The following is a 72089-nucleotide window of genomic DNA, read 5'->3' on the forward strand; positions in this document are numbered from 1 at the left end:
TCGTAAGCAGTGGGTTTGACTGGACAAAAAGTGGTTAAGATGGAATAGGAAATTGAGGTGGAAGGAATGTAGGGCCAGATGATGAAGGGCCAAGAGTTCCATTTGTGATTTTTTTTTGATAGAAAGTACAACATTTGTAAAACTTGCAGGGAGATTTAAACTCTTGCCTCTGAATCCTTCAGACCATGCCAGTTCCTTCTATTTGTCTCCTCCACTTCCTCCTCTTAGAGCTCTGGGTTTGCCTTTTCTGGTCCCTCTATCTGAATATTTCTTTCTAAATTCGTTTAGCCGATTCCCCCTTAGCTCATTCCAGGTCCAGTGTTCTGGGTGTTGGTCTTTTGCTGGCTTTGCCTCCCAGAGTTGGAGGCAGGGGTGGCCATCTTGGATCTGGCAGGCCAAGGGTCCCATTGTCTTTCAGCCTGCACTTGGGTTTCGTCTTCTTCCTGCTCCAAAATGCTCTGTCCTGACATTCTCATTTCCTTTTCCTGTCATGCCATAGCATGACATAGTCCTTTGATGCCATAGCATGTATTAAACTCTTGTTTAATAATGAGAGTGTATAAGTGATTTTAAAGAACACTTTTGATTCTGTTGTAGCTACAGACTTAGGACAAAATCTGCTTATACCTTCTGGAATATGTTCTTAGTCACAGAAAATTATGTTATTCTCTCATTTTTGATATGGGAAATGTTTCCTTATCCCCCTTGCAGTGCGTGCCATGGGGGTGTGGCTCACTTATTCAGTGCCCTGCTGCTCAAACCTCTAGGGGGAGCATGCAGACGGATGGGTTGTGGGGCGTGTGGGCTCTGACCCCCGGGCAGCATCTAGGGGTGATATTTACAGCTCCTGAAGCCCCAGTGGGCGTGTGTTACAGGGTGCTCTTTTAATTTTGCTCTCTGTAGGGGGCTTGTGTTAACTAGCTCAGTGAGACCCTCTGTCTTATCTCAAGAACAGAGGGCTTTCTGTATCCCGGGGTTCTTGCCTTAGTGTACCAGAAAAATCAGATCACATGTGAGTTTGGAGAATGAGTGCAAGGTTTTATTGAGTGGAAGTAGCTTTCAGCAGATGGATGGGGAGCCAGAAAGGAGGATGGAGCTGGAAGGTGGTTTTCCCCTGGAGTTGGGCAGCTCAGCAGCTGGACTCTCCTCTGACTTCCCCCGCCCCGCCAAATTCCCCTCTGTGTCCATGTCATTCTGCTGGTCGATGGCCTGCTGGTGTCTGCTGGTGTCGGCCGGTGTGTTCTTCTGCTCCTCTGCTCCTCTCGATGTCCAGCTGCCTGTGTGCCCTTCTGCCAGTGTGTTCCTCTTGACATCCAGCTGCTTGTGGTCTGTGCCTACTAGGGTCTCGAGGATTTTTAATAGGCATAGGATGGGGATGTGGTGAGCCAGGGTGGTCTTGGAAAATGCAACATTTGGGCGTGAAGGCATGAGTGCCTTTTCTTACCTAGGTCTGTGGGCACAGGCCTAAGGGTGGAACCCTCGCCAGGGACCCTGCCCTTCTCTCAGCACTTCCCTGCTCATCTCCTGTATCAATTTGATGGATTATTGTTTTATATGTAGTATTTGCAAACAAGATTGATAATTGTATTTACAATAAAATAACTGAAAAAATAAGTAAATAATATGGATTAATTATGCTGGGTAAAGCTACTACAAAAATAAATTTTTTGTTTTTAACATGCTTTGGCGTTAATGGCTGACATTAAGAGAGCTTTTCTAATTTGCTAAGCACTGTTCTGTGCCATTTAGATAAATTAACATTTTAAATAATTATGACAATTCTAAGAGATAGCCCTGCTGTTGCCCTCATTTTACAAATAAAGAAATGGAGACAAAGAGAGGTGAAGTAACCTGTCTAAGGTCACACATTTTGGAAGAAGCAGAGTTGAGATTTCAACCATGACACTGGCTCAGAGTTCCAGCTCCTTAACACTAGGCTGTAGTGTTGCTCTTTGTGCTGTACTGCAGTGGTTCTCAACGTGTGGTCCTGGGACCAGCAGCATCAGCATCACCTGGGGACCTTTTAGGAAGGCAAGTTCTCTGGCTACAGCCCAACTTACTAAGTCAGAAATTCTGGGGATAGGGGCCGGGAAGCTGTGTTGAAACAAGCCCTCCAGGGAATCAGATGGATTCCAGCGTTTGACAATACCTGTTACACTGCCATCTATGTTGCAAGTGTTTTTGGATTTACCTTTTAAGTTATGCATCCTTTTGGGAAAGTAGTAGAAACTTATACTATCCCAGCAGCTATATGGGGCATGGGTTCTACTACCCTCTTTTGAGGTAAGAAGATGCTACGAGTAGTCTCCCTAGAACTTTATTTTCTCATGTATAGATTGATAGGACACTCTCTTCCCACCTTCCTGGAAGCCTTGTGGAGGAAAGAGGAAATGTCATATGTGATTGGCTTTTTAAATGACAGATGGCACTGATAAAATTTAAAGTCCATGGGTAAGTCATCAAGCTGGCCATCTTTAACTGAGGATTAATTATAATTATACTACTGATAACTGAACAGGGCAAAAGTAAGTTCTGTTCCCTCCCTTTTAAGTTGTTAACTTTTACTGGCATGTTATTTACTGTAGACAGATAAGGGTAGAATAAAGCAGTTTTTCACATTCCTTTCACAAAACCTCCGAAGTCATACAGTGAATATAGAGTTACCCCTGGCCTCAAACGGATGAGAAGCAATTTTGCCGTCTCGTTTGATTTTTTTGTCTTTTAAGGCAGGCCTTTTCTGACACCCTAATTTTTACTGATCACCCCCTGGAGTTCTTTATTTCTCTTTGACACAGAAAAAAGTTATTTGTTCTCTTCTGCTTTTGTCACCTGTCTCTTCAAGTTTTCTTTCTTCCTATCTTTTTGGCATTTTGAAGAACCACTGTATAAAATATTAAGCTTAGGTTTTTCTCTATGCACTCAATTTCAGTTCCTGCAGCAAATACCATATGTGTCAACCTGTTTGATGTTCAGCTGCTGCCCATTACCAGGTATAGCCTGAGGTAGGGATTACAGTAGTGCTTCTCAAACTTTAATGTTATAAAAGGTACCTGGGCAATCTTGTTGGAATACAAATTCTGCTTCTAACAAGTTCCTGGGCCCACACTTGGAGTAGCAAAGCTCTGTCTTTGGCTTTTGACCCCGGCTGCACATTGGAATCATTTGGGCATGAAGCCGGGGTGGGGAGGAACGTTGTTTAAAGACTACAATGCTTGTCAGCACCTCATAGATTGTGCCTCAGTTGATCTTTTTTTTTTTTTTTTTTTTTTTTTGAGACGGAGTCTCGCTCTGTCCCCCAGGCTGGAGTGCAGTGGCACGATCTCGGCTCACTGCAAGCTCCGCCTCCCGGGTTCACGCCATTCTCCTGCCTCAGCCTCCCCAGCAGCTGGTACTACAGGCGCCTGCCACCACGCCAGGCTAATTTTTTTGTATGCCTCAGTCGATCTTGAGTGAGGCTGGGCATTGGTAAAAGTTTTCTAGGTGACCCTAAAATGCAGCCAGAATAAGAGGAAGCCTTCTTTCCTTCAGTGGCTCTCTGAGCTGTCCTCCATGCTACCCCCAGAAATGTGTTCTAACCGATCTGAGATAGAGCAGTGTAGTGGTTGAAAGCAAGACTCTGGATCCTAGCCTAATGAGTTTGAATCTCTATTCCTATGCTTACTGGATGTGTGACCATAAACAACTTAATTAGCCTCTCTGTCTTGGTTTCCCCATCTATAAAATGCAGATAAGATGGTAGGTCCCATTAAAGGGTTATCGTGAGTTAAAGTATGCAAAGTGCTTACAATAGTATATTAGCTATTTATTGCCATGTAACTAATTACTCAAAAACTTAATGGCTTTTATTATCTTACCATTTCTTTTTTTATTATTATTTTGACTCTGCTTGATATTATCTTACCATTTCTATGGGTCAGGAATTTGGGAATAACTTTGGTTCAGGGTCTCTCATGAAGTTGCAGTCAAGATGTTAGCTGGGGATGCACTGATCTCAACAGGAACGGGAGGATTATCTACTTCTAAAATAGTTCATTCACGTAGCTGTTGACTGGAGCCTAGTTTCTAGTTTCTCACAGCATAGGAACCTTCACAGGGCTGCTTAAAATGTCTTTACAACATGGCCGCTGGCTTCCCTCAGAGCGAGTGACCCCAGGGAGAGAGAGCAAGGAGAAAGCCACAGTAGCTTTTTATGACTGAGATTGGAAAGTCACACCATCACATCTGACACATTTTACATATTTTGTTCATTAGAAATGAGGCTCTACCTCTTAAAGGGATGAGTATAAAAGAATTTATGGACAAATTTTAAAACTACCACAAATGTTTTTTGGCTCGTGGCAAGCAATGTGTTAAGAAAGTTGCTATTTTCACTAGCTGGTATTATATCCCTTTCTGAATGTACTTAATGGTGCTGTGTTGTCCTCTAGAATCAATGGAACTTTCACTATAACCAGTGGAACTGTCTGTGCTGATGAGAATGTTTTATTTCTGCATTGTCCAATACAGCCACCACTAGCCTCATGTGGCTGTTGAACATTTGAAGTGTGTTTAGTGTGAAATGTGTTTAGTGTGATTGAGGAACTAGGCTTTAAGTTTTTTTTTTTTTTTTTTTTTTTGAGACAGAGTCTCACTCTGTCACCCAGGCTGCAGTGAAGTGGCGCGGTCTTGGCTCACTGCACTGCAACCTTTGGCTCCTAGGTTCAAGTGAGTCTCGTTAGGCTTTAACTTTAATTGTAAATAGTAATAATTTAAGTTTAACTAGCACATGTGGCTAGTGGTTACTGTACTTGGTAGCTCAGTTCTAGTACCTTGTTTTCAAAAGTGTGCTGCTGAGACCAGCAACACCTGTGTCACTTGGGAGCTTATTAGAAATGCAGAATCTCTGGCCATATCACAGAACTCTTGAATCCAAATCATAACAAGATTGCCTAGTGATTCTAATATACATTAAAGTTTCAGAACTACTGGGTTATAGTCCAAAATCTTTAAATTGCAAGACCTTAAGAACCTGGGGCTTCCCACGTTTCAAGTCCCTTTCTAGTACCCTTTCCCATACATTCATTTCAATGTCTCCTAAAACAAGGGCTTTGTCTAAGTCATTGCCTATGGCTGGAGGGTCTCAACCTGGAAAACCCTACTCATTCTCCAAGACCTGGCTAAAACGCCACCTCTTCCATGACTTTCCCCTTCATCTCACTCAAGAAGTCATTGCTCCCTCATTTGTATTCCTGGAGAACTTGATACGCCTTCCACAAGATTTCCATGATGTAATATAGTTATTTGTGTATGTGGGTTGAGGCTTGGGACCACATCTTGATTTGTTTTTCTGTTGTATGCACCTAGCATAATGCCTGTTTTATCCAACACCCTTGAATTTTAGAAACTGATCATGGTAAATATATTGCATACTTCTTAACACTGAAGCAGAAATCTGCAATCCAATACATGTCTATATCTATAGAGAAATTTATGGATACTCGCACTAAGTGAGCAGTTGGCCTGGTCTCTTCCTAGCTTGTTGACAACTGGATGCCACCATACAACTGTATTGTATGCTCAGACCTGGTGGTGGCTGACAGGAGCATTTTGAAGCATTAGCCCTCACTTCTTCAGAATCTATAGAATTGAGTCACTCGAGAAACAGAATGAGATTTCCCAGGTCAAGGACAAGCTGCATTTTGTCAGATGAATGGCAACATCCAATTCCTTTTTCTTGCCTATCTCCATATGTAGAAAATGCACATTAGTAGGGGTTGCAATCCTAGTCTCTGATAAAACAGACTTTAAACCAACAAAGATCAAAAGAGACAAAGAAGGCCATTACATAATGGTAAAGGGATCAATTCAACAAGAAGAGCTAACTATCCTAAATATATATGCACCCAACACAGGAGCACCCAGGTTCATAAAGCAAGTCCTGAGTGACCTACAAAGAGACTTAGACTCCCACACATTAATAATGGGAGACTTTAACACCCCACTGTCAACATTAGACAGATCAACGAGACAGAAAGTCAACAAGGATACCCAGGAATTGAACTCAGCTCTGCACCAAGCAGACCTAATAGACATCTACAGAACTCTCCACCCCAAATCAACAGAATATACATTTTTTTCAGCACCACACCACACCTATTCCAAAATTGACCACATACTTGGAAGTAAAGCTCTCCTCAGCAAATGTAAAAGAACAGAAATTATAACAAACTATCTCTCAGACCACAGTGCAATCAAACTAGAACTCAGGATTAAGAATCTCATTCAAAACCGCTCAACTACATGGAAACTGAACAACCTGCTCCTGAATGACTACTGGGTACATAATGAAATGAAGGCAGAGATAAAGATGTTCTTTGAAACCAACGAGAACAAAGACACAACATACCAGAATCTCTGGGATGCATTCAAAGCAGTGTGTAGAGGGAAATTTATAGCACTAAATGCCCACAAGAGAAAGCAGGAAAGATCCAAAATTGATACCCTAACATCACAATTAAAAGAACTAGAAAAGCAAGAGCAAACACATTCAAAAGCTAGCAGAAGGCAAGAAATAACTAAGATCAGAGCAGAACTGAAGGAAATAGAGACACAAAAAACCCTTCAAAAAATTAATGAATCCAGGAGCTGGTTTTTTGAAAGGATCAACAAAATAGACTGCTAGCAAGACTAATAAAGAAAAAAAGAAGAATCAAATAGATGCAATAAAAAATGATAAAGGGGATATCACAACCGATCCCACAGAAATACAAACTACCATCAGAGAATACTACAAACACCTGTACGCAAATAAACTAGAAAATCTACAAGAAATGGATAAATTCCTCGACACATACACTCTCCCAAGACTAAACCAGGAAGAAGTTGAATCTCTGAATAGACCAATAACAGGATCTGAAATTGTGGCAATAATCAATATCTTACCAACCAAAAAGAGTCCAGGACCAGATGGATTCACAGCCAAATTCTACCAGAGGTACAAGGAGGAACTGGCACCATTCCTTCTGAAACTATTCCAATCAATAGAAAAAGATGGAATCCTCCCTAACTCATTTTATGAGGCCAGCATCATCCTGATACCAAAGCCGGGCAGAGACACAACAAAAAAAGAGAATGTTAGACCAATATCCTTGATGAACATTGATGCAAAAATCCTCAATAAAATACTGGCAAAACGAATCCAGCAGCACATCAAAGAGTTTATCCACCATGATCAAGTGGGCTTCATCCCTGGGATGCAAGGCTGGTTCAATATATGCAAATCAATAAATGTAATCCAGCATATAAACAAAGCCAAAGACAAAAACCACATGATTATCTCAATAGATGCAGAAAAGGCCTTTGACAAAATTCAACAACCCTTCATGCTAAAAACTCTCAATAAATTAGGTATTGATGGGATGTATTTCAAAATAATAAGAGCTATCTATGACAAACCCACAGCCAATATCATGCTGAATGGGCAAAAACTGGAAGCATTCCCTGTGAAAACTGGGACAAGACAGGGATGCCCTCTCTCACCACTCCTATTCAACATAGTGTTGGAAGTTCTGGCCACGGCAATTAGGCAGGAGAAGGAAATAAAGGGTATTCAATTAGGAAAAGAGGAAGTCAAATTGTCCCTGTTTGCAGACGACATGATTGTATATCTAGAAAACCCCATTGTCTCAGCCCAAAATCTCCTTAAGCTGATAAGCAACTTCAGCAAAGTCTCAGGATACAAAATCAATGTACAAAAATCACAAGCATTCTTATACACCAACAACAGACAAACAGAGAGCCAAATCATGAGTGAACTCCCATTCACAATTGCTTCAAAGAGAATAAAATACCTAGGAATCCAACTTACAAGGGATGTGAAGGACCTCTTCAAGGAGAACTACAAACCACTGCTCAATGAAATAAAAGAGGATACAAACAAATGGAAGAACATTCCATGCTCATGGGTAGGAAGAATCAATATGGTGAAAATGGCCATACTGCCCAAGGTAATTTACAGATTCAATGCCATCCCCATCAAGCTACCAATGACTTTCTTCACAGAATTGGAAAAAACTACTTTAAAGTTCATATGGAACCAAAAAAGAGCCCGCATCGCCAAGTCAATCCTAAGCCAAAAGAACAAAGCTGGAGGCATCACACTACCTGACTTCAAACTATACTACAAGGCTACCGTAACCAAAACAACATGGTACTGGTACCAAAACAGAGATATAGATCAATGGAACAGAACAGAGCCCTCAGAAATAACGCCACATATCTACAACTATCTGATCTTTGACAAACCTGAGAAAAACAAGCAATGGGGAAAGGATTCCCTATTTAATAAATGGTGCTGGGAAAATTGGCTAGCCATATGTAGAAAGCTGAAACTGGATCTCTTCCTTACACCTTATACAAAAATCAATTCAAGATGGATTAAAGACTTAAACGTTAGACCTAAAACCATAAAAACCCTAGAAGAAAACCTAGGCATTACCATTCAGGACATAGGCATGGGCAAGGACTTCATGTCTAAAACACCAAAAGCAATGGCAACAAAAGACAAAATTGACAAATGGGATCTAATTAAACTAAAGAGCTTCTGCACAGCAAAAGAAACTACCATCAGAGTGAACAGGCAACCTACAAAATGGGAGAAAATTTTCACCACCTACTCATCTGACAAAGGGCTAATATCCAGAATCTACAATGAACTCGAACAAATTTACAAGAAAAAAACAAACAACCCCATCAGAAAGTGGGCAAAGGACATGAACAGACACTTCTCAAAAGAAGACATTTATGCAGCCAAAAGACACATGAAAAAATGCTCATCATCACTGGCCATCAGAGAAATGCAAATCAAAACCACAATGAGATACCATCTCACACCAGTTAGAATGGCTATCATTAAAAAGTCAGGAAACAACAGGTGCTGGAGAGGATGTGGAGAAAGAGGAACACTTTTACACTGTTGGTGGGACTGTAAACTAGTTCAACCATTGTGGAAGTCAGTGTGGCGATTCCTCAGGGATCTAGAACTAGAAATACCATTTGACCCAGCCATCCCATTACTGGGTATATACCCAAATGACTATAAATCATGCTGCTATAAAGACACATGCACACATATGTTTATTGAGGCATTATTCACAACAGCAAAGACTTGGAACCAACCCAAATGTCCAACAATGATAGACTGGATTAAGAAAATGTGACACATATACACCATGGAATACTATGCAGCCATAAAAATTATGAGCTCATGTCCTTTGTAGGGACATGGATGAAATTGGAAATCATCATTCTCAGTAAACTGTTGCAAGAACAAAAAACCAAACACCGCATGTTCTCACTCATAGGTGGGAATTGAACAATGAGATCACATGGACACAGGAAGGGGAACATCACACTCTGGGGACTGTTGTGGGGTGGGGGGAGGGGGGAGGGATAGCACTGGGAGATATACCTAATGCTAGATGACAAGTTAGTGGGTTTAGCGCACCAGCATGGCACATGTATACATATGTAACTAACCTGCACAATGTGCACATGTACCCTAAAACTTAAAGTATAATAATAAAAGAAAAAAAAACTTAAAAAAAATGCACATTAGTGATGTTAGTGCGTCAGGGACAGAAACTGGAGAATTGGGGAGGCCTGAACTGCCAGCCAAGAAACTGGGACCTTACCCAAGGCTGACATTGTTCTTCTGAATAAGTTTCCTTTTGAATGAAATCCTGAATCTTTTCTTGTTTAGGAGGCAGGTGGTTGAGATGTTACTTTTGTTTTCACTTGACCCTAAAAGGAGACAGCTGACATAGGTAGTTCAAAGTGGAAATTTAATTCCAAGTCTTAGAAACCAGGCAAAGGTAGGGAAGTTGTATGGTGCTTTTAAACATAATATCCTTTATTGGTCCCAATGTCCATATGAATAACATCAATTTTAATATTATTTTATTAGCCCTAAATTATTACCTTTTATTCTTCAAGCACTGTCCCTACAATGCTAGAATTTGCTGAAAAGTTTATATTGGCCCTGCTCAGCTCCAAAATTAAGCATGTCCCATTCACTAAATCTTAATCCTGAATCCAAATCAAATTCTTTTTCCACTACTCCTTTTCTTATTGCATACCAAACAGAGGCCAAAACTTTAATAAGAATGGCATCAAAGTAAGAAGATGTAGCATTCTATACTTTGTCAGTTACTGATTTAACCCTATATTGGTCCTGTAATACACAGGTAGCATAACAGGCTATTTGCAAAAGTCCCTAAAATTCTCTTAGAAGGAAATCTGATGTATTGTATCCAATGCATGAGATTTTGAATGAGCACAGAAGGATAATTAATATACATTGTAGTCTATTTTCGCAGGTCATGGGAGTAATAATTTTTTTTTTTTTTTTGAGACAGAGTCTCTCTGTGTTGCCCAGGCTGGACGTAGTGGTGTGACCTCGGTTTACTGCAACCTCCACCTCCCAGGTTCAAGCGATTCTCCTGCCTCAGCCTGCCGAGTAGCTGGGACTACAGGCATGAACCACAGTGCCTGGCTATATATATAATATATATAGTATTTTCAGTAGAGTTGGGGTTTCACCACGTTGGCCAGGCTGGTCTTGAACTCCTGACCTCAGGTAATCCACCTGCCTTGGCCTCCCAAAGTGCTGGGATTACAGGCGTGAGTCACTGTGCCCAGCCGAGAGTATTATAAAATTAAATGTTCAAGTCCAAGCACTTGGGGTCACCTGGTGGTCTAAACAGATGCATGACTCCTTGTATCACCCACATCAGAATTCCCAACTTAACCCCAAGCAGGTGAAACAAGTGTGTTTAAATCAGCAGGAGCCAGTAGTGACTTAGCTTAACACCTGTCTTTTAAGATAATGCACATGTGAAACAAATGCATTCTTGGGCATTTAGGCTTATGATCTTCCATTTTATGTTTCCTTCAGCCTACATACTAAAGACCCCAAATCTTTGTCCATGGTACAGACATCTTCCCTCAGTTCCAGAAACATGTTCATCCGCCTGTTGGTATCGACAGCTGAATGTTCTACAGGTATCTGAAACTCTGTCTGTCTCATGCTGTCTCAGTTTGTCTCATTATACTTCCTCTACTCATCCTTTAACTTACAGAAAGTTGGAAATCCTGTGAGATGCCCCCATCTCCCTAAGACTCCATAATTATTAAGTGATCATAGAGGAATACAGGAAGTAGTCTTGTATGACATTTTGCCAAATTGTTTTCCAAAAATAGTTTTACCAGTTTATATTCCTATCAGCAGTATATATACATTTCTGTTTTTCTGAATTCTGCTGAACATTTGAAATATTAGGTTCACATTTTTTCCGATTTGACGAGTGTGGAGATGGTAACTCATTTTGGTTTTATTTTGAATTTCCCTGATTATTCTCAGTGAGACTGAGAATACCTTCATATATTTATTGTATATTTATTTTTTTCCTTCTGTGAATTGCCTATTAATACCTTTTGCCCATTTTCCATTGGATTGCTTCTCTTTTTTCAGTAAAAGTGCTACATATATTCTGAGTACTAATCCTTTGTTGGTGTTATATATGGAAAAGAACTTTTTCTAGATTGTGGCTTGTCATTTCTTTTCCTATGTTGATTTTCATGAGAGATGAATTAAATAAATTAGTGCAGTAAATTTTTCAATCTTTTGTTATCTGTATTTTGCTTTTGCATGTCTTATTTAAAGAGATCCTTCCCTACTTCAAGGTCATAGACATTCTCCTACACATTTTATTCTAATTTTTAAAAAGTTTTGAGTTTTGTATTTATGTCTTTAGCTCAGCTGGAATTCATTTTGTATGAGGTGAAAATCTAATGTGCTTAAAAAATTTGGACAACTAATTATCCCAGGAATTATCAAATAGCCTATTTTTATAGGTCTGCAATGCCCTTTCTATCAAATATTAAGTGTCTATGTATGTTTGGGTCCATTTTTGGGTTCTCTGTTTTGAGCAATAATCAGTTTATCCATCTTTGTATCAAATACTTTCTAGATTTCTGTAGCTTTAAAATCTTTATATTTGGTAAGGCAAGTTTCTTTACTTATATTTAAATATTTCTCGATTTTTTTGCCTTTTCTATGAAATTTAGAATCAGTGTATCAAGTATGACAAAAATTTATAGATTAATTTGACTTTAAAAAATCTTATCTTCCTATTAATTTTGTATCTTGTTTAAAAAATCCCATTTCCTAACTCTTATGGCTGCATAAAAATACGATTGATTTTATATATTGATTCTGTTTTTGGCAACCTTACTAAACTTTCTAATTAATTATGATAAATTATATGCATATTCTTTTGGATTCTCTACCTCAGTAGTTGTACTGATTTTAAAAAGTCCACAAATTTTTTGATACTTCTCAATTCAAGAGGTGGAGCCTAATCACTCTCCCTTGAGTGTGGGTTAGATTTAGGAACATAGTTTTAACAAATAGAAAACGTGGAAATGATGGTGTGTCACTTCTGAGATTTGGTTGTAAAAGACACTGCAGCTTCCATTTGGCCCTCTGTCTCTGTCTCTTTGTCTAATGGCTCACTCAGAGGGGAGCCAGCTGCCATGTCATGAGGACATTCAGGCAGCCTTGTGGAAAGCCTCATGTGGTGAGGAACTGAGGCCACCTGCCAAAAGTGGGAGGAAGTGAGGTGTTCTCCCGACAGCCATGGGAGCAAGCCATCTTGAAAATGCATCCTCCCGTCCCAGTCAGCCTTTCAGGAGACTGCAGCCTCAGCAGACATTTCAACTACAACCTCCTGAGAGACCTGGAGCCTTTAAGCTGCTTCTAGATTCCTGACCCTCAGAAGCTATTTGAAGTAATAAAGATCTTTTTTTGGGCAGGAAAAATTCAACATATATTTTATTCTAACTATATAAATATTATTCACAGCCAAGTCACATAGTGTACTAAGAAGAAACTTATTTTCCTATGTAACCTTTTGCTTTTCCTAGAGCTAATAATTGTTTCCTCTGTTTTCTGTTTTATTTGCTTGTTTCCTTTGAAGCTCTTAGCAATTCTTTCATCTTTAATGTCTCAATTACTCTCCATCCTCAGGCCAAGACTTAGATTTGCAAACACAGTAACAACTTTTAACTTTCTTTCAACTTTATAGGAAGCTCACTTTACACTCAGTAAGATATAATTCTTGAAAAAAATTATTGACCAAAGAAAGCCTATTTTTTCCTCATTTGTTTTTCTCTCTCCTTCAATAGCTTTATTGGAATATTATTGACATAAAATTTTATGTACTTAAGCTGTACAATTCGATGTATTGATATATGCATGCATCGTGAAATGATCCCCGCCTTCCAGCCAATTAGTCACCTCTACTGTTGCCATTTTTGTTTTGTGTATGTGTGTGTTAAGATTTACTTTAAAATCTATCAGTTTAGCAAATTTCAAGTATGCAGTACAGTATTACTCCTATTGTCACCATGATGTACATTAAATATCCAAAACTTACTCATCTTGCATAACTGAAGCTTTGTACACTTTGGGCAACATAACCCCATTTTGCCCTCCCCCAAGTCTCTGGCAACCACCACCCTACTTTCAGCTTCTACGAGTTTATTTTAGATTCCAAATGTAAGTGAGGTCATATAGTATTTCTCTTTCTATATCTCACTTATTTCGCTTGGCATAATGTCCCTCAGTTCCATCTATGTTGTTGCAAATGGTAGGATTTCCTTCTTTTTTTCAGGTAGAATCATATTTCATTGTGTATATAAACCACATTTTCCTTATCCACTCATTTGTCAAAGAACATTTAGGTTGTTTCTATGTTATGGTTATTGTGACTGATGCTGCAATGAACTTTGGAGTGCAGATAGCTCTTTGACATACTGATTTTATTTCCTTTAGATATATACCCAGAAGTGGGATTGCTGGAACATATGGCAATTCTACTTTTAATTTTTTGAGGGATCTCCATACTGTTTTTCATAATGGCTGTACTAGTTTACATTCTCATCAACAGTGTACAAGGGTTCCTTTTTCTCCACATCCTTACTAACACTTGTTATCTTTTTGTTTTTTTTTGAAAACATATCCTAAGAGGTGTTATACGATACCTTACTGTAGTTTTGATTTGCATTTCCATGATGATTAGAGATATCCAGCACCTTTTCATATACCTGTTGGCTACTTGAATTTCTTTTTTTGAGAAACATCTATTTTGGTCCTTTGCCTGTTGTTTACTCAGGTTATTTGTTTGTTTGCTATTGAGTTGTAGGCGCTCCTTATATATATTGGACATCAACCCCTTATCAGATATATAGTTTGTAAATATTTCCTCTAGTTCTGTAGGTTGCCTTTTCACTCTGTTGGTTGTTTCCTTTGCTGTGCAGAAGTTTTTTGGTTTGATGTTGTCCTTCTTGTCTAGTTTTGCTTTTGTTGCCTGTGCTTTAGGTGTCACGTTTAAAAAATTATTATCAGGACTAATGTCAAAAAGGTTCTTCCTCCTTTTTTTTTTTTTTTTGAGACAGAGTTTTGCTCTTGTTGCCCAGGCTGGAGTGCAATGGTGCGATCTCGGCTCACTGCAACCTCTGCCTCCTGAGTTCAAGTGATTCTCCTGCCTCAGCCTCCCAAGTAGCTGGGATTACAGGTGCCCACAACCACACCCGGATAATTTTTTTTTTTTGTATTTTTAGTAGAGACGGGGTTTCACCATGTTGGCCAGGCTGATCTCAAACTCCTGACCTCAGGTGATCCTCCTGCCTTGACCTCTCAAAGTGCTGGGATTACAGGCATAAGCCACCATACCTGGCCTTTTCCCCATTTTTTTAAAAAGGGTTTTATGGTATCAAGCTTTACACTTAAGTCTTTAATCCATTGATTTGATCTTTGTGTATAGTGTAAGATAAGGGTGCATTGTCATTCTTTTGCATGTTGATATCCAGTTTTCCCAACATTTTGGAAGAGACTATTATTTTCCCCATTGTGTGTTCTTGGAACCCTTGTTGAAGATAATTTGACCATAAATGTGTAGGTTTATTTCTGGGCTCTCTCTTCTGATTCATTAGTTGATATGTCTGCTTTATGCCAGTCCCATACTATTTCAATTACTATAGCTTTGTAATATAATTGATGTCAGGAAGTGTGATGCCTCCAGCTTTTTTCTTTCCCCTCAAGATTGCTTTGTGTGTTCGTCTGTTTTTGTTGCCATTAAGGAATGCCTGAGACTGGGTAATTTATAAAGAAAGAAGTTTAATTGGCTCACAGTTCTGCAGGCTGTAGAGGAAGCACAGCAGCATCTGCTCCTGGTGAAGGCCTCAGGAATCCTACAATCATGGTAGAAAGCAAAGGGGGAGCCAGGGTATCATATGGTGAGAGTGGGAGTAAGAGAGAAGGGAGCAGGGGGGCTGGAGGTGTCATACTCTTTTATTATTTTATATTTTTTTCAGCAATAATGTTGATTTACTATCACTTTATGCACCAGATCTGTGAAAACACACAACCTATGTTCTATGCTCTCCAGAAAAGGACAAGCATCATGAGGATCATATAAAACATGTACAATCAAAATACAATTTCATGATTGACTATACCATTGGAAACACATATGACAATACCAGTTGGTGATATCACTGAGATCACTAGAGCCAGGTGAGATAATCTACATAAGTTTCTCCATAGAATTAAATTTTGAGGGCGATTTGCTGGGATTGAAGATAAACAGAAACTGAGGAAGAATTTCAGGCAATTACCTGGTCCAGCCCCCAACAAGTGCAAATAAAGACCTGGCTCTCAAGGAAAATCAATACATCAGTTCCCTCTTAGATGTCAAAATCAGAATCTCCAAATGCACTGATTTAATAAAACAGGTTTTATCAACCTAATGATCAATATGTTCTCACATATTCGTAAAATCGCCTTTAAGTCCTTTTTAACTTTTGTGGTACTCTGAAGATGTGAGAAGCTAATTAGTATCATTTTCATAAAATCTAATACATAAGATAGGAGGCTTATATAGTGAGTGACAGTCAGTGTTGTGTCACCTAATGGCCAAAAATAACCCAAATCATTGAACCTTTTATCACATATCCTGTTTTGATCCTGATAATCATTTTTAAAAATTGAAATCAGCTTTATTTAAGAATTTCCAGCATTGACAACTCTTATAAAAAGCATCCAAGCACAGGGCACAGAACTGTAGCAAACAGCATTCTTACGGGTAGCTAACAGACATTAGAACTTCCACCCTTCTTTGAGACACCTGAACTCACTGTGAACTCTGCTTCCAAGTACTCCTTCAAAGCATACCACAAGCTCAGTTTATATTCTCAACTCATCAGCTTCAGTTCACATTACCACACTTATGTATCAGTAACAGAAGAGAACACACACCATACAGCATTCACAGCAGTTGACAAAAGGGTAGGAAAATACAAGTATCGTTTCACTTAACACATTCAACTAATGTAGGTTGCCTAAGAACAAAGCTCACTGAAAGTCTTCCAACACATGTGGATGTCCTTTGAATACAAAAGACATTCATACATTGTTTATTATTGTTGTCTGTATACTCTCTCACCAAAATTACAGGATTGAGAGACACATCTCAACAAGTTAAAAAATATTCATGATGCACCATCAACTCTCTACCTGCACTCTCTCCTTCTCTCACTCATACTAGCCTTCCATGCCTTGGCAGCACCACCAATTCCACACAAAGTTTCAAAAGTTCAGACAGCCTCTGGTTCCATATCACAGCCTTGTGTTCATGACGTTGATAAGACTCCATGAAATAAAGCATAGTGAATCAAAATGGGAACACCCACTGTCAAAGATGCAGCCTGTGAAGTGTGATGACGAATTCTTGAATGAGAAAGCATGTAGACAGAAGTATTTCTATGGCAGGATATTTACAGCGCTACTTTCAATGAAGTGCTTCTGTAAACGTTTGAAATGAGATGCACTGCAGAGATTAAATGAAGGCTTCATATCGTACTTTTCTATATCAGGTGGGTGGAGTGACAAGTGTTAAAAAACAAAACAAAAGAATCAAACACTGTGACACCATGATCTCCCAAAAGGAGATTTTATTAAGGAAAAAAAATCATATGGTGGGGTTCAAATGAAGACAAGGAGAAAAGAATGTAGTTCTCATCAATGTTTTCCATTTTGAGCACGCAAAGAGTTCACTTGAGAAGTCCAGGGATAAAATATTACAGATATCAATTGTAATGTGTTGATTTTCCAACAGACAAACAGCCATTTGCTTTTAACCACTCAATATTTCAACTCTTTATTTATTCAACTCTTTGTGTAACTCAACTCTTAATGTATTCAACTCTTCATGTAACTCTACGTCACAAAACTTATACAATTCCTTTATCTCTTCCTCTTTTTCTAAAGAAAAATGTCAAAAATACTGCTGAATATACTCCACACTGAACAAACCAATTTTGAAAAGTTTTGTATCTTACCATGTACATTCCGTACCAACAAACCATAACCCAAAGTCTACATTTCCCAGCCAGAAGATTGAGAATCCATGCTTGAGCCAGAGCCTCCATTAAAACCATTGCCTGATGCTGATTCCCAACCAATTGCTGCACCAGAATTAGAACCACTGTAAGAGTTATTTCTAGAACCAAAGACCTGGTTTGGCTCCCTTTGCATGTTGCCTTGACTTTGGTTATTACCTGATGGGCCTGACTGGTTCTGCTGGCTGGCTAACATGCTCATCCTACCCCAACTGCTCTGCAGCGCTGCCTGGGCTGCAGCCATCATGGCTGGATTAATGCTGAGCACACCAAAATTCATCTACCACCTGTATTGGTACCTCGATTGTTTTCCAAGCCAGATCCACCCCTCTACTGTTACCAAATCCACTCAGATTCCCAAATCTTCCACTTCTTTCTATCTATTGCTGTCGTGTGATTAGGTTTGGCACTGGATATATGCATGCTGAGTCCTTTAATGATCAAGTCCTCTCCACAAAGAGATTGGGCAATCTGATCAACTGCAAATGTAACAAAGGCAAAGGCCCTGAATGGCTTGGGGATGAAGACATCCACCACTTCTTTGTACTGACAGAAAAACTGCCATAGCTCATCTGCAGTCATGTCCTCTGTACAGCGCCCCACAAACACTTCTCTGCTTCTCAAAGGCTCATCTGGGCTTTGCTTAGAGTTGGGAAATTTACAGTCATACCATCATCCATCTATCATATGTCACTGTGACATTACTTTCACGTGTCTTTCATACTCCATAAAATGAACAAAGCCAAACCCTTTTGACCAGTTTTAATATCTATCTTGACTTGGACTTCTCCAGAGGTACTAAAATATTCTTTCAGATCCTGTTTCCATAGGAGGAAAAACAAACTGAGAGCAAAAACTCACTAATTACCAACGCTATTAAATAAGATATTTTCTGGACTGCTCTTCACTTTCACTGCCGTCTCACCCATTTTTCTTTTGTTATCTTTGGGACAGTTGACAACATATACCAGATTTCCACAGTCAGCATCAGGGCATGCAGAATTCCTTCTACCAGCTGGATACCTCTCATACACTGAGACACTGGATTCTTGTAGTGAAGTCCACATGCCCCTGGAAACTGGGCTGTAACTGTGGACAGCAGCACCACCCCATTGTCTTCTGATGATATTTCAACGAGCTCCTTATTCTCAACTTCACTTACCCTAGTGTATTCAGACATCTTTTATTTCTCTACTTAGGCCACTGCTAGAAAGCCCAACAGGGACACTGAAGCAGTGACAGATCCAAGCACAGCTTAGTTTATTCTCCTTGATAATCATTTTTATTGTTCTTCCTGGGACTCATTCAAGACTTTCTAGAATTCATATTAACTCATGGCCAAACATGAAAATAAGTTGTAACAAGGGGGTACGTAATGTAGAACATTTGGAAGAGCTGTCTCTTTGTTCTTGCCAGCCACGTTCCTTTGGATGTTTAGCTTGTTAGCAGTGATCATCATGGCCAATTACTTGATCTGCATCATCATCCTACATAAGCAATTGTTATGTCTTCAGTGATGACCTGAGAGGAAAATACACTCCAATGGCATGGTAAATGCCCTTTCTGCAGGAGGGACAAGTAAGAAAGACTCAGGATGCTGCAATTCAGGAGGCTGAGCTCTAACCCTTAGCCCCTAAACCCACTGTCTATGAGAAGCCATGCTGAAATTTAGACAGCAGCACATCACAGACCTGCACAGGCATTGAGCTGGCAGGGCATTGCTCAATGATGGTAGGTGCAGTGTTTACAGAAGTGTGTAATGTGAAGTGCTAGTGCACAAGGGCCCTATGGTTAAATGTGTTTGAAAAATGCTGCATACTATATCCATTGGCCACACTTTTAAACAACCAGATCTTGCACAAACTCAGAGCACAAACTCACTAATTACTGTGAGGATGGCACCAAACCATTCATGAGGGATCAGTCGTCATGACACACACATCTCCCATCAGGCCTCACCTCCAGCACTGGGGATTACATTTCAACATGAGATTTGGAGGGAACAAATGTCCAAACCATGGCACTTTGGCTATTTGGGATCCATATAAATTTAAGGATTGTTTGTTTCTATTTCTGCCCTTGGGATTTCGATAGGGATTGCACTAAATCTGTAGATAGCTTAGGGTAATATGGACATTTTTAACAATATTAAGTCTTTTAATCAATGAACATGAGATATCTGTTTATTTGTGTCTTTTAAAACTTTGTCAAGGTTTTGTAATTTTCAGTATACAAGTCTTTTACCTGCTTAAGTTAATTCTTAGATATTCCATTTTGTTGCTAATGTAAATGAGATTGTTTTCCTAATTTTCTTTTTAGATATTTCACTGTTGGTGTATGGAAATGCCACTAATTTTTGTATGTTGATTTTGTACCCTGCAACTTTACTGAATTTGCTTATTGGTTGTTCCAACAGTTTTTTTTTTTTTTGGTGTAGAGTGTTTAGAGTTTTCTATGTATATGATCATGTCATCTTTAAACAGAGATAATTTTATTTCTTCCTTTCTGATTTGTATGCCTTTTTATTTCATTTTCTTGCCTGATTGCTCCAGCCAGGACTTCCAATACTATGTTGAATAGCAGTGGCAAGAGTGGGCATCCTTATCTTGCTCTGGATCTTAGAGGAAAAGCTTGTTTTCCCCAGTGATTACGACTTTAACTGTAGTTTTTTCATATATAGTTTTTATTGTGTTAAGGAAAGCTCCTCCTGTACCTATTTGGTTGAGAGTCTTTACCATGAAAAGATGTTGAATTTTGTCAAATGCGTTTTGTGCATCTATTAAGGTGATTATGTGGTTTTTGTCTTTCATTTTGTTAACATGGTGTGTCACACTGATTGATTTTCATGTTAAACCAGCTTTGCATCCCAGGAATAGATCCCACTTCATTATAGTGTGTGATCCTTTTAATGTGCTGTTAAATTCAGTTTGCTAGCAGCTTATTAAATATTTTTACATGTATATTCACCAGGGATAGTGGCCTGCACTTTCCTTTTCTTGTATTGTTGTTGTTGTTGCTGTTGTTTTTTTCTGGCTTTGGAATCAGGGTGATGTTGTTCTTATAAAATGAGTTTGGGAGTGTTCCATCTTCTATTTTTGGAATAGTTTAAGAATGGTTAGTATTAGCTATTTTTAAAATGTTTGATAGAACTCATTTATGAAACCATCTTGACCTGGGCTTTTCTTTGTTGGAAAGTTTTTGATGACTGATTCAATCTCCTTGCTTGTTATTGGTCAATTTGTCTTTCTAGTTCTTGATTCAGTCTTGATAGCTTGTGTGCTTTTAAGAATTAATGCATTTCTTCTAGGTTATCCAATTTGTTGGTATATAATTGTTCACAGTAGTCTCTGTGATTCTTTTTGTTTTTGTGTCATCTATTGTAATGTCTCCTTTCTAAAAAACTTCTGATTGTATTTAAGTCTTCTCTTTCTGTTTTGTATTAGGCTAGCAAAGGGTTGGATAATTTCATCTTCTCAAATAAAACCAATTCTTAATTTTATTTTTTCCTATTTTTTGCTTATTTTTGCTTCAATCTTTATTATTTCCTTCCATCTGCTAACTTTGAGTTTAGTTTGTTTTTCTACTTTTAGTTCCTTGAGTTGTAAAGTTAAGTTGTTTAATTGAGATATTTCTTCTTTTTTAAGGTAGGCACTTAACACTATAAGATTTTGTCTTAATGCTGCCTTTGCTGCATACCATACACTTTGGTAAGATGTGTTTTGTCTTCATTTTTTTCACGGTAATTTTAAAATTTCTGTTTGCTTTATTCTCTTATTCAATGGTTGTTCAAGTGTGTGGGGTTTAGTTTTCTTGTTCTTGTGTGAATTTTCTTGTTTTCTTGATATTATTGATTTCTAGTTTCATTCCACTGTGGTCTGCAAGATACTTGATATAATTAAAATCTTTTTAAATTTTTAAAGACTTGTTTTAAGACACAACGTATGGCCTATTCTGGAGAATATTCTGTGTGCCCCTGAAAATAATATGCATTCTGCTGCTATTGGGTGGAAAATTCTGTCTATGTCTATTGTCCATTTGATTCATAGTGTTACTCAAGTCAGTGGTTTCCTTATAGTTTTTCAGCCTAGATGTTCTATCCATTATTGAAAGTGGAGTATTGAAGTCTTCAATTATTATTGTATTGTTGTCAGTTTCTTCCTTCAGATATACCAATATTTGTTTTATATATTTAGTTGCTCTGATGTTAGGTGCATATATATTTACAATTATATCTTCCTCTTGAATTGACTTTTTTAATCATTATATAATGATCTTTGCCAATTTTTGACTTAAAATCTTTTGTCTAAGTATAGCTCTCCCTGCTTTCTTTTGGTTGCCATTTGTATAGAATATCTTTTTCTATCCCTTCACTTTCAGGCTATGTGTGTCCTCACATTTAAAGTGAATCGTTTATAGACACTAAGTCACTGGATCATGTTTTTTAATCCACTCAGCAACTCTATGCCTTTACATTGGAGAATTTAATCCATTTACATTTAAAGTGATTGTTGATATGTAAGAACTTACAATTTTGTTAATTGCGGTCTGTTTTGCAGTTCTTTTGTAACTTTCTCTCTTTTGTTATCTCCTTTTGTTGTCTGATTTTTTTTTTTTTTGTAGCAGTTTGGTTTGGTTCCTTTCTCCTTGTCTTTTTGTGTATCTATTATAGACTTTTCTTTTGTGGTTAACATGGGGCTTGTGTAATTCTTCTTGTAGTTATAAGCATCTATTTTAATTTGATAACAACTCAAGTTCAATTGCATACAAAAATTCTGCACTTTATCCCCTTCCACACATACACTTTGTGTTCTTGAAGTCAGAATTTTTATATTATGAGTCTGTTCACAATTTTTTAAAAAATGTGTTTTTAATCAACACAAAATTGTACATATTTATGGAATACATAGTGATATTTTAATATATGCAGTGTATAGTGATCAAATCAGGGTAATCAGCATATTCATCACCTCAAACATTTATCATTTGTGTTGAGAACATTCAAAATCCTCTCTTCTAGATATTTGAAAATGTATAATAAATTATTGTTAGCTGTAGTCACCCCACAGTGCTATAAAACACTGGAACTTGTTCCTGCTATCTAGCTGCAAATTTTGTATAATCTAATAGATCCCTACCTATTCCTCTCATTCATCTCAGCCCCTAGTAACTACTATTCTACTCTCCACTTCTATGAGATCAACATTTTTAGCTTCTAAATAAGAGTGAGAACATACATGTTACCGAATTTTTCTGTTTATAGTTGCTTTTTTTTTTTTTTTTTTTTTTTTTTTTGAGACGGAGTCTCACTCTGTCGCCCAGGCTGGAGTGCAGTGGCGCAATCTCGACTCACTGCAAGCTCCACCTCCAGGGTTCACGCCATTCTCCTGCCTCAGCCTCCCAAGTTGCTGGGACTACAGGTGCCCGCCACCATGCCTGGCTAATTTTTTGTATTTTTAGTAGAGACAGGGTTTCACCGTGTTAGCCAGGATGTTCTCGATCTCCTGACCTCGTGATCCACCCACCTTGGCCTCCCAAAGTGCTGGAATTACAGGCGTGAGCCACGGCGTCTGGCCTATAGTTACTCTTAATATTTTTGTCTTTTAACTGTTACGTTAGGCTTATAGGTACTTTGCATACCACCATTACAATGTTATATTATTCTGTATTTGACTTTATTTTTACTTTTACTGGTGTAATTTATACTTTTATATGATTTCACATTGTTGTTTAGTGTGTTTTCAATTCCATTTGAAGAACTCCCTTTGGCATTTCTTTTAAGGAAGGTCTAGTGGTAACAAACCATCCAGGTTTTTTTTGGTCCTGGAAAGACTTAATGTCTCCTACATTTTTAAAAGATAGCTTTGCAGAGTAAAATATTCTATGTTGGCAATTATTTTTCCTCTTTCTTTTTGGACAAAGAAGAGGAATATACATTATTATTTCTCGATTCCTCCTCACTTAAGGATTAGGTTGTTATTTGTAGTGTGTACATGGCTCCAGAATATTTTTCTTCTTACAGAATGTTCAACATTACAGCTTGCTCCCTCTGTAATTGGAATATATAATGTTACTGTCTTCTTGTCTGTAAGTTTTATGTCGAGAAATCTGCTAATCTTGGTATAGATCTTTTTGTATTAAACCTATTTGGAGTCCTATATACTTCTTGAGTCTGAATGTCTATTTCCTTTCCCAGATTTGTAAAGTTTTCTATTATTTCTTTAAATATACTTTCTTGCACTTTCTTTTTTGGTAACTCCTATAATATGTATATTGGTTCACTTCACAAGATGTATATTGTTTCCATAAATCTCATAGTCTTTTTCACTCTTTTCATTGTTTCAATATTTTCTCCCCTAATTGAATAATTTCAGATGATCTCTCTTCCAGTTCATGGATTCCTTCATCTGCTTGATCCAGTCTGCTATTGTAGCTCTCCATTGCATTTTTAGTTCAGCCATTGTATTCTTTAGCCTCCATCATTTCTAGTTTTAAAAAATGTTTTCTATTTCTTTGTTGAATTTCTCATTTTGTTATTGCCTTGTTTTCCTAATTGTTTTTTGTTAAATTTGTTTATCTATGTTCTTTCGGGCTCACAGAGCTTCTTTAGAACAATTATTTTGAATTTTTTGTTGCACAATTCATGGATTTTCCTTTCTTTGGGGTCAGGCACTGGAAGTTAATATTTTTGTTGGTGTTGTTTTCCTGATTTTTCTTGTTTCTTTTATGCTTTCATTGGTATTTGTGCATTTAAATAAATAATCACCTCTTCTAGACTTATAGACTGGCATTGGTAAGGAAAGACTTTCACTTGCAGGGGAGAGGGAGCATGGGATTCCTGGAACTGGGCATGGGAAGGCATGCTGGAGTGTGCTATGGTACACCAGATCCAGTGGTGCATGGTGTTCCAATTTGGAGGTATGCAGAAGCTCTGTGTCCAAGGGAACTTGGTGGTTGGTGTCTCAGGTAGCAGGGGTCTGTGATATGGGAAACTTTGTAGTCCTTGGCATCAAAAGCTTCAAGGGAGTCAACAGTGATTGTAAAGGCTGTTGGAGTCCTCAGTAGTGCCTCTTGTTACAGTGGCAAGCATATGTAGGAGGGTCAGGGTAGGTGGTGGCATGGGCCAGTGTTGGTGGTTGTGTGCTGGTTTTGGGGTATGGGGCCAGTGGCATGTGTATGCTCAGCTGTGGAGGCTGGCTGCAAGCACATATGTGGTGGTGGGGACTGGCAGTGGCGATTGAGGTTGGCTACATATGCACACAAGGTGGTTGCATTGAATCTCAGGACTGGGGTGACCATGGCCACACTGGCTGGAATGGCTCCAGTGGTGGGACGTAGGGAACTGCAGCTGAGGCAGCCATGGTCTTCAATGGCAAAAACTGTACTGCCCTCATCAGCAAAAGCTGTGGGATGTCTGTGGCTGCTATGATGGCTATTGGTTTCTTTGGCAGTATTGGGACAACAGGCCACTGGGGACCGCCATGGCTTCTGTGTGTGGGTAATACTGATAGTACCACCCTTCTTTGTTTCTAGCCATCTCCAGATATCTTGGTACACTGATCTCAGAAATCTGAGTGGAGTGAAACCAAAGTAAGTTTTTTAGGAAGTACCTTGAAAGACTGGGGAAGCTGATTCCTTATCTTGCTTGTTTTTTTCTCATGAGAGAAATTCATGGGTTGAAGAGATCTCTTTTGCTACTTAGCTGTCCTTCCCTGGGGATGGGCTGATGTAGGAAAAATGAAACTGTTCTTCTTACCTTTTTTGTGTGGTTACTCAATTTTCTTTTTCTCCAGTGTGCTGCTGTAGCTTTTTAACTGCACTCTTGAACTCTCCCAGAGCTATTTTTTGTTCAGGGATACCTGCCTTAATTGTTATTTTTTGGGGATGTTGAAGGCTAGAATCTCCTACTCCACAATCTTACTGATGTCCTCCAAAGATTTGTTATTTTAAGCTGTTAAATTTTGGGGTAATTTGATACATAGTAATTGACAATACTATATGATTAAGTACTCTTGTCATACAGTCTGCTAATAAGGACAATTTTCTTTTCCTTCCTTCCTTCCTTTCTTCCTTCCTTCCTTCCCTCCCTTTCTTTCCTTCCTTTTCTTCCTCCATGTTTCCTTCCTCCCTTTTCCTCCCTCTTTCCTTCCTTCCTTTCCTCCCTCTTTCTTTCCTTTCTCTCTTTCCTCTTCTCTTTCTTTCCTTCCTTCCTCCCTCCTTTCCCTCTTCCTTTTCTTTCCTCCCTCTTTCTTTCCTCCCTCTCTCTTTCCTCCCTTTTTTCTTTCCTTTCCTTTCTCCTTCCTTTCTCCTTCCCTCCCTCCTTCTTTCCTTTCTTTCCTCCCTCTCTCTTTCCTCCTCTTTCTCTTTCTTTCCTTCCTTCCTCCCTCTTTCCCTCCCTCCCTCTTCCTTCCTTCCTTTTCCTTCCTCTTTCTTTCCTCCCTCTTTTCCTCCCTTTCTTTCCTGCCTCTCTCTTTCCTCCCTCTCTTTCTCTTTTTTCTCTTTCCTTTCCTTTCTTTTCTCCTTCCTTCCTTCCTCCCTCCCTCTTTCTTTCCTCTCTCTTTCAACCCTCTTTCTTTTGCTAACGACCTCTGCATACAGTGTGCAGTTTGTTCAATACTTATACTTTTAATTTCTTTTTCTGTACAAGGTTGGACAGAAACTGTGATAGTAGCTCACTTGATTTGGTTCCGATTTTAGAGGAAATGTTTCCCAGCATATCACCTTTAAGTATAATGTTTGCTGCAGATTTTGGGGAGATTCTAATCAGTGGTTGGTTCCATTTAATTTCTTTTTATTTAAGAGCTTTTATTTATTTACTTTAAAAATCATAAATAGGTCTTATACTCAAAAAGGCATTCAACAAAACTCATTGTAATGATCATACGGGGTTCTGTTAATACCTGTTAATATAATGAGTTATAACCCACTCTATTTTAAAAGGTTAAACCATTCTTTCATATATAGTTTGGTCATGATATATCTGTTGTGAATGAATCGTATGTATTAATCTGAACCTTGTACTTAAGATTTTTGCACTGATGTTCATAAGGGAGGCACTCCTGTAATTTTCCTTTCTTTTACTTTCCATGTCTGATTTTGGTTTCAAGTCTGTGATAATATTATAAAAATAATTAGGGATCATTTTCAGTTTTTCTATTTCCTGGATGAGTTGGTATAATGTAGAATTAAATATTTCTTAACTGTTTGTACAACTTGCATCTAAAACCATCTGGACATGGGTTTTTATTTGTTCCCCCATAAGTACATTAAAAAAAAAAAACTGCTGATTCGGTTTCTTTACTGGTCGTAGGATTCTTCTTGTTTCTACATCTTGAGTCTGTTTTGGTAAGCTACATTTTTTCCTAGAAAATGTCTATTTTATCATAAGTTTTCAAATTTATTAGCATATAATTTTACATAATTTAGTGATTATTGTAATTTTTCTTTCCCTACAGTTTGCCACCCTTTTCACTTTTGAATTATTTTACCTAATCTGCTTTTCTTGATAAACCATTCTATTATATGTTCATTAAAATTTTTCATTAGTTTCTTCTCTTTGCTTAATTATTTCCTTCTACTTTTATTTTATTATTTTTTAAACCTTTAAAGATGGGTGCCTAGCATCTTCATTTTTAACATTTTTCTTCTTTCTAAGTATATTAGTCCATTCTCACATTGCTACAAAGAAATACCTGAGACAAGGTAATTTATAAAGAAAAGAGGTTTAATTGGCTCATTTCTGCAGGCTGTACAGGAAGCATAGTGACATCTGCTTGCCTTCTGGAGAGGCCTCAGGAAACTTACAATCATGGTGGAAGGTGAACGGGGAGCAGACACGTCACATGGCCAGAGCGAAAGGAAGAGAGAGTGAAAGGGGAAGAGCTATACACTTTTAAATAATCATATCTCAAGAGCACTCAGTCACTATCACAAGAATAGCACCAAGAGGATGGTGCTAAACTATTCAAGAGAAATCTACCCCCATGATTCAATCACCTCCCACCAGGCCCTCATTTCAACATTGGGGATTATAATTCAATGTGAGATTTGGGTGGGGACACAGATCCAAACCATATCAGTAAGATAAGTAATAATAGCCAAGCAAATAATTCTCTTGTCTTAACAGATACATCCCACAAACTTTGGAATGTAGTATTCTCATTTCTCATTATTTTTTAATTGCAAGTATTTTAAGATTTTCAGTATAATTCCTTTTTAGACAATGGATTATTCAGAAATGTGTTTTTGAATTTGCAAAACATTTTAGTTTTCCTTTTCTCTACATTTCTACTTAATTATATAATGGCTAGAGAATATTACCTATATGATATATGCGAAACTTAATGGAACTTGCTTTAGGTCCTGGGACGTGGCCAATTTATGTAAATGTTCCACATGTACTTGAGATAAATCTGTATTTAACAGGATTCTATATATGTCTATTAGACCAAGCTTGTTAATTGAATATACTCTATACACTTTTTTTTTCCTGCATAGTTTACTGATTACTGACAGAGTGCATTTAAATCTTCATTTCTCTTTGTTTTTATTCCATGCTTTTGGCTTTACATAATCTAGTGCTCTGTTTTTCAGATGCATGTAAGTTTAGACTTACATCACTTTCTGATTAGGTAAATGATTTATCATTATCTCTTATCTTTGATAACTCATAATTTGAAAACTTATACTAAATAGAATTAAAAACGAAAACTATATGATCATCTCAATAGATACAGAACAAGCATTAGATAAAATCCAACATCCCTTTATGATAAAAATCCTTAACAAACTAGGAATTGAAGTAACATACCTCAGAATAATAAGAGCCATCTGTGACAAGCCCACAGCCAATATTATACTGAACAGGCAAAAGCTGGAAGCATTTCCCCTAAGAACAGAAACAAGATAAGGATGTCCATTCTCACTGCTTCTATTCAGCACAGTACTGGAAGTCCTAACCAGAGCGACCAGATAAGAGATAGAAATAAAAGGCATCCAAATAGGAGAAGCAGAAGTCAAATTATGTCTCTTACCTGATGATATAATTCTATACCTAGAATACTCTAAAGATTCTGCCAAAAGACTCCTAGACCTGATAAACAACTTCAGGAAAGTATCAGGATACAAAATCAACATACAAAAATCAGTAGCATTTCTATACACCAATAATGCTCACGCTAAGAACCAAATCAAGGGCTCAGTCCCATTTAGGATAACCACTAAAAGAATAAAATTTCTAGGAATGCATCTAGCCAAGGAGGTAAAAATTTCTACAAGGATAACTATAAAACATTGCTGAAGGAAATCACAGATGATAGAAACAAATGGAAAAACATTTCATGCTTATGGATTGGAAGATTGACATTGTTAAAATGGCCATATTGCCTAAAGCAATTCTACATATTTAATGCTATTTTAATCAAATTACCAATATTATTTTTCACAGAATTTGGAAAAACTATTCTAAAATTCATATGGAACCAAAAAAGAGCCCAAATAGCCAAAGCAATCCTTAGCAAAAAGAATAAAGCTGGAAGCATCACCTCGGCTGACTTCAAACTATACTATAAGGCTACAGTAACCAAAACAGAATGGTACTGGTACAAAACAGACACATAGACCAATGGAACAGAAGAGAGAACCCAGAAATAAAGCTACAGACCTACAACCAACTGACCTTTGACAAAGTTGACAAAATTAAAAAATAGGGAAAAGAGGACTCCCTATTCAATAAATGGTGCTGAGATAGCTGGCTGGCCATATGCAGAAGAATGAAACTGGATCCCTACCTCTTACCGGATATAAAAATGAACTCAAGATGGATTAAAGACTTACATGTAAGACTTAAAACTATAAAAATCCTAGACAAAAGCCTTCGAAATACTCTTCTAGACATTGGCCTAGGCAAAGAATTTATGACCAAGTCTTCACGAGCAATCACAACAAAAACAAAAATTGATCCCTCCGCAGCCGCTGCCAGAGCGGAAGGGCGGGGTCTTGTGCCTCCCCCACCCCCAACCCAATGGGTGAGGAGCGAGGAAGGCAGCGCGGCGTGGGGACTGAGCCCGCGGGTGCGCATCCTGAGGCCTAGGCTACGTGGTCACGTCAGCGCGGGAGAGAGAGAGAGAGGAGCTGACTCAGCAGGGACTGGGGTACTGGGTCGAGAGTGCGAGCAAGCGAGCCAGAAGGGGAAAGGCGGCTGCTCGTGCCTGAGCTACCGCAGAGGGGAGTGGGAACAGTGGGGTAAAGGGGGGGGGGGCGGGAATAAGAAAGGCCGAGAGAAGGCAGACAGAGGGTGGTGGTGGTGGGGGTGGTGGTGGGGGTGGTGGTAGGGGGAGAGGGAGAGGGAGGAGCTGGAGGAGGTTAGAAGGAGGAGCTGGAGGAGGCTAGAAGGAGGAGCTGGAGGAGGTTAGGGGCTGAGGGAGTGAGTGAGTGAAGCGGACGCGAGGGAGGGGAGGGAAGGGAAAGGAAAGGGGGGGATCACGCAGGGGCGCGCGCAAGCACCGGGAGCGCGCTCGGAGACGAGTGGAACTGGATAGGGTTTGCTGTCAGCGGCGTGAGCTTCGGCCGCCATTTTACAACAGCTCCACTCGCGCCAGACACAGGGAGCAGCGAGCACGCCTTTCTTGCAACCTGGTACCATCGGACAGGATTCCTCCCCCTCAGTCCAACGGGGAGATCTTTGGAAACATGGCTACAGAACATGTTAATGGAAATGATACTGAAGAGCCCATGGATACTACTTCTGCAGTTATCCATTCAGAAAATTTTCAGACATTGCTTGATGCTGGTTTATCACAGAAAGTTGCTGAAAAACTAGATGAAATTTACGTTGCAGGGCTAGTTGCACATAGTCATTTAGATGAAAGAGCTATTGAAGCTTTAAAAGAATTCAATGAAGACGGTGCATTGGCAGTTCTTCAACAGTTAAAGACAGTGATCTCTCTCGTGTTCAGAACAAAAGTGCCTTTTTATGTGGAGTCATGAAACCTTATAGGCAGAGAGAAAAACAAGGGACCAAAGTAGCAGATTCTAGTAAAGGACCAGATGAGGCAAAAATTAAGGCACTCTTGGAAAGAGCAGGCTACACACTTGATGTGACCACTGGACAGAGGAAATATGGAGGACCACCTCCAGATTCCGTTTATTCAGGTCAGCAGCCTTCTGTTGGCACTGAGATATTTGTGGGAAAGATCCCAAGAGATCTATTTGAGGATGAACTTGTTCCATTATTTGAGAAAGCTGGTCCTATATGGGATCTTCGTCTAATGATGGATCCACTCACTGGTCTCAATAGAGGTTATGTGTTTGTCACTTTTTGTACAAAAGCAGCTCGGGAGGCTGTTAAAACTGTATAATAATCATGAAATTCGTTCTGGAAAACACATTGGTGTCTGCATCTCAGTTGCCAACAATAGGCTTTTTGTGGGCTCTATTCCTAAGAGTTAAAACCAAGGAACAGATTCTTGAAGAATTTAGCAAAAGTAACAGAGGGTCTTACAGACGTCATTTTATACCACCAACCGGATGACAAGAAAAAAAACAGGCTTTTGCTTTCTTGAATATGAAGATCACAAAACAGCTGCCCAGGCAAGGCGTAGGTTAATGAGTGGTAAAGTCAAGGTCTGGGGGAATGTTGGAACTGTTGAATGGGCTGATCCTATGGAAGATCCTGATCCTGAGGTTATGGCAAAGGTAAAAGTGCTGTTTGTACGCAACCTTGCCAATACTGTAACGGAAGAGATTTTAGAAAAGGCATTTAGTCAGTTTGGGAAACTGGAATGAGTGAAGAAGTTAAAAGATTATCCATTCATTCATTTTGGTGAGTGAGATGGTGCTGTCAAGGCTATGGAAGAAATGAATGGTAAAGACTTGGAGGGAGAAAATATTGAAATTGTTTTTGCCAAGCCACCAAATCAGAAAAGGAAAGAAAAAAGCTCAGAGGCAAGCAGCAAAAAATCAAATGTATGACGATTACTACTATTATGGTCCACCTTATATGCCCCCTCCAACAAGAGATGGAGGGCGAGGAGGTAGAGGTGGTTATGGATATCCTCCAGATTATTATGGATATGAAGATTATTATGATTATTATGGTTATGATTACCATAACTATCGTGGTGGATATGAAGATCCATACTATGGTTATGAAGATTTTCAAGTTGGAGCTAGAGAAGGGGTGGTAGAGGAGCAAGGGGTGCTGCTCCATCCAGAGGTCGTGGGGCTGCTCTTCCCCGTGGTAGAGCCGGTTATTCACAGAGAGGAGGACCTGGATCAGCAAGAGGCGTTCGAGGTGCGAGAGGAGGTGCCCAACAACAAAGAGGCCGCGGGCAGGGAAAAGGGGTCGAGGCTGGTCCTGACCTGTTACAATGAAGACTGACTTGGTATGTGGGATTACACCAGAAGCTTGCAATGGAGTAATGGTAAGGAAATCAAGCAACCTTAAATATCTCGGCTGTATAGGAGCATATTCTATTGCAGAAGACCTTCCTGTGAAGATCATGGAATCAAATACGGGACATTAAACTAATACTTGGACTTTGATATGAATTTCTTTAACAATTTTCTCTGCAGTGCAAGTTATTAAACTAAAGCTACTCTATTTTCAAAATGTGTTCCAACAGAAATCCTTCATAACTCCTAGCATGGTATCTTAATAAAGAATAAAGTTCTTTAAAAAAAAATTGGTAAGTGGGACCAAATTAAGAGCTTCTGCACAGCAAAAGAAATTATCAACAGAATAAGCAGAAAACCTGCAGAATGGCAGAAAAATTTGCAAACTATGCATCTGACAAAAGACTATTACCCAGAATTTATAAGTAACTTAAATAAAGCAACAAGAAAAAAAAACTGCATTAGAAAGTAGGCAAAAGACATGAAGAGACACTTCTCAAAAGAAGATATATAAGCAGCCAATTAACATAAAAATTCAACCTCACTAATCATCAGAGAAATGCAAATCAAAACCACAATGAGATAACCATCTCACACTAGTTAGAATGGCTGTTATTAAAAAGTCACAAAATAACAGATGTTGGTGAGGTTGCAGAGAAAAAGGACCACTCATACACTGTTGGTGGGATTGTAAATTAGTTCAGCCTCTGTGGAAAGCAGTTTGGGGATTTCTCAAAGAGCTAAAAATAGAATTACAATTTGACCCAGCAAACCCATTACTTGGGTATATACTCAAAGGAAAATATATTATTCTACCAAAAAGTCACTTGAACTTGCATGTTTATTGCAGCACTATTCACCATAGCAGAGACATGGAATTAACCTAGGTGCCCATCAATGATTGATTGGAAAAACAAAATGTAGTACATATATACCATATAATACTATGTAGCCATAAAAAAAAAAAACCAAATCACGTCTTTCGCAGCAACATGGATGCAGCTGGAAGCCATTGTGCTGTACAAATACAGAAACGGAGAGCCAAATAATATATGTTCTCACTTATAAGTGGGAGCTAAACATTGGATACTCATGAACATAAAAATGGGAATAATAGACACTTGTGACTTTAAAAGGAGAGGAAGAGAAGAGGGAGGCAGGGTTTGAAAAGCTACATATTGTTTACTATGTTCATTGTCTGGACGATGGGTTTGACTGAAGCCCAAACTTCAGCATCATGCAATATATCCATATAACAAACCTGCACTTATACCCCCTGAATTTAAAAAAAAAAAAGTGCCTTTAAAAAAAGCAAAGCTGGTGCCATCTGATGTTAATATTGTTATACCAGCTTTCTTTTGATTCAAAGTTACTTGGAATGAGCTGTTTATGTCACTGAACTCAATATTTCTGTTTCCTTTTATCTGACATATATCTTTGGTTAACAGCAGATAGATGGATCTGACCTAAGAAGTCTTCTCTTTAAACTGGCTAATTTAGTCCAATAACATAATTATGGCAACTGATATACTTAATTTATTTCAAGTATATTTTGTATGTCTCTAATTTTGTATTTTAAATTTGAACTCAATTTTCTATGTTGCTTTGTTTTTGCTTTCTTGCCCTCTATTTGATTAGTAAGCTTTGTTACGTTTTCTGTCTACCCTTTGAAAGTTTTATACTCTTTTTCTTTAATGGTTATTATTCAAATACTAATATGCATGTCTAAAGTTAATATTTCTATCCTCCTCCATGGAATTCAAGATCTTAGAACACTTTAATCATACGACCATTGTAAATTTTATTGTTTTCCAGTACTTTATTCTAATCCTTAGTTTAAGCACTATTATGGTTATTTTATGTACTTCTTATTTGTAGAGGTTATATATTTACAATTTGTTTGCTCACCATTCATTCCTACATCATGGACTTCTATTTATGGATCATTTTCCTGTTTTCCTGGAGTACATTCCTTTAGTAAATGCATATAAGCTGTAATTTATGTCAGTTTTGGTTTTCTGAAAAGTCTTAATTTTACCCTCAGTTTTGATTAGCCATGTATAGGACAGGTTGACAATTTTTTTCTCTTAGTATTTGATGATATTACACTAATGTCTTCTAATCTGCATAGTTGTTGTTGAGATGTCAATTTGTGTTAAACTGTTGTGCCTACGTAGATAACTAAAAAAAAAAAAAAAGAATCTGACTCTTAAATTCCTCAGTGTTCTCAGAACACCAGGAAGTGTGCCATTTGCCAGATGAAGATGGAGGAGGAAGAGCTGTAGTTTGAACAAAAAAGAAAATATAAGAAATAGTCATCTGGCCAAGTGAGCCTGTGAATGAGTAAGAGAATTGTATGATCCCTGGCACACAAATGATCCACTTAAAAAGAGATCAGTCAGGCCAGGCGCGGAGGCTCATGCCTGTAATCCCAGCACTTTGGGAGGGTGAGGCAGGTGGATCATCTGGGATCAGGAGTTCAAGACCATCCTGGCCAACATGGTGAAACCCCGTCTCTACTAAAAATACAAAAATTAGCCAGCCGTGGTGGCACTTGCCTGTAATCCCAGCTACTCAGGTGGCTGAGGCAGGAGAATCGCTTGAACCTGGGAGGCGGAGGTTGTAGTGAGCCAAGATTGCACCACTGCACTCCAGCCTGGAAGAAGACGGAACGAGACTCTGTCTCAAAAAAAAAAAAAAAAAAAAAAAAATCAGCATGGTTGCGTATCTTTTGCTCTCCATGTTGAGCAGCCCAAGTATAGGTTTACAGAAAGTAAAAAATTAGATTTAACAAGGGATGAGGTTCTGCTGTTCTGTGAAAGGGCTGTACAGTCAAAGTGATCTACAAATGCTGAAGGTGCCAAGAAACCATAGAACAAGGCAGACAAGTCCAGTTTATCAGTAAAAGTTGATTTATTGGGGGAACTCACAGACAGAAGCATGGTCTTGGGCCACTGCAACACAGGTAGATCTCCACATCTGTTACTCCCAGACCTAAGACTTATGTACTATGAGAAAAAGGTGTACATGCTCTAGCAAGGCAATTAAAGGTAACCCCTAGAACAGACAAGAATACTGTGTGCGTCATAGTCTATAATTTGTGTGCTAACATCAAGATGACATGTTCTTATACTAAGGACAGTAAATAAAGTGGGAATCAGGAGACATTCACAGGACTGGGGCTAATCAGAAGTCAACGTGGTGGATTAGCACCCATGATGGAACCAATTTTGTCTCCACATCTGCTAAATAAATTTATTAATAAGAAAAGGAGGGGGAGCAAGTGGAACAAAGGACTTGAGGGTGGAAGGTGGTGAAAAAGAGAAGAAAAAAGTGCAAAGGTGGTGAAAATGTTGGAAAATCAACAGGTTCAAGGTCTCAGCAGGTTTCATGGATTGTTCTAGTTGGGGGTACTACAGAGGTGAGCTGGAAAGATAGGAGATGGTGGATGAAAGTGGGATGCTTATTAGTGGGTGCAGCGCACCAGCATGGCACATGTATACATATGTAACTAACCTGCACAATGTGCACATGTACCCTAAAACTTAGAGTATAATAAAAAAAAAAAAGGTTAATTGAAAACTAGATGTTTTTCTATCTCTATGCTAATACAGATGTTTTAAATTATTCCAGTTGTTTAATAACTCTTAGAAACTTTAATGATAAGTCCCTTTCTTTTTCTTCAAATTGTCTAGGCTACTCTTGTCTTTTGATCCTCCTGAAGAAATTTTACATTCATCTTGCCAAATACCTTGAAAAACACTGTTAGAAGAGCTTACAGAGGGCTGGCATGCACATGGCAACTTTGTGCAGGCTGTAAGAGGCTTCTGGCCACTTGTTGGTCAGCCAGATATCCAACTTTGGTCACAAGTGATGCCACAGTGTCTCAAGGAGATGTACTATCACAAATACTGGGTTTGTGCTCTGCACTAACATATGATACAAATATTGATGAAAATAATACTGTTGCCTTCCTGAACAGGAAATTAATTTTATCACTGGATACAGACACTTATGAAGAAAGTGGACTTCAAGGTTGTCCATTTAAAGAAGAGCTGACACCAATGTTTACAGTTGTTGACAAGCTTGTAGGACTCATACAGGACTGTTCACAAGGCCAACCAGAGAGAGACCCTGCAGAAGACCCTGGGCCAGAACTGGGAGGAACATGTCTCTTTAGTGACTTGGATGGAAGCCAGAATTATGTATATATATAGAGAGAGTGACAGGGAGGGAGGGAAGGGGGGAGAGAGAGAGAGAGAGAGAGAGAGTGTGTGTGTGTGTGTGTGTGTGTGTGTGTGTGTGTGTGTGTGAGAGAGAGAGAGAGAGAGGTTCTGAGAGAGGCCAACATAGAAATGGCCCTGGATATCAGGTAGCATGGACCCTTTGTTTTGAGAGGCCCCAGCTAAATTGGGGCTCCAGTATCAGAGTGGCAAGCAGCCACTGGGCATGGGTGTCCACACGTGCTTTGCGTCGGATACTTCTTTTACCTGGTGGATGGCCTAATTCCTAGTTGTCTGGACTGTGACCAAGGCGTCCTTCACGTGGGAAACTTATTTATACTGACTGATGCCTATAGCTTTTGCTGACCTGTGTCCAGTTTATGCCTACCTAACCATTGCTCTGGCCTGGGAGCCTGCCCTTATATTCTCCTCAGCATCCCAGGGAAAACCAGGCCTGAGTAGCCCCTAGTTCTTCAGAGGGAAGGTACAAATTCAATATAACATCACAATAGGAAATAAATTGAAAGATTTACAAGCCCTGAGCAGGGAGGGCACCTTTGGAAGCCCTTTATCATCAGGTCATATGAGGCTGGAATGAAGAGTCAGGCAGAGAGAGAGACACACACACACACACACACTGACAGACACACACACCAAGGGGCTACATGGAGCCTCAGCTTCCTAGAGACCCCTTACTGGACTCCTGGACTTGGCCTCAGTGGATGGCCAAGAAGCTGCTGGCTGTACCGGCCACCCAACATTTTTGCATTCACTGCCTGGCCACTGACAACTCTACTCCCTGGTCTCCTGGTTGAGGAGCTTTGAGGAGTTCCATGGAAAGCATCACATTGGGCATCAAGCTGTGACACCAGCAGTGGAGCCTGGTCATGGAGAGTGTGGTTCCCTTGGACAGTGACCATTCCACCTGCACGGTGGAGAACAAGTTTTATAGCATCCAGCAGATGTATATGCTGTACCTGATGGAGACTGCCAGCCATCCAGAGGGTGGTACTGGACAGTGAGGTAGAGTTTCATTTCAAGGTGTACTGAGACTTAGCATGTAGAGATGAAAGGCAGCAAGGTGGGCTCTGAAGGCACACGCTACCTCACAGTGCTCAAGTAGCATGTGGCAAACTTGTGGGGTTTGGGGCAACTCCAGGAGGAAGGCATTATTTCTTGTTCTGATAAGTGGTGGTCAGGTCCAGTTTGCACTCATGAAAGTTCAGTCTTTGGGATGTGCAGTTCCATGGGTCTGAACCAATGTGCTGTGGCTACTTCACTACTTCAGCACCTCAGGTAGCAGCTTCTTCATCCTCAAGGTCACCAGTGTTTCTCCTTTGTTGTCAAACTCTCTCCACTCTGTCAGCCCCTGGAAACCACTGATTTTTTCTTAGTCCCTATGGTTTAGCCTTTTTCAGGATGGCCTATGAATTGGAACCATGCAGTGGGTAGTTTTTGGGTCTGGCTTCTTTCACTTAGCAAAATGCAGCTAAGCTTCATTTATATTACTGTAGGTTCAATGGTGTCTTCCCTTTTATCACAGTTGTTTATGGGTGTACCACCATTTCTTTATTCATTCCCTTGTTGAAGATCATCTTGGTTGCTTCCAAAGTTTAGTGATTATGAATAAAGCAGTGAATGTGGCCTGAAAAAAAAAAGGAAGAAAAACACTGTTAGCAATTTTGTTTGGGATTATATACTAATTTGGAGGAGAACTAACTTCTTTTTGATATTGTCTTCCCATCCAAGGTAATCCGTTTAATTTAGGTCACTGTCTCCAGCTTTTGATTACATTTGTTAGTTTTCCTCATTAAGGACTTTCGTGTCTTTTATTCAACTTTTTTATTTCTAAATATTTAGATGTTTTTTGTTGCTACTGTGCTTTGTATTTTTTCCCTGATTAAATGTTCTAAGGATTTTTTTTTCTGATGTTTAAAGGGACTTTTAATTTCTGCATATTTACCTTTGTCCAGCAACTTTGCTGAACTTAAAAGCTTTTAATAGTTTGGATATTTTCGTGTGTTTTATGTTTAGGCAATCATGTGATACGATTTTACTTCTTATATCTTTTATTTCTTTTGTCATCTTAATTTATTATACAACTCAGAAATCTAGACCAATGTTGAATTGAAGCAATGATAGCAGAAATCCTTTCTTTCCCCCTATTAAAGTAATGCATCAATCTATTCCAATTAAGAATGATTTCTTTTAAAATTTTATTATTATTATACTTTAAGTTTTGGGGTACATGTGCACAACGTGCAGGTTTGTTACATATGTATACATGTGCCATGTTGGTGTGCTGCACCCAATAACTCGTCATTTAGCATTAGGTATATCTCCCAATGCTATCCCTCCCCCCTCCCCCCACCCCACAACAGTCCCCAGTGTGTGATGTACCCCTTCCTGTGTCCATGTGTTCTCATTGTTCAATTCCCACCTATGAGTGAGAACATGCGGTATTTGGTTTTTTTCCTTGCGATAGTTTGCTGAGAATGATGATTTCCAGTTTCATCCATGTCCCTACAAAGGACATGAACTCATCATTTTTTATGGCTGCATAGTATTCCATGGTGTATATGTGCCACATTTTCTTAATCCAGTCTATCATTGTTGGACATTTGGGTTGGTTCCAAGTCTTTGCTATTGTGAATAGTGCCACAATAAACATACGTGTGCATGTGTCTTTATAGCAGCATGATTTATAATCCTTTGGGTATATACCCAGTAATGGGATGGCTGGGTCAAATGGTATTTCTAGTTCTCCATCCCTGAGGAATCGCCACACTGACTTCCACAATGGTTGAACTAGTTTACAGTCCCACCAACAGTGTAAAAGTGTTCCTATTTCTCCACATCCTCTCCAGCACCTGTTGTTTCCTGACTTTTTAATGATAGCCATTCTAACTGGTGTGAGATGGTATCTCATTGTGGTTTTGATTTGCATTTCTCTGATGGTCAGTGATGATGAGCATTTTTTCATGTGTTTTTTGGCTGCATAAATGAAGAATTGGAGAAAATTTTTGCAACCTACTCATCTGACAAAGGGCTAATATCCAGAATCTACAATGAATTCAAACAAATTTACAAGAAAAAAACAACCTCATCAAAAAGTGGGCAAAGGATATGAACAGACACTTCTCAAAAGAATGATTCTTACTGTAGATTATTTGGTAGGTACCCTATTACTAAGGTCTTTGGCACCCAAATCTAAGTGTTGGTATGTTTTCTTTTGGACTGTTCAGTTTCACTAGGGTGGAACATTTAATCCTTTGCCTGCGGGTTAGGCCTGGCAGTCAAACGTTCTCAGTGCCAAGACAAGAAGGGCATTTGTAATCTTATCATGAAATTATTTCTCTGTTTTCACTTTGGCTCCTCATCCCTGCCCTTCACTGTGCTTCTTCTCGTAGATAAGAGCCTATCTGAAATGGCCCTTCCTGGGAGTAGATCCATCTTTTGTTAGGCTTGAGAGGCTCTGTGTAACAGGGAACAAGTTTCTTAGAATTTAAGACAAATTGTTGTTTTTCAATGCTTTTCATCATTGGGCTTCCATAGGTACTTGATGCCTCCATTTCAGGTATTTCTGGGTTTCTCCTATGTGAGTCAGACACTTCATATTGCCTTCTTAACCCCACAGACTGGCTGCTAGTTTTCAGCTTTTTCTGCTCTGTTGAGCCAGTTACCACTCATCCATCTGTGTTCCTTCTTCCAAAACTTTCTTGACATTTCTCCTTTCTTCTTCTCTTACTTTGTGTTTGTATGTTTATTCCTTTTTAAAATTCCTTTTTGGGGCTTTAGGGGGAAGTAAGGATAAATAATTGGATTGAGTTTCTATGTTTAACTGGAAGTCCTGATTTATCTTTTCATCCCTTTCTTTCATAATTTCTATTTCATCTATGTCATCACATCTACCACAAATAGCATAGAACTGGATAAAAATCTGATTAAAAATTCAATCTTAGAATCTTTGTTTTTTTAATCAGTGAGTTTAACTCATTTACATTTATTGAGAGTATGGTTATACTTGAATTTATTTACATTACATTACTTCATATTTTTTAAATACCTTGTATTTTTCCTACTTTTCTCTCTTTTTCTGGTGTCTATTTTATTGAGTTTTTTATATTCCCTGTTTTCTCCTCTCTATTAGTTTAGAAATCATAGCTTCTATTTCCATGGTTTTAGGGGTTATACTTAAATGTTAAATCAGTAAGAAAAAACAAACCATTCCATTAAAAAGTGGGCTCAGGACATGAATAGACAATTCTCAAAAGAAGATATGCAAATGGCCAACAAACATATGAAAAAATGCTCAACACCACTAATAATCAGAGAAATGTAAATCAAAACCACAATGCGTTACCACCTTACTCCTGAAGAATGGCCATAATGAAAAAATCAAAAAACAGATGTTGGCATGGATGCGGTGAACAGGGAACACTTCTACACTGCTGGTGGGAATGTAAACTAGTATAGCCCCTATGGAAAACAGTGTGGAGATACCTCAAAGAACTAAAAGTAGAACTACCATTTGATCCAGCAATCCCACTACTGGGTATCTACCCAGAGGAAAATAAGTCATTATTCGAGAAAGATACTTGCACACACGTTTATAGCAACACAATTCACAATAGCAAAATTGTGGAACCAACCCAAATGCCCATCAATCAACAAGTGGATAAAGAAACTGTGATATTTATATATTTGGGAATGGAAAACCAAACATCGTATGTTCTCACTGATATGTGGGAGCTAAGCTTTGAGAATGCAAAGGCATAAGAATGATACAATGGACTTTAGGGACTTTGGGGGAAGAGTGGGAGGGGGTACAAAGAATAAAAGACTACAAATACAGTGCAGTGTATACTGCTCGGGTGATGGGTGCATCAAAATCTCACGTATCACCACCAAAGAACTTACTCATGTAACCAAATACCACCTGTACCTCATTAACTTATGGAAAAATAAAGAAAATTTAAAAAATTTACATACTTTATTCAACCAAATTTAAACTTAACCAACGCCCCTACCCTTATCCTGATCAAAACAAGCTCCTTAGAATCATTAAATCTGATTACCAATTCTTGATTGCCATCTTCTTTTTCTTTTTCTTTTTTTTTTCTTTTTTTTTTTGAGACAGAGTCTCTCTCTATTGTCACCCAGGCTGGAGTGCAGTGGTGCAGTGGCACAATCTTGGCTCACTGCAACCTGCATCTTCCGGGTTCAAGCGATTCCCCTGCCTCACTCAGCCTCCCGAGTAGCTGGGATTACAGGCGCCTGACACCATGCCCAGCTAATTTTTTGTATTTGTAGCAGAGATGGGGTTTCGCCATATTAGCCAGGATGGTCTCCATCTCCTGACCTCGTGACCCGCCTGCCTCGGCCTCCCCAAGTGCTGGGATTACAGGCATGAGCCACCGCATCCGGCCGATTGCCATCTTCTTCCATCTTTCAGGATTCTTTTGTCTTATGTTTAGCTATACATTTTTCTCTATACCCAAATGAGTCATTATTGATTATTATTATTATTATTATTGTAACTGTGTTTTTAACATTTATTTGCTCACAATTGCTTCTTGCATTTAGCATTTTTCTTCTGGGTTCAGTTGATCTATTACTGAAGAACATGATTTAGTAGTTATTTCAGTAAAAGTCTGTGTAATATATTCTCTTTAGATAACTAAAAACGTATTTTTTTTTCACTTTTCATTTTGAAATCATGGTTAGCTGGGTACAGAGTTTTAAGGCCATAGCTAGCTCTTTCTACACATTGAAGGTATTTTCCATTTTCTCTGATACCCGTTATTGCTTTGGAAAAGTATTCTGATTGTTCTTTGTAGTTAATTTCTCCCCATTTTTTTTCCTGTAAGACTGTCTTTTTTTATTTTTCAGATTTGTTAAAATATATCTAGGCATGGTTTTATTTTTATAGTTGTTTTATTTATTTATTTGAGACAGAGTCTCACTCTATTACCTAGACCGTAGTGCAGTGGCACAGTCATGACTCACTGCAGCCTTAATTTCCCAGGCTCAAGTGATCCTCCCACCTCAGCCTCCTGAAAAGTCAGGACTACAGGTGCACACCACCACGACCAGTTAATTAATTTTTTTTTCCATAGAGATGGGGTCTCTCTATGTTGCCCAGACTGGTTTCAAACTCCTGGGCTCATGTGATCATCCTGCTTTGGCCTCCCAAAGTATTGGGATTATGAGTGTGAGCCACCGTGCCTGGTTATATTTTATGCTTGCAAGATTAAAACAAAACATTTTTGGTGTGAATTTATTTCTATGTTTTATGCTTACAGGTTTTGTGCTTCTTTAATCTGAGGAGTTATATTTTTCAATTCTTAGAAATTCCTATCATCTTCTCAAATATCACCTCTGTATTTTTTTGGGATGGGGGGAACCTCCAGTTTTTTGTAAGTTAGATCTTCTCATTCTGCTGCATGTTTCCACATGTCTAATTTAAAAGAAAAATTTGTCTCTGGATAATTCTTTCTTCTCTATTTTCTATAATATGAATTCTTTCGATTTAACCAATCTGTGTTTTAACTATCTGTTGAGATTTAATTTCAATTTGACTCGTTCTTTCTCCAAACTTTTCAGCTATTTTTTTTCCTGAGAATATTCTGTTCTTTTGTTATAGTGTCCATGTTTTTTTCTTAGCTCTTTATTAAAAACATATTTTTTCCTAATCTTTCTCAGATTATTTTACTATCTCAAATTCTTGGTATGATACATATTCCAGTTTGTTGTATCTGCTGGCTTTCTCTAATAGTGGATTTTTTTCCTCACGTGGTGTATAATTTTTGAATGTGAATTTATTTTCATCAGGGTTTAAAAATGGTTTGCATGTGTGTGTATGTGTTGTGTGCAGCCTACACTACAGTTTTGTTTTGCCTATGCCTAATGCCCTTGGGATTTTTAGGCTATCCGATCAGCCTGGAACTCTGGCATCACTTGAATAGTGTAACTCTAGAACTGCTCAGGCTTGACATTTTAATTTTTTTATGAGAAAATTCTATTTTATTTCACTCAACATTTTGGGAAAAAATAAACTTCCTTGATGCATCCCTAGGCCAAAACACTGATTATTTAAATTTTTAACACAGCAGCTAATATTATCAGTGTAAGTAAAAAATTTATTAGGGAAGCTACTTAGCACTAACTGAAGTGCGGGAGTCCACTGTGAATTAATCTTGCAGATGGTCTTTCTGATCACTGATTCTCAAGGGGTTGTAAAGCAGGACTAGTGAGAGAGAAGCAAAACAAGTGCATCCTGAGGGTCTTTTAGGGGATAATAGCTCCTTTGACATATTCTTTAGTGGTTCCAAGACTAAATTGTCTTTTTTTAAGTTCATTTCTGAAAGTCAGTAATTGATGCGATTCCTTTGAGTTTTCTGGTTTATATTCCCCTCTCCTTGGAATTGTTCTTTCTGTGAAGATGCCCTGCCTGTACTGTATATGACCGACTTCAGTTTTCATATCAGGTTTCACCTTTTTCTTCTTTGCTATTTTGGTAATCATCAGTGATGTATTATCCCCAATGGCCAGTCTCCATGTGTGGTGTCTTATCTAATCTAAATTTCTCTAAATATTATTTAAGCCTCAGAATTCCAAGTTACACTGTTCTCTCCTCTTTCTGGTGTTCATTGTTCTTAGAGTTAGTAACACATCATTTAGCACTTTATTATTTCCTGCTTGTATTGCTCAAGTTACAGTGAATGACTTAAAATTTGGGGTCATATGTTGGGGGAATCTTTGTAGTTTAGATCAATCTAATTCATGATATTGTGAGAAACAAATATTTCTCCTTTCTGAGACATATTTCTTAGGCTCCTAGGCATATACATTGTTCATATCAATTGTCAAAGTACAATCTAGCTATTTTAAAAATAAATGGTGGAGGGCTATGAATATTCTTTCCCTCCTTATTAGGACTAGAAATACAATTTACTAAATTTGCTCTGCTTTCCGCCTTGTTTGTTCTTTACTAAGCAAAATATATTATTGGTAGTATGTAAATGATAAATGCAAACAAAGTAGCTCTTTTAAGTTATAAAACTACATTTGCTGTCAAGCCAGAGGAATGAGATAATATGCCTACATTAATAGAAAGTATCACTAGTTTTTATGTTTTAAAGTTTCTACTTTAGAATTTATTGAGATTATCTCAGACAGCATTAAATGTGAGGTTTTCAATGATGGCTTTTTTCCTGATTTTTATTGTGGTCTTTTCTAATATACCTATTAGAGAACTGACATATTTCTACTTTTTCTCACAAATAAAGGACAATAGCATTATTTAAGTGCTAACAGGTATTTATAGAGATGCATGCATGTTTGTCCAGTTCACTTTCTTTTTCTTTATTAGACACAGAATTTGAAGAGAAATATAGACATTCTAGTCAAACAATTAACATGTGAGCAGAATATATTGGTTTTTCTTTAAAAAGTCAGAATTTCTTCCATATTCCCTAAAGTGTGTTATTAATTCTCTTGGCAAGTTACACAGCAGAATGAAGTATTTATGAATGTGGCTACTTCTTTTAACAAGTTCCAATAACTGCTTCCTAAACCTTGTGTTTTTATATCAATTACATACAGTAAGCACTGAAATCAACCAAAGAGAACTGCAGAGGCCAACTTGAGATATTCTCATTAAATGAGGACTGCTGCCTGCCAAAAGTAAAATGTGGATATAATTTTATAACACCATTTTATAATTAAAGTCATAAGTGAGGTTTCCTGCTATTGTTGAAAAATGTGTCATGATAAATTTAAATCAAAGATACAGGCAAAGAAAGGTCTGCAAAGTAACAGATGAAGGCAACTCAGATGGTACAGAAACAAGGCCTGGTGCAGAAAAGAAACACATGCAAACAATTTTACTGAAATAATTACATTTATTGTAGATGGATTTCTGTTTTAGAAACGATAACCACTTAGAAACGGTTTTCATTCATGTCAGATTGAGGTTAACTTGTTGGTACTGTCTGTCTATAGAAAGATTCTTTTTTACCAGCAGGGAAATTTAATACATTGATTTAGTGATAAGACCATATCTTCTGACCAAACACCCACCAAAAAAAGTTCTCTAAAACTGAAGAATGTGACTGTAACATGTGGAAGTCCACAGTAGTTAGCATTGCCAGATTTAGCAAATAAAAAATACAGGACACTCAGTTGAATTTAAATTTCAGATAAGCAAGGAATACTTTTTTTTAGTATAAGTATGTACCAAATATTACATGAGACATACTTATGCTAAAAATATATTTGTGGCTTACCTGAAATTCAAATATAACTGGGTGTTCTGTATTTCACCTGGCAACCTTAATACAGATAAAATACAAATTTTGGCAATGAATTTTGTATTTTTGAACTAAATATTTGAAAGAGAATAAATACAACTGATCAGAGCAGAGAACGAGGTAAATTTATTTTTGTACTGTCAGCCTATTAAATTTCTAACATTCCCAGTTATGTCAATGATGATTTCTGTTCAGTGATGAGGAAGATTTTTGCCCTGCTGCTGGACCCGCTTTGCTGGTGAACACAGCCCATTTAAAAGAGCTTCTCTCCAAAGGAGACATGTTGATTCACATACATGGATAGATTTAATCATTGTGACATTCCTGGCTTTAGTAAGTCATGTTCGTCTAATGTGAAGCCTGTTCCCAATGTATCAATTCATTCATCTTGTCTCTAATACAAGCCATGTGTTTCATATGGGAGTTGAAAGGACATTAATCAGAATCTCCCCCTCAACCAGTCCAAGGGGATGCAAAGTCTGTGGTTACATCTCAAATGTCAAGATATGGGGAAATGGAAATAACATTCAAAGCATCTCACTTGTAATCCATACCGTTGTTACAATTGCTATGAAATATGTTGGGGACGGGAAGGCAGTGTACCATAAAGCAGTGTCTGTTCAGTGGAAACTGGTTGGAAGGGGTTGAAGGAGCTGTATCTGCTTTTCCGCAGCAGACACAACTCCCATGGAATCTATGAGAAGGCAGAAATTGGTATCCAAACTTTTGTTGCGTTCCTTTAAGAGTAGGGGAAATGTATAGTCATCTATACCTCAATTTTCCTGTTATAGGTCAGTGGTTCTCCATCTTGGCTGCACATAGGAACCACCTGGCAATTTGTAGCACTCCCAATGCCAAGGTCACACCCAAGACCAATTAAATTATAATCTTTGGGGTGGGAACCCAGGCATCAGTTGTTATCAAAACTCCCCAGGTGGTGCCAATATGCAGCCATATGTAAGAACCGCTGGATCAACAGGAAATTCTGGCTATAGACTTGGGAATACCTACTGACTTATTGTCATCTATGGCATTTGTTTCTTACCAATTTACCGTGTTATATCTGGCATCTACTCTTTATTTAAAAAACTGCTGGTTCATCATCATCAGCATCATATCATTATGATAATCTCTTATGCTCTTGGAGGAAAAATGACGGTAAATAATTAAACAACTTGTAATAAGATGTTAAAATGTAAAATGAATGAAATGCACCAGGTGCTGAGTTAGGTGGTCACAGAGGGCCTTCTCTATAGAGGACATTTAAGTAGAAATATAAAACCATGGTTCTCAAAGTGCAGTCCCTACGGTGGTTCTCAAACTGTGGCCCTAGGACCAGCAGCCTCAAAGTCACCTGGAAACTTGGTCAAAATGCAAATTCTGAGGCCCTAACTCAGCATTTCTGAATCAGAAACTTGGGGGTTGTGTCTCGGATACCTGTATTCTAAAATAAGATCTCCGAGGTGATTCTAATGCATAATCGAGTTTGAGGCTATAAATATTTTTCCAAATATTGATTTACAGTATTCTACAGGAATTTCTATGTGTTTTCACTTATTTAAAATAATATGTAGTTTCAATTTTAATCTGTCTTAAGATTAATACAGATACATGTTCTAAAATTCCAAGTTGGATTTTTTTTTATTGTTGATTTCCAGTTTTTTTTTTAATTGCATTTAGATAACATGACACGGGTGATCTTTAGTTTTTGGGTTTAACTGAACATTTCCTTGGGGCCATCCAGACCAATTTTGCAATGTTTCATAGGTTTTTTATTTATTTATTTTATTATTATTATTTTGAGGCCGTCTTGCTCTGTCGCCTAGACTGGAGTGCAGTGGTGTGATCTCCGCTGACTGCAACCTCGGCCTCCCAGGTTCAAGAGATTCTCATGTCTCACCCACTGGAGTAGCTGGGATTACAGGTGTGTGCCAGCACGACTGGCTAATTTCATTTTATTTTATTTTTGTAGGGATGGGGTTTTGTCATGTTGGCCAGGCTGATCCTGAACTCCTGGCCTCAAGGGATCCACCCACCTTGGCCTCTCAAAGTGCTGGGATTACAGGCATGAACCACCACACCTGGTGTTTCATAGGTTTTTGAAGAGTATGTGTATTTGTATCTATTAATTCAGGCTTGCAAATTCAGTTATTTATTTATTGTGTGCTTGATCTATTTCTGAATATGGAGAAGTGAAAGACTCCCATTTTGTCTGTGGTTTGCCAATTGTTCTTTGACTTTCCAACATTTTTGTTTTGTATATTTTGAAACTACGCCCTTACATAAAAATTTATGACTGTTATATCTTCTGGATAATTTTATTAGCATACACTGCACTTTATTAGCTTATATTATTCTACACTAGTGTTGTTTTTTCCATTGATTCTCTTTCATGTGACATTTAATTTGCTTTACATATCCTTTTTCATATTTCGTTTCACATCTTTGGTGTGTCTCTAAAAACATCAGACAGTAGGTATTCTTTAGCTTTGTTAATTTTAATACAATTTGTAAGTCTCTGTGTTTTTAACACCAGAAACAAACCATTCATATTAACTGTTTTTTGAGATTTTAAAACTGTCACCTTATTTTTGTTTACTACCTTTGAAATGTTTTATTTTTTTCTGACTTTTGACCTGACTATACTTTTTGTGTGTGTACTCTGTCTTTAAACTGCTAGTAATTTTTTGGAAATAATATATCTGAAATAATTTTAAAACTTGTCTGTAAGTTCTTTGACATTTCCCAGTGAGAGATGGAGTCTGAATCCTTTCCTCTTGAACGTGGGCCAACCTTAATGACTCACTTCTAACAGAGAATGTGGTAGAAGTGATATGAATAGCTTCCAAAGTGGGTTCACTAAAGGCATTACATATTCTTCTGCCTGGTGCATGCTCGCTCTCATTCTCTCTCTCTCTCTCTTTCTTTCTCTCTCTTCCTCTCTCTGTTAAGATACTTTCCATTGGAACCCAGCCACCATGCTTTCAGGAAGCCCAAGCTTCATGGAAAGGCCATGTCTAGGTGTTCCGGGTAACAGCTTCTGCTGAGGTACCAGTGGAAAGTCAGCATCAGTTGCTGAATGTGTAAGTGGAGGCTTTATGCCTAGTTGTGCCCAGTTATTCCCCAAATCCTGAGCAATGAGAAAATGATTCTTGTTGTTTTAAGTTACAGCAATAGATACTGAAGAAAAATTTTATTTTTATTCTTCTATTGTTAAAGTAATTTCAAACATTTATATAAATATAACATCAAACATTAATCAATAGTTATAACCTGTAATCAGAACAAGGCAATATTTTTAACAAAAAAAAGAGTGAGAGAAAGGAGGGATAAGAGAAAAGGAGAGAAGAGAGGGCACAAAACTAAAAGTAGCACACCAATGAACCTCCGGTCTACTCATTGGCAAAGAGCAAGAATGAGTATTATGAATTTGCAATGTGTCACTCAGAGTTGAGCATCTCATCAGGCTGAATGTGATTATAACATTTAAAGATATGTTATTTTCTGTATATTGTGCACTCTCAAGGCAAGTCAAGAACTTTATTTGGTGCTCAAGTGAAAAATTAAGATCCATTCCAATGCTGGAGAGAAAGCTGTCTCAAGAGGCAGCATCTTTATAGTCTTACGGTGATTGAAGACATTTTTAAGGTCAATGATGACGCCAGTCAATTTTTGCCTTGCATAATAACCTTTATGGCAACCCCCTTGGGAGCATGTCCGACCACATGGGGGTGGCTGTTTTTTAAGCTCCTGCAGGCTTGCTCCCTTCCCTGTTTGTGTTCTCTGCCTTGTTAACTCAGAGCTTGGAGATTCTTTGGGGGCTGTTTGGGGAAGAAGTTACTTTACCTATATAAACTCCTATGCAAGGTCTATTGTAGGGTGAGATTTTTCTCTGTTCTGTTTTCTATGTTAGTCTTTTTTGTTCCTTCTTCCTTCCTTCCTTCCTTCCTCTCTCTTTCTTCTTTCTTTTCTTTTCTTCTTTTCTTTTCTTTCTTTCTCTCTCTCTCTCCCCCTCCCTCCCTTCCTTCCTTCTTCCTTCCTTCCTCTCTCTCTTTCCTTCCTTCCTTCCTCTCTCTTTCTTTCCTTCCTTCCTTCCTCTCTCTCTTTCCTTCCTTCCTTCCTTCCTTCCTCCTTCCCTCCCTCCCTCCCTCCCTCCCTCCCTCCCTCCCTCCCTTCCTTCCTTCCTTCCTTCCTTCCTTCCTTCCTTCCTTCCTTCCTTCCTTCCTACCTTCCTTCCTTCCTTCGTCTTGCTCTGTCACCCAGTCTGGAGTGCAGTGGTGCCATCACGGCTTACTGCAGCCTTGCCTCCTGGGCTCAAGCAATCCTCCCATCTCAGCCTCCTGAGTAGCTGGGACCACAGTCATATGCCACCATGCCTGGTTAATTTTTTAATTTTTAGTAGAGGTGGGGTCTCGCTGTGTTGCCCAGTCTGGGCTTGAACTCCTGGGCTTTTACATTAATCTAATTCCATCTGTCTACATTAAAATAATTCTTGTTTTTGAAACTGCCTATTAATCCGTTCTCCTTGTAAAAATTTCAAACCATAGAAAATTGTAAGAAAGATCTTCTTTGTCCAATCTAGAATAGATCTCAATCCCTTTCTTTCTCATCACTCTGTTAAATTTCTATTCAAATGTATTTTTTAGAACTTGATTGTTGTTGCCCGTACATGTATACGTGCATAATTTGTACATGTGTGTCTTAGCTATCCAATGGTCTTTTTGCTGTTTTTACAAACAACACCAAACTGCGTGGCTCAAAACAACATTTATTTTATATCTCATGGTTCTATGGGTTGGCTGAGGAGTAGGAGGTCAGTTCTTCTACCAGCCTTGCTTAGACTTCATGGATGAAAATGTCTACAACAATATTCTCCATTCTACATGCTCATCAAGAGTCTTTCCATGCCTGGATCAAATGGTTGAATCCTTCTCTTGAGCTGGGTGGGCCATTGTGAATGGCTGAACTGATAGAGTATGGCAGAAGAGATGCTATGTGAATTTGAGAGTAGTTTATAAAAGATGCTGCTGCTTCCCCTGGCTCTCTTTTGGGACACTTGCATTTGGAACCCAGACACCATGTCTTGAAGAAACCCAGGCCAGATGAACCCTCAGACCTGGCTGAGATTCCAGCTGATAGCCAGCACCAACTTGATACCCAAATAAGTGAGCCAGCTTGGATGTGAATCCTTCATTCCTCAGTCAAGTTTACTCCAGCTGATGCCATAAGCAGCATCACATGGAGATGCCAGGCTCTGCCCAAATTGAAGATTCATAAGCAAAATAATGTTATTGTTTTGAGTCACTATGTTCTGGGATAGTTTGTTATGCAGCAGTAGGGTAGACTGTCTTATGCAGTTGCAGTCAGAAGGTGGTGTGGAGTTGGATATATGATACCTTAGTATTCTTCCATAGGGCCTGTCATTCCAGAATGGGAGCCCGCTCACCTCTTGTGGCAGCTCAAAGCTTCATAAAAAAGGAAGTGAGAACTTCCAGCCCTTTTTGATGCCTGAGTTTGTGCATCCTGGAATGTCACTTTGTCCAGATTTCAGGGGAGGAAACATAAGCTCTACCTTCTGATGGGAGGAACAAGGAATGACATGTGTATACTGAAAGGGAAGGGATTGACAGTGGCCATCTCTGGAAATCAGCTGACACACTGCCCCTTATTAAAATATGAGGTCCATGAGGGCCCTAACCTTGTCTCCTCTGTTCACCATTGCATCTCCAGCACCTATTGCTGTATTTGACACATGCTATCTGTGAAAATGTTGCAAAAACGACTAAATAATATAGTGCAAGAGTGAAAGGGTACAACTTTTGTATAAGACTATTTCCTTTGACCAGAGTACTTTCTCCTCTTTCCCTAAGCTATCTCTCATTCCTTCTCAAAACTCAGTTTAAATGCCATTTCCTTCATGGCCCATGCAGAGTTAGTTACTCTCTCCTTTTGGCTCCCTTAGTATTTTGCTCATGTCTCGTTGTGTTGGGCATTTGTCGGTTTCTCTTTGGGAGGATCTCAAAATGCAAAAATCATATCTTAGTCATGTCTTTGAATGACTTCCAGTGTCTGGCAGGTAGTGTGCTCAGAAATATAGCCATGGCTTAGAACAAACACTCAAAAACGGAATCAGTGAATTCTAACTCTGGGCTCCACAACTCAACAGGGAAATTAAAAAAATTTGAAGTACATTTTAAGAACAGCTGATGACTTAAAAGGCCTTGGGTGGCGTTGAAGATGCATGGCAACAGAAAAAATGTTAGTCTAGAAAAGGGAAATGATTTCCAAAGAAAAATACTGAGATCACTGAAATTTTAAAAATACTTCTATAAACTTCAACAATAGAAATATCTGCTCTGTACTTCATCTGTGAAATGGGGGATAATAGTCCTGATGAGTATTTAAGGTTGATGTAAGGAGTGAATGAAATAAAAAATATACATAGTGCTCAGACCAATGCCTGGAACACAGTTAGTGTTCAATAAGGAGTAGCTATCATAATAAACCTTTAAACAATGTCTGCCACTTATTGACTGACCACTTGTGCAGGAACTGTATTCAGTGATAATATGGATGTCAAATGATGGGTGTTTCTTTATGAAAGTAATTCAGCATGAAGCAAGAAAGGAGGAGTAGCCTTTCCTGAAACATCAACAAGGTTGAATGTCATTTCCAGGATCTCTTTCCTATCATTTTTCAATGTCACTTTTCAATGGCTAGCATCTTCACAATGCAAGATTGGAAGGAAGAGCAGGGAAAATGGAGATTTGCTGATTCTACAATTTGGTGAACAGGTGTGGAAAGCTTGGTACATGCTCAGCTGTCACTTAGAAGAGTAGAGAAATCAGGCCACAAGCAAGTGGCTCACACCTGTAATCCTAGCACTTTGGGAGGCTTGGGTGGGATGACTGCATGAGCTCAGAAGTTCAAGACCAGCCTGGGCAACATAGCGAGACCTTGTCTCTACAAAAATAAAAATAAAAATTAGCTGGATGTGGTGGTGTATGCCTGTAGTCCCAGCTATTCAAGTGGTTGAGGCAGGAGGATTGCTTGAGCCCAGGAATTTGAGGCTGCAATGAACTGAGATAGTGCCACTGTACTCTAGCCTGGATGACAGAGAGAGACCCTGTCTCAAAAAGAAGCAGCAGCAGCACAGAGAAACTGACATCTGAAAAGAAATCTCCAGGCCTAAGATTTCTAGCTCTTGAACATTTGAAGCTTGCTTTATATAGCAATTCCTTTCCATCCATTTATAGAGTGAAAAATCAGGTTGAAGCTTGCTTTATATAGCAATTCCTTTCCATCCATTTATAGAGTGAAAAATCAGGTTGTTTTATCACCAATTAGCCTTCCAATGAGAGTTACTCTGAATAGAGAAATGGCAGAGACCCAGCTTAACTACCTTGGAGATGCTGATAAAGGATCCAGCACATATGTCTCAGGGGCAGCCTCTCATGCAATCTCTACAACTAACCATCAACGTTTCTTGGAGAATCCATCATCAACTGAAATTGCTTTGTTTGATAGCTTAGGCAGCCAGTTCAAGGGCAGACTGCCCAGACAGACCTCTGTGCTAGCTGCCAGGTAATTAATTTACCTCCAAAAATGAAAATAAGGCTCATTGTTCTCACTGCTTCTTTTCTTCTTTCTTTTTTTTTTTTCTTAAAATAAATCCTGTTTTTACCTTTCTTCATTGACGACAGCCTAATGACAATCTCCTTTATATACAAGTAAATTTTTTGGCATGCAGATAAGTAACTGTACATCTCTGTGTCATTCTTTGACATATGACATCACGGAGATTCACTGTCATCTTATATGCAGTCTTTTAGCTGATCAGTGAATGATCTGTTTTGTTTTTTTGGATACAAATTTTATTTTTGGAGCCTAGCTTTATAACAAAGAAATGAAAAAGTTGCCTTGTTGAAATAGGATGGCTCATTGTACAAGTGGTCCCTGGAGACTCTTTGACTTGAATACACAGATATGAAAATACATGGAGATGTGTTGGCTAAAGATACAATTAAATGTTTTAATGAGTGCTGTTCAGTTAATATGTAACGGAAGGAATGTTAATTATTTTCTGAGATCTCTAGGGCATCTGAGATCTCTGAGATTCTCAACTGGGGGACAGTTTTGCCCTCCAAGCGGCTTTTGGTAATGGTTTGGAGATATTTTTGGTTGTCACAATGGGTTGGGGCAGTTGAGTGCTACTGTTATCTAGTGGGTAGACACCAGGGATGCAGGTAAACACCCTACAATGCACATCTACTCACGACAAAGAATTATCTGACCCAAAATTTTAGCAGTGTCAAGGTTGAGAAACCCTGCTCTAGGGCTACAAGTCCTGTTGATAGTCACCCTAGATTGCATTAATTAGTTTAAATGTACTTTTTATTATTCTTTGATGTATTATAGTCTTCTACACTTCTCTAAGCCAGTATGAAACATAAGGTCCAGCATATATTATTATTCAAATGTTTCTTGCTTGAATAAATACATGATTGTCAGTGAACATCTGTTGAATGAACAAAGGGGTTACATTTAACAGCTAATTGCAGTGTTTATGCTACTTAAACATGGTGGCTTTTTAGGTGTTCTTGTCTCAGTTTTTGAGAGCTTTGCTCCTTCTTCACTGGGATTTAGACATGTAGTTATAAGGAGTTAAATTCTACAGAGGTGTGCAAAGATGATAAGCTACAGGCAGCAGGGCGGTAATTAATATTTCTCTGCTTGGATACTGAGATTTCCACACCTGCTGGATAACAGTGAATTCATAAGGGATTATATACTTAATGGTAACATTTATATATAACAAACATTTATTTAAAAAACTCATATGAATTAACTAATCTCTAGAACGTTCCTATATGGGATCCTCTATCAGTCTTTGTATTTATAAGCATTTATTGAACACCTTTTGTATACCAAGAACCAGTTATTTCCCAAAACTTTGGTGAGACCAACAGACTTTATATCATTAGCTAGTGAGTTTTTCTAAAAGTGTTGGCTTACTTATAACCAGTGAGTTGTATCTCTTTTGTGGCATTGGCCAGATTTTATAAACTGTAGCTTCTTGTTTATTTATAATGGACTTAGATCCTTGGATGAGATGTATTACATATGTGTGAAGGATTAGAGGGCACTTTTTAATAACAACAGGAATAATACTGCTTTGTGCTGCTAAACTGTAGATCTTTTCTTCTAAAGATTTAAAGCCCATTATAGACATAATTTGATTGTTGCTGTATTGCAACAGTGTTTTTCCTTCTCTCCTCATCCAGGCAGATTTTTTTCTTGATTAAAGATGGCATGAATACTTTCTCATGTTATGACCTATTTGATAAACAGCTCAGGATGTTACAAAAGCAAAGCAGGAGATGTCTTAAATAATTAGTGGCAGAAAGCTTGCTGCTGCTCGGGTGTTAATCTTGCCAGAAAGCTCAGATATTTGTGGGTTGCACTGTAAATTTCTGTACAGATGTGTGTGAGGTTGAGTTTCAGCCATACGCCTGTAACAGCATCAGGAAACATTTTGTCATGCTACTTCCTTGGGTGATCTTCTATGACCAAAAGAAAAAAAAAGTCATATTTCTGTCTTGTGAAATTGAGCTCGAATTCTGGGTAGTTTAGTAGTAATCAGTATATGCCTGAATCACAGCTGCGCGGGATGGTTTGTATTATATACCAATGGCAACTACTGCTTTAAATATGGAAATTAAATACTTTAGGTTCAGGCTGATTCCAATCTGCGGGTAGGAAACGTCTGATCTATCCCAAGATAAGTTTAAAAGTGTGTGGAGTTTTCTCTGGGGCTACAAATCCTGTTCACATTCATATGTATTTCTTTTGAGACAGTCCCTTGAGGTCTCTTGGCAGCCACCTTCTTGAACGTGGGAAGAGATTGGGATCCCTAGGAATGCAAAAAAGGAGAAATCAAAATGTCCTCAGAAAATTCCAGGGTGTGGTTGGTCCAGAGACCCAATCCAACAGTTCCAAGACTCAAAAGATGAGTATCAAACTATACTTGGCTTCCCTCTCTTCAGGCATGAGACATCCACATTTACCCAGAATCAGTTCCTAATTTGGAAGCTTCTTGTGTTCCCAGCATTCTCAGATCTTGTACCAAATTTTTTGTAAACTCTCCTAATAATGAGTAGTTATGTATAGCATTATAGTTGTGGTCTTGATGCTTCTATTATCAGTTGATCATTCTGGCTCTGTTTCTTTGTGGCTCTGTGGCCATGAAACAACACTTTAATAGGTACAAGATGACTGGTGAAACTCACCTAGTAAGCTCTGGGCTTTCCTTAATGTGTATAATTAGTGTATATTATAGCTCACTTAAAAATGTGTTAACGGGTGAAATTAACATGATACCTCAGAAGTTGTTGATTATTTATTTATTTTTTTGAGACAGGGTCTCACTCTGTCATCCAGGCTGCAGTGCAGTGGTGTGATCATGGCTCACTGCAGCCTTGACCTCCCCAGGCTCAGGTGATCCTCCCAGCCTCTTGAGTAGCTGGTTCCACAGGCATGCGCCACCACATGTGGCTAATTTTTGTATTTTTTGTAGAGACAGGGTCTCATCATGTTGCCCAGGAGGGTCTTGAACTCCTGGGCTCAAGCAATCCACCTGCCTTGGCCTCCTAAGGTGCTGGGATTACAAACATGAGCCATTGTGCCTGGAAAGAAGTTATCTATTATTATCTTGCTAGACAATCTGTCTGTGACCTCCTAAATACCTAACAGAATATGCTGAGCCCTGCCCTTACCCCTCCATCTATTTTGGAGGTCACCTGTAATGTTGGTGGATGCTTTCAGTCACACCAACAGCTTCCCACCTCAGGCATTTGTGTCCCTCTGTCTGAGGGCTTTCATTGGTCTGAGGGCTCTCTCAGCCTGGCTCGGGGCAGGTCACAAGTGCTGGGGAATCAGCGCTTTCCCAATTGACCCTCAACTATTGAGGGATGAGAGTTGGTGGGTGTGTACCAGGCTTCCTCATCCCTGGGTCAGTTCTGTATTCTACATAGTATCCGAGAGGGTCCCAGTGGGATTGAGCCCCTATGCCCACAGGGATGTGCTGCTCACCAACATTCCCTTTCCTTATTCCTTCTCTGACCTGTTCCACTGCTCCCTTGTGCTTCCTGTTTTCACCTCCCAATTCTTGTCTCAGGATCTGTTGCTGGGGTAACTCAAACCAAGGCAACATCTCCTATGATAGCCCACCAGGCCGCCTCCCCCGCTTTGCATCTTGCATTCAGTGAATTACTAAGCGCTTTGGCTCTGCTTCCTAAATAACCCTCCAATTATCTTCCTCTCTATTTCTAGAGCTTAGTTCATATCTTTACTATCTCCCTTAGTTGATTACAATGGCATTCCAATGGGTCTCTGCATTTCAGCCTGTTTTCCCATGATGGGTCTTCCATGATGCTGCTGGAGATTCCTTTCCAAAAGGCAAACCATATCCTGTTACTTCCCAGCTTCAAACCTTTCATGGCTCAGGTCTTTCATCATCTGGCCCTTTTCTACCCATCCTGTGCCTTTCCTGAGCACCGCACTGCTGTGTGCCTTCCAAGACTGTAGCATGTGGGGTTTAGATGCTGCTTTTGCCCACCCGTGAACTTCAGCACAATTCTTTTTTCTTTTCTTTTTTCTTTTCTTTTCTTCTTTCCTTCTTTCTTTCTTTCTTTCTCTTTCTTTCTTTTTCTTTCTTTCTCTCTTTCTTGCTTTCTCTTTCTTTCTGTCTTCTTTTCCTTTCTTTCTTTTTCTTTCTTTCTCAACTGTACAGTACATTGTTATTAACTATAGTTACCATGTTGTATAGTAGATCTCTTGAATTTATTCGAACTGAATTTATTCTGTCTAACTGAAATTTTGTATCCTTTGGCATCTCCTCCATTGCCCCTACTTCCTAGGCCCCAGTAAGCATCCTTCTACTCTCTGATTCCAAGAGTTTGACACTTTTAGATTTCACATATTAGGGGGATGATGCGATATTTGGCTTTCTGTGCTTACCTTAATTCACTTAATGTCCTCCAGGTTCATCTATATTGTTGTAAATGACAGGATTTCCTTCTTTTTTAAGGCAGAATACTAGTCCATTGTGTATATATACCACATTTTTCTTTGTTCATCCATCAATGGACACAGGTTAACTCCATATTTAGGCTATTGTCAAAAGAGCTGCAGTAAACATGGGAGTGCAGATATCTCTTCAACATGCTGATTTCATTTCCTTTGGATATATACCCAGAATTGGGATTGCTGGATTGCATGGTAGTTCTATTTTTATTTTTTGAGGAATCTCTATACTACTTTCCATAATGGCTACACTAATCTACATTTCTACCAGCAGTGTACAAGGGTTCCCTTTTCTCTGCATTCTTGCCAACACTTGTTATCTTTTGTCTTTTTGATAATAGCCATTCTAACAGGTGACATCCCGTTGTGGTTTTGATGTGCATTTCCACGATAATTAGTGAAGTTTAACATTTTTTCATATAGCTGTTGGCCATTTAGAAGTCTTCCTTTGAGAAGTGTCTACTCAGGTTCTTTGTCCATTTTAAAATTGGGTGGTTTTCTTGCTACTGAGTTTTTGAGCAGCATAATTTTAGAGACGACATAAACTTCACCTTATATCTGGAACTATTTTTTGCTGACCATACCCTAGCAGTGGCTTCCTCAGTCCCACTGCCCCTAGCCATGTGCTCATATTCTTATTGGCCCTGTACATATCTCCATGTATGGCTTTATTCTTATGTATCAGTGTGTGAATATGTAGGCCTTTATCGCTCAACTCTGAGTTCCTTGAGAGCAGTAACCACATGTGATTCCCAGCTCCTGGCTCAGTACCAGGCCTGAAATCAATACTTGATCCTTGAAGAACAGTTGGACATTGCATTGTGCTTCAGAAGTTTGCTCTGGAAAATATGGTAGCACTAAGGGTTGGGAGGAGGCTCTCTATTCTGCTAACACATAGATTGGCTTAATGAAGAGAGACAAATTAATGATGATGGTTGCATGACCCAGAGGTTTAGTGGCAGAAAGTGATTAAAATCCTCACTAAATATTTTATATCTTACTCCAGTGCTTACTTGTTAGACCTACCTATTCTGTCATGTTTAATTTCTTTTGCTTATACTTCTAAGCCCTTGCTGAACAGGTAGGAGGGAATAGAGGTAAATTTGCAGAAAACTCCAGTTCTCTGGGGGTATAGTTTGCTTCCGCACCAGATTTGTTTTGTTAAGACCCAGAGAGTCACTGAGGTCAAGTGAAATAAAAATTATAAAATAAAAAATGTTCAGTCCTTTACAATCTTGGTTTCAATTTCTATTGGCTAGTTGCACCTCTATGGGAAACAACATATGGACTAGCTAAAATGCCCAGCTCTGTTCCTTCCAAGGGAGGACTTGTGGGGAGGACTCTGTTTTCTTAGTGCTATGACTTGGTTATGGGCTTTGGCTCCTTTCCCTATGGAAAGTTCTTTATTCTGGAAACCAGATTCCAATCTCCTGTCCCAGGGAAGGGGTGGGGCAGGCATTCATCATAGTTTATACATGGTCTACAATGGGGAGTCAATTCTAGCTCTGTGATGCTACTCTCCATAACTTCAGTATCATCCCATATAATTTCCTAGTGTCAGGGCGATCTGGTGTAACAGAGAAAGTGTGGCACTTTGTGGAGGTCCCCATGGAAACTCCATGGATGTGTATAAGGGCTAAGGGGCAGAGTCACCATGCAGGGTTGAGATCAACTGTGTTCATCAGAGCTACCTCCTAGCTGCATTGAAACATAGTCACACTTGTGGTGGTGGCTGGGACATGTCTCCTGGCAGGATGGGAAGTGAGTTGTTCCCAGCCTTACAAGGGGCTGGGAAATTCTTTTTAATTGAGTAGAGCCCTGAGGACTTTGTGATGAGATATAGGCGTACCCTGCAATACAAATAAAGCCACAGGTGTGGGTCTACCCCGAGGAATGGAGACAGGAGACACTGGCCAAGATGAGGCAGAGAGGAGGCAGGGAAGCCACTGCCCATATGTAATGTGCAGGGGTCCAGTTCCCACACACACTGAGAGGCCTTGTTTCCTGCCTGAGTTCCCAGCAAAGCAGCCCTCTCTGACCCGGCCTGGGGTTTCGCCCTCTTGGTATTGGTTTCCTCACTCTTTCCATGGGGAGCCCGTGTACTGTGTCCTCTCATGTTCTTTCTCACCTTGCTCAGGCCCATCCGAGCTTGGAAAGTGGTGAGTTGCAACCTCTGCATTCCATCTCTGCTCTCAAATGAGGTCTATTTATTAAAAACAAAAGGCAGAAATAAAATTATTCCATCAACGATTACAACACTCCTGATTATTTTGCTTCATTTTGAGACATATTGAAGGATCAGATAATTCCATTTTGACAAAAATAATTGTAATAGCTTATATTTAAAAAATATTTTTTATGTGGCTCAGTCCTATGTGAAGCACTTTGTTTTTATCATTTTGTTTAATCCTCGTGACACTTCTCTAAGGAAGGTATTAGCATTAATTCCATTTTATAGACAAGGAAGCATAGGAACAGAGAAAGTCAACAAATTGCCCAAGGTCACACTGTCAGTGGAAAAGCTGGGCTGGCAGCTCCCCAGAAGTGTTAAAAATACTTCCTATCATTCACTCCTTGCTTAAATGAACATAAAGAATGTAGATGCAAAAGAAAAAGAAAAAACCCCGAATCAAATATAAAAGAGAGACTCAAAATTAAAAACAATAACGTGGATACAGACATTTTGTAGCATCGGGAGACACACAGTGATGCAGCAGCACTGCTGAGAGGGCACGCTTTCCTTCTTGCAAAGGACAGTGGACAAAGGTGTCCATATTTATTTATTTATTTTAAAGAGACAGGGTCTCACCTTGTTGCCAAGGCTGGGGCACAGTTGCAAGATCAGAGCTCACTGCAGCCTCGAACTCCTGGGATCAAGAAATCCTCCCACTTCAGCCTCCTGAGCAGATAGGATATCAGGTTGGCACCATCACACTCAGCTAATTTTTTTTTTTTTAAATTATACTTTAAGTTTCAGGATATATGTGCAGAACGTGCAGGTTTGTTACATAGGTATACATGTGCCATGGTGGTTTGCTGTACCCATCAACCTGTCATCTACATTAGGTATTTGTCCTAATGCTCTCCCTCCCCTAGTCCACCATCTCCCCAAACTGGCCCCGGTGTGTGATGTTCCCCTCCCTGTGTCCATGTGTTCTCATTGTTCAACTCCCACTTATGTGTGAGAACATGTGGTGTTTGGTTTTCTGTTCCTGTGTTTGCTGAGTATGATGGTTTCCAGCTTCATCCATGTCCCTGCAAAGGACATGAACTCATCCTTTTTTATGGCTGCATAGTATTCCACGGTGTATATATGCCATATTTTCTTTATCCAGTATATCATTGAGGGGCATTTGGGTTGGTTCCAAATCTTTGCTATTGTGAACAGTGCTGCAGTAAACATACGTGTGCATGTGTCTTTATAGTAGAATGATTTATAATCCTTTGGGTATATACCCAGTAATGGGATTGCCAGGTCAAATGGTATTTCTGGATCTAGATCCTTGAGGAATTGGCACATTGTCTTCCACAATGGTTGAACTAACTTACACCCCCATCAACAGTGTAAAAGCATTCTTATGTCTCTACATCCTCTCCAGCATCTGTTGTTTCCTGACTTTTTAGTTGTTTTTAGTTTAACTTTAGAGACAGGGTCTTGCTATGTTGCCCGGGCTGGTCTTGAGCTCCTGACCTCAAGCAATCCTCCTGCCTTGGCCTCCAAAAGTGCTGGGATTACAGGCATGAGCCACTGTGCACAACCTGCTTCTTTAGACTTTACTGCCCGTGAAGGATGCAGAGCCTGTGGTTTTCCCTGTAGGAAGCATCTGCATTTTAACAGAGGCAAATGCTTTAATCTAGCGGTGGGAGTTCTGGTCGATGACCTGCTGGAGAAATCCATGTCAGCTGTCAGCTCCTGGAGGCCATAGCTTCTTTGCAGTTGTTGGGTACTGTGCTTAGAGTAGAACTGTGAGCAATCAGGGGCTATTCAGTGATTAAATGTATTTGGGTCAGAGAGGTTTTCTGTCTGGCAGTCTATCAACTCCATTGCATGGACACTTGCTTCCCCTGCTTGTTTCAAACAGATACCTCCTTTCCTGTTGCCACACCTGCCCTGTCACCAGCCCTGCCAGCCTACTTCTTTAATTACTCTCCAAGCGGGACCCCCCTCCACGTCTCGTGTCTCTACCAGAGCCTTCATCACCTTTCATAGAGACCCTAGCTAGTCCTCCCACCTCCAAGCTAGCCCAAAGGTTTTCAAACTCTAGCATGATTCGGAGTCACCCGGAGGATTTGTTAATACAGATTGCTGGGCCACGCCCCCAGAGTTTCTGACTTATTAGGTCCCAGGTGGGACAAGAATTTGCATTTCCAGCAAACTTCCAAGTGATGCTGATGCTGCTGTTCCAGGGCCCACACACTAAAGATCGCTGGTGTAGCCTAATGATCTTCCTAAAACACAAATCTAACCTTGACATTCTCCTCCTAAAACCTGCCAATAGCTTATCTGAGTCTTTCGGATGAAGTCTGGACTCCTCAGGGCCCCACTCAAGGACCTTCACAGTCGGCTCCCTGTGTACAGCCCCAGCTCCATCACTGAGGTCTTTGCTTGGCCCACAGTGCCTGCAGTTCTCCCAGTGGACCAGGCTTTGCCTCACCTCTGGGAGTCCTGCCTGCTGCATTCTTCTCTCCTTTCCTTGCGGGCTGTCTTTCCCAGGCTCTTGTGCAGCTGGTTTCAAGCTGGGTTGAACCAATGGAAGGTACTGGTAGGATATGGGAAGGCAGTAGGAGGGAGAAAGCAGGTATAATTATTTCTTCTCTCTGCTTTGAGTAGCATCTGTAGTAGTGGCTGTGTTTCCTGTATAGCTTCAGCTTCCATCACACAGACCTGCTATGTTTTCAGGTTCCACAAGATCACCCCAGCCATGGGCACTGGAAACACCACCTCCTCTCGAGGTCCCTGCTGTCCTAGGGGTAGAAGTAGCTTTCTGCTGTTCTCAGTGCCTGGGTGTTCCTCTGGCCCTGTTTGGCTTCTTAACTCATTTGTAATCAATATCATACACACAATTCGTCTCTGGGGTAAACACATAAAGGTTAAACTGCTGATGTCCAATAGAACTCTCCATCATGATGGCCATTTTCTGTATCTGAGGTGTCCAAAACAGTACCCACTGGCTACATGTGACCATTGAGCACTTGAAATGTGGCTAGTGCCGCTGAGAACCTGAATTTTAACTTTCATTTAAATCAAATTAAATTTAAATAGCCACATGGGGCTAGTGCCTACTATATAGGATAGTGCAGGCTTAGTCTCTGCCTAATATACAGCCTCTGAAATTTAGGAATAGATTCTGAAATTGGCATCAAAATGATAGAGAGGTATTCTGTGCTCTGTGCCGTCCAGCACAGTCTTGCTATCTGCATATAATTAATGACTTTCAAAACTTTTAAATCATTTTATAAAATATAGATCTACAAGGGCTGAGATTACAGAAAGGAAGAAAGATTAACAAGAATTATTGTTAGGTAAATTAAAGCAAGTTATAGAACAATACGTATCGTACCATTTGATTTGGTGAAAATGAAACTAAGTAAAACTGTGAGTCCTCATGTGAAAATGTCTTAAGGGATACACAAAACACTGTTAATGGTGGGAATTAGAAGAGGAGGGAGGAGGAAAAGAACTATTTTTCACTTAATACATTTTATATTTCTCTGTGTTGTCTGGACACACACACACACACACACACATAAACACAAACACACACGTGGAGGTATATTTTTCCATAAGCACATATCACTTCTACTGTTGTATATCTTTCTCTATCAATTCTTTAAAACCTATATGTCTTTATATTTAAAGTGGGCTTCTTGTAGCAACATATAATTGGGTCTTGTTTTTTTATCTTCTCTGACCATCACTGTCTTTCAATTATTGCATTTAGACCATTGATGTTCAAAGTGATTATTGATATAGTTAGATTAGATTCACATCTACTACATTCGTTACTGTTTTCTATCTGTTGCCCTTGTTCTTTGTTCCTATTTTTGTTTTCCACTCTTTTTCTTCCTTTTGTGGTTTTATTGAGCGTTTTATATGATTCTATTTTCTCTCCTTTCTTAGCACATCAGTTATACTGCTTTTTTTCTTTTCTTTTCTTTTCTTTTTTTTTCTTTTGACGGAGTCTCGCTCTGTCACCCAGGCTGGAGTGCAGTGGTGAGATCTCGGCTCACTGCAACCTCTGCCTTCCAGGTTCAAGCGATTCTCCTGCTTTAGCCTCCAGAGTAGCTGGGATTACAGGTGCGTGCCACCACGCTCGGCTAATGTTTTGTATTTTTAGTAAAGATGAGGTTTCACCATGTGAGCCAGGATGGTCTCAATCTCCTGATCTCGTGATCCACCCGCCTCGGCCTGCCAGAGTGTTGGGAATACAGGCATGAGCCAATGAGCCTGGTCCTATACTGGTTGTTTAAAAAAAACATTTTTTAGTGGTTGACCTAGAGTTTGTAATACACATTTACAGCTAATCCAAGGCCCCTTTCAAATGACACCATGCCACTTCACAGGTAGTGTGAGTACCTTATAAGAACAAAATATCCTCAATCCATCCCTCTAGTCCCTTGTATCACTGCCATCATTCATTTCAGTTACACCTAAGCATATATAAATATACAGAGTCACCCCTTGAACAAACAGGTTTGAACTGTTTTCTTCTGCCTCTGTAACCCCTGAGACAGCAGAGCCACCCACTCTTCTTCCTCCTCTTCCTCAGCCTATTCAAAGTGAAGATGATGCAGGTGAAGACCTTTCTAATGATCCACTTCTACTTAATGAATAGTAAATACATTTTCTCTTACTTATGATTTTCTTAATATTTTTTTCTAGCTTACTTTATTGTAAGAATATAGTATATAATATATATAACATACAAAATATGTGTTGACTGTTTATGCTATTGGTATGGCTTCTAGTCAATAGTAGGCTATTAGTAGTTAAGCTTTTTGAAAGTCAAAAGTTATACATGGAGGCTGGGCACAGTGGCTCATGCCTGTAATCCCAGCACTTTGGGAGGCAGAGGCAGGTGGATCACTTGAGGTCAGGAGTTCGAGACAAGCCTGGCCAACATAGTGAAACTCTGTTTCTACTAAAAATACAAAAATTAGCTGGGTGTGGTGGCAGGTGCCTGTAATCCCAGCTACTTGGGAGGCTGAGGCAGGAGAATCGCTTGAACCTCGGAGGCAGAGGTTGCAGTGAGCCAAGATCATGCCACTGCACTCCAGCCTGGGTGATAGAGTGGGAGTCCATCTCCAAAAATAAAAAAAGTCATACATGGATTTCCAATTGCATAGAGGTGAGCACTCCTAATCCCCAAATTGTTTAAGGGTCAACTGTATGTGTGTATATACACATATACCCATACACATATACATTCATAAAATACTATATATTGCTATTATCTTTACCAAGTATTATCTGTTAGATCAATTAAAATTAAGAAAAATTTTTCTTTTACCTTTACTTATTCCTTCTCCAATGCTCCTCTTTATGTAGTTCTGTGTTTTTGGCCTATATTGTTTTCCTTCTCTCAAGAGAATTTCTTTTAGTATTTCCTGAAAGGCAGGTCGACTGGCAACAAATTCCTTTAATTTTTGTTTGTCTGAGAAAATCTTTTATTTCTCCTTTGCTTTTGAAGTATACCTTTACAGGGTACAGAATTCTAGGTTGGAAATATTTTTCTCTCAACACTTTAAATATTTCACTTTACTCATCTTGCTTGCATGGTTTCTGAAGAGAAGCTGGAAATTGTTATTTGTGCTCCTCTGTAGGTAAGGTTTCTTTTCCCTCTGGCTTCTTTCAGCATATTTTTAAAAAATCTTCAATTTTCTCTACTTGAATATAGTATGCCTAGATGTAGTTTTTATTGTTTACATATTTATTTATTTATTTGGTATTTATCTTGCTTGGTGTTCTGAGCTGCCCCTCTGGGTTTTGGTATCTGACATTAATTTATGGAATTACATACTGATATGGTTTGGATCCGTGTCTCCACCCAAATCTCATGTCAAATCGTAATCCCCAATGTTGGAGGTGGGGCCTGGTGGGAGGTGATTGGGTCATGAGGGTGTTTTTCATGAATGGTTTACTGTCATCCCTTTGGTGCTGTCCTCACAATAGTGAGTGAGTTCTTGCAAGACCTGCTTGTTTAAAAGTGTGTAGCATTCCCCTGCCTCTTGCTCCTGCCCCCATCATGCCGATGCCTTGCTCCCCCCTTTGCCTTCCACCATGATTGTAAGCTTCCTGAGGTCTCCCCAGAAGCAGAAGCTGCTATGCTTCCCATATAGCCTATGGAACCATAAGCCAATTCAAGCTCTTTTCTTTATAAATTACCCTGTCTGAGGTATTTCCTTATAGCAGTGTGAGAATGGATTAATACATATACCTTTGACTTTTGTCATTTAGATTCCACTGAACAGGATTTAGTCATTTTCTTGGTGCTGTTTTAATCAGACATGGTAAGACACCCAGCCATAGAATGACTGTTATAAAAGAAGAGGTTTTTATAGTCACAGATCTCTAGTAACAGGAGGCACAGCACGTCCTGCAGGGCCATATGGGAAGCACCAGGGCTGATCGGGGAGCAAAGGAAGCAGGAAGAGGATATCTTGGACAAGAGCCTTTATTGTGGTTTCTGTGGGAAGGAACAGGCAAGATAGGTAAGCAGGTTTAGGATTGGTGGGTTTGAATAGTTTCAGTGAGCTCTGGGGCATATGGACTGTCCCTAGTTACCTGGTCCCCAGCCCTGGGGTGATGAGGGCAGGGAAGCAGTGGCTCACCTTTGAGAGTCCCATTAAGAGGTGGTTGGAGTGGGGGCTCTGGATTGTTTGATTTGCATATGGAAAACGTGCTCCTAGGCAAATTATTTGCCATCTTTAGGAACTGATTAGCCCTGGGAGGAGCAGTTTTTCCAGGGTTAGCAAGACCTCAGATCTCTAATAATCAGAAATATAGAAAATAAAAAGGCATGATTAATACATATGATGAAGCCTTCAGGAAGGCAGGTAAGACACTGTTTCTGTTAGCTGAAATTTCTATGATCTTTGAGTTCTGCTCTCTGCTTCTCAGGATGTCAGGGATCCCTCCTTTTGCTCTGTGTGGGTTTGCATCTGGCCTGTTTTCTTCTTTCTCTTTTAAATTTGTTAGACTTATAATAGATGTCAACTAAGAGTAAATAGGCGCTAACTGAGGGCCTCAGGTGTTTGCTCCTCTGTTAATGCTCATTATGGCATTTCTGGTGGAATATCAATTTTTTTAAAAGTGATCACTCTTTACCACTGTAAGGGTAGATTATATCTGAGGTCATGGAATCTCATTAGAAGCCAAGGGACCACTCAGTGCAGGAGTTCATGCAGTGTAGCTGTCCCAGCAACCCTAAGCTACTGTTGCCTTTCTCTACACCAAGCTTAAAACCTGCCATGGGCCAAGTGCTTTGCTTTCAGCACCCAGTTTTACAGGCTGCATTGCTGCTCAGGGAAAACTTACTGCAAACAAACTAAGCCCAAAATAGGAAACGCTTAAGATATTTAAGGCCTTCCTTATTCTTGAGCCAACCTTAGCAGCAACAAGGCCACATCCCCATCTCTGGGGTCCCCAGCGTCTTAGAACAATATGTCCACCTCTAGATTGTAAGGATCCTGGAAAGCTCATGTATTGTGTTTCTTTCTTTCTTTGTCTTAGCTGTATACTGTATTTTTGAGGCCATGGCTTCTGGATAAATATGGTCACTATTTTATGGAGCACCTATTTTCACACAGTTTAGTGCAAAAAATGGCGCCAAACAAGCCAATGAACATAGCAGCATGATTCTGGTTGCTGTCTAACTTGGGCAAGTTACTCAATCTTCTCGTGCCTGTTTCTTCAATTATAAAGTTGGAAAAATAATGGGACTTATCTCCTAGGGTAGCTATGAAGGTTAAATAACTGAGTCTTTACAGAGTCAATACATTGATAAGTTGAGGCAAATATGTGATATTTAAAGCTATAAAGGAATTGTAAAACAAGGAGTGAATTTAGTATAGCCTATATAAAATCTCATGAAATTTTGAGAATTTTTTCCCTGGAAAAAACAAAACAAAACAAAACACCCCTAAGAGGATGCTTTCCTCTGTTCCCTAGAGGTTCATGTCAGCATTTCATGTTGGATGTATTTCATGGAGTGTGTATTTGATTCTACTGTTTGCTGATTCTGCTGTCCCCTTGCTGTTCTAGAGGAAGCCTCAAACTTTAACAATCTATTCAATGTAGGTAGGTTAACGCAGATAGCTGTCAATCCCATACTGAGATCGGGTACCTGAGAGCAATATCCCATGGACTAAGGGCCCCAAACATGAGGGAGCATTGGGATGGACACCGATTCTATGTCACCTTCCCTGCTCTTCTCTCCTGACACCTGGGTGTCTTCAAGCTGTCTACTGACTTAGGCCTAACCTTCTTACCATAACCTGGGCCTGAAGACTTATTATCCCTGACTTTTCCCCACAGTGGAATGGGTTTATTGCTTTCTAATTGGACAATGAGAAAGGGGAATTCAATATATAGAATTTCTACAGCTAATTATAAACATTTCTAATGGGATATACAAGAAGTCTCTTATAAGCCTTGTTCATCATTACCAAACCCTAGAGACAATCCGAATACCTATCAACAGGGGAATAGATAAAGAAATTATGCTGTATCCATCCAGTGGAATACTACTTAGCAATGGAAAGGAGCAAACCAACATACACAGCAGCATGGATGGGAATAAAAAGCATATTGTTGAGCAAAATGAGCCAGACAGAAAAGAATATATACTGTGGGATTCCATTTATATGAAAATTTGTTATAGTGACAGAAATCAGAACAGAAGTTGTCTCTTGGGGGATGATTCAAAGGAAAGGTGAAGGAAAAGTGCTGTCTTAATGTGAATGATGTTTACATGAGTTAAATGGTTACTTCATTGAACTGTAGTCTAAAGGTTTGTGCATGCTACTGTGTGTAAATCGTACCTCAATAAGTACTGTTAGCATGCTAAAAACATTTCTGATGGGAAAAGTTGCTCCCCTTTCTCCGTATCCTCGTCAACATCTGTTGTTTTCTGACTTTTTATTAATAGCCATTCTGGGCAACAATAGAAACTGAGGACTTCTGGAGAGGGGAAGGAGGGAGGCAGGCAAGAGTTGAAAGGCTAGCTGTTGGGTATAGATGCTCAGTACCTAGGTGACAGGATCTTTTATACCCCGAACCTCAGCACTATGCAATATACCCAGGTAGCAAACCTATACACGCACTTACTGAATCTAAAACAACAGTTGAAAAAAAGAAAGCCCTCTCCAACCAACCAACCAAACAACCAACCAAATATATAAATAAATACCTCAAATGAATCCTAATTTCCATGTTTTAAATTTGTTTTGACCACTTGTGTTTGGTCCAAGCAAGTCAAGGCAAATAGGCACGGAGCTTCTTGCCAAGATTATATTCTAAATAAGATAATAGTCTTAAAGAAAGACACACTGTAAAACTCATGCAATCCTCAAAAAGCTGTATGGTATAATAAAAATGAGATAACCACCAGAAAATCACTATCAGCTATTAACAGGACAATTGTAAGTCTCTTGTGTCAAAGAAAGTTTCATAGAGAAGCGATTTTAGGACTCTTTTGCCTCTAGCTATAAAAAGTGCTTGGCAAATCATAGGGAATAAATGCTTTTCCACCCTAAAATTTTTAACTTGCAGCAATGCCTGCAATCTCCCCATTAGAGAATGATAGTTTTGGCATTTAAAGGTCTCTCAGTTTTCAAGATCCCTTGGCACCAAGCTCTCAACACAGACCCATTATGGTGTGAAGCTTTAGTGAGGGGGTGACTGGTCTGGAATGAAACGCTGAACAGGCTTTTGACAGATAGCAGGGATCTCAGATGCTAGAAGATACAGAAAAGGGAAGAAGGTCATTAAAGATAAACTTCACTCTGTGCTCAATTTTCCCAGGGCTGATCCTTCTAATGCACATTACCTCATTTATTCTTACCTTTGGTTTATCTTGAATGTCTTCTTGGGGACCTATTTAGGGCTAGGGCAAAGACAGTCAAGCACTTTTGTGGAACCAAATGTATATAACTGACTTTTTTCAGAGATCAAATTTCAGTGCTGAAATCTTGGGAAATCTATGTAAAATCTATAGCCAATCATGAATAGCCTTAAGGCTAAGAGCTCTTTCTTGATTAGCATCACGCTGGACAAATATTAAATGTTTTATAAAAGCATTTTTCTGAAAATAGCTGAAGAGCATTTCTAATGGTAAAGACAATTCCTTAGTGCATCATTTATCCAGCCATTTTCCAGTTTGAAGAATTGAGTGAGAGTCATTAAGACTGAATCAATTTCTATCTGTACTCGCATTTCTAATTTGGCAAAAGACTCTGTGATGAAAAACAGATTTCAAAATGACTACATTAAATGAAACAAATGAGTTGTTTATTTTATATTCTTTTATGATATCATAAATAAATTATTCATCCAGAAGCTGAAAGACTTATGTTACTTAATGCTTGGAATAATCAAGAGCAAAGTGGGTTCAATTACTAAAAATGAGGAGGCAGGGAGAAGCCACCAGAAAAAAGACTTAATGATGAAGTGCTATGCTGTCATAATTAAAATATGTAGACCCTTCTAGGTCATGACATTTTAAGTTAATCTAAACTTGTAAGCGTGAAGAAATAAGTATCAAGTAATTCTATATTGCACTGACCAGAAAGAAAAGCATAGTTAATAATTTATTGTATATTTCAAAATAGTTAGATGAAAAAATGTGAAATGTTCCCAACACAAGAAATGATAAATATCTGAGATGATGGGTATCTTAAATACCCTGATTTGATTATTACACATTGCATGCATGTGTCAAAATATCACATGTACCCTGAAATATGTAAAGTTGTGATGAATCAATAATAAAAAGATCCATTAAAATAGCATCTGACTAGAGTGAGATGGTATCTCACTGTGGTTTTAATTTGTATTTCCCTGATGATTAGTGGTGTTGAGCATTTTTTCATATGTTCATTGGCTGCTTGTATGTCTTCTTTTGAAAAATGTCTGTTCGACCTTTTAAAAAGACTTAATTTGAGGGAGTACCTGTTCATTTGACACTTTTCCTGTTTCTAACTTGAGGAAATCTAGAGTAGTATTTGACAAAAACTATGTTTTCAATTTACCTTTCATATCTGTCCCACTCCATTTTGCTTCGTGAACTCTTCATTTAACAATAAATTGTCTAAGGAAAAAAAAAAACAGAAAAATGTCTGTTCATGTTCTTTGCCCACTTTTAAACTTCTTTTCCCCCCCTTTCTGAGCTGTTTGAGTTCCTTGTAGCTTCTGGATATTAACCCTTTGATGCATAGTTTGCAAATATTTTTTCCCATTCTATAGGTTGTCTGTTTATTCTGTTGACACTGTTGGTGGGAATGTAAATTAGTACAACCTATACGGAAAACAGTGTGAGAATTCTCAGAGAATTACTGTTTGATCCAGCAGTCCTACTATGGAGTGCATACCCAAAGGTAAAGAAATAATTATATCAAAAAGATACTGCACTCATATGTTTATCAGCATTATTCACAACAGCAAAGATGTGGAATCAACCTAAGTGTCCACCAAGGGAGGACTGAATAAAGAAAATGTGGTATATACATACCGTGGAACACTACTCAGCCATAAAAATAATGAAATCATGTATTTTACAGCAACATGGATGGAACTGGAAACCACTATCCTAAGTGAAATAACTCAGAAACAGAAAGTCAAATACCACATTTTCTCACCTATAAATGACAGCTAAACAATGAGTACACATGAACATCCAGAGTGGAGTAATAGACATTGGAGGCTCCAACACGTGGAAGGGTGGGAGGGGGATGAGGGTTGATAAATTACCTACTGGGTACAGTGTTCACTCTTTGGGTGATGGTACACTAAAAGCCCAGACTTCATCATGATACGGTATAGGCAGGTAAGAAATCTACACTTGTGCCCCCTAAATATATAAAAGTTAAAAAAAAAAGTTATGAGGGAGATGAAAAAGACCATTTGAAAATACTTTATCAAATGGGAAGACTTTAATAGTGAGAACTCCATATAGGGTGTCTTGCTGTACTGTTAACTAGGATTTTTTTTCGGGGGCTGATTATCTAAGGACCTTTGGTTCCATTCATTTCCTTGTTTGGCTGCTGGTCCGCTGATGTCACTGCTTATTGGCACCTTAAGCAGAACATTGGAGGAGAAATCCAAAGGGTTATAATTTGCAACTGGAAGGCATTGTAGCATTCAGAAAAGGACAGTGTGAAAAGTGGGCTTCCTAGAAGCAGACCTGGGATGGGGATTCTTGAGCAAGTGAGTTATTGATGGAGAGCTCTCAGATGAACCTGGGAGGGAGGGAGGGAGGGAGGGAAAGAGGGAGGACAGGGCCCAGGAAGAAGCTGGGCAAACATGTAGGCTTGGGAGGAGTCCAGCCTCAGCCTGATGCCACAGGGAGCTCTGGAGAGT

At 39.0% G+C, this 72089-nt stretch overlaps 3 pseudogenes; 2 read left to right on the forward strand and 1 right to left on the reverse strand.

Moving 5' to 3' along the window:
* On the reverse strand, positions 16086-18754 carry TARDBPP1 (TARDBP pseudogene 1; annotated as a pseudogene).
* On the forward strand, positions 30085-31827 carry SYNCRIPP1 (SYNCRIP pseudogene 1; annotated as a pseudogene).
* Positions 36818-37233, forward strand: FGFR3P3 (fibroblast growth factor receptor 3 pseudogene 3; annotated as a pseudogene).

The sequence above is a fragment of the Homo sapiens genome, chromosome 20 (assembly GCF_000001405.40).
Source record: "Homo sapiens chromosome 20, GRCh38.p14 Primary Assembly".
Taxonomy (NCBI): Eukaryota; Metazoa; Chordata; class Mammalia; order Primates; family Hominidae; genus Homo; species Homo sapiens.